Source organism: Artibeus jamaicensis, unplaced genomic scaffold (assembly GCF_021234435.1).
Source record: "Artibeus jamaicensis isolate MK-2021 breed Jamaican fruit bat unplaced genomic scaffold, CSHL_Jam_final contig_3126, whole genome shotgun sequence".
Classification (NCBI taxonomy): domain Eukaryota; kingdom Metazoa; phylum Chordata; class Mammalia; order Chiroptera; family Phyllostomidae; genus Artibeus; species Artibeus jamaicensis.
In genome coordinates, this window is record NW_026521723.1 from 5,079,843 (window position 1) to 5,151,931 (window position 72,089).

At 39.8% G+C, this 72,089-nt stretch overlaps 1 long non-coding RNA gene across 1 annotated transcript; it reads right to left on the reverse strand.

The window, feature by feature from the left end:
• Positions 1-18,797: 18,797 nt before the first annotated feature.
• On the reverse strand, positions 18,798-30,699 carry LOC119051911 (uncharacterized). The gene is made up of 3 exons (XR_008391139.1): positions 30,614-30,699; positions 20,312-20,415; positions 18,798-19,452 (listed from the first exon to the last, which is right to left on the reverse strand). It is a non-coding gene; the product is annotated as an uncharacterized LOC119051911 (long non-coding RNA).
• Between the last annotated feature and the right edge of the window lie 41,390 nt (positions 30,700-72,089).

The following is a 72,089-nucleotide window of genomic DNA, read 5'->3' on the forward strand; positions in this document are numbered from 1 at the left end:
CCATTCTCATTTATAAAATCTCTCCTACCTTTCCCTTGGTGATACGATTTATGAGCAGCAAGGAAAGTCTTTCTGCATTTTGACTTCTGCTCGCTGATTCAAACTTTCCCCAGTTTTGCTTTATTCATCAACAAAACGATGAGCGTATAAGAAACACCCTCTTCCTCAGAGTACGGTTATGAGAATTAAATGCAGCAATACATACAGAGTGCTGCCCCAGAGTACATTTATTTAAAAATGCCTGGCAGGCATTCCCAATGCTCGATAAACATTTGTGGCCTCCTTTCTCCTACTGTTTTTGTTCCATCCACCAAAGGAAATGCCTTCTACGCTACAACAATCTCATCAAGGTAAAATGAGATTCTCTGTTTACACATAGCCCTTCCCTGCCCTAAAAAGTAACCAAAGTTACAGCGTCTTGCTAAACACAAACAGCAGTTGTACAGGTGGTGGAGAGCTGAAGGCAGTTCAATAAATCATGAAAGAATACAAAGTTCAACAAAGAAGCATTTAATTGGAATCTGTAGTACCTCCATCTGCTCCAGCATCTTTTATAGAGTCTCAATTATTCTTGCCTGAGGCAGATAAGCTTTAGACTAATCTGAATGAAGTGAAGTGTGACATTAGTTGTTACATTTCAACTCTTACCAGATTAGAATTTGTGCAGCTACACACTTGCCATATAATAGCTTTCAGGTCTTGGTTTTTTTTTTTTCCTTCTTGTAGGGTGTAATTCTATCTAGGGTGTTTTGATGTGCTACCTTTTTTCCCACAAGATAAAATATTTCCTGGGACTTTGCTTCATATGGAAGAAAGATGTATTTCATACATCTCTAGCAGTCTAGTACATAGTCAGATACAATTCATGTTTCCCTACCCAAGTGCAGGGTGAAGCCCTTCTGCAAACAAGAAATTACAGACCCCAAAATACTGTCTCTGCCATGAAGGGGAAATCTGATTTTGGAAAAACTGATCTTCAGGAACAAAAGTAAATTCAGAGAAAGAAAAAAAAGTGAGCCAACATTTAGAAAGAGACACGAAACTCTAACAGTGGAAACTATTATTCACATTTATCAGATAAACAGGCTCATAGAGGTTAAGTGGAAGTCACACAGCAAATGGATGAGCAGAGACTCACACTCAACTCTCCACTGGGTGGATTTTTGCTCTCAAACATGGGTCATTCTACCGCTCTTCCCTGTTTAATGAGCAGCAGACCCAGAGGACTGTTGGTAGGTCAGATTAATAAGGTAAATGAAATGTTCTTTGGAAGCTGAAGGATGAAGGAAGGCATCTAGCAGGCATGTGGACACACCTTGAATCAGTTTCTCAAAGAGTAAAAGTCAATGTTATGAAAATAAAATTGGATGAAGTTCTAAGCATATATTAGAAAATTAAAATACTATAACATTTCTAAGTTCTGTTTACACTTATAAATAGTAAAGAAGCAAAGTACCACATGTGTAGAGACCCCCTTCCTTCCCTCTTACCTGTTCCTCCCTCCCCTTCTCTCATGTACTTCCATGTACATAAACTTGATGAGAACGAGCTTCTTTTCTGCTGGAATCACCATCTCCCAGTAACTCACCAAAATGACAAACTCAAAGGGAAAGAGGAAAGGCACCTGCTGTATGGTCTCTGGGCCTTTTAGAAAACAGGGTTGTGGGAACTGGAAAGCATTATGCTGAGTGAAATAGGCCAGACAAAGACACTGAAATAGAGAACAAGTGGGCAGTGACCAGAGGGGAGAGGGAAGGGAATTTAAGGGGAATATTGGGGAGAGATTTTGAGGAACAAGTATGAAAGACACAGGGATGAGGACTGGGGGGGATGGGAGAGAGGGGGGAGACAGGGGCGGGGGGGGGGGGCTGGGATGGGAGAAATAGACAAAAAAATGTACTTGAAAAATAATTAAATAAAATTTTAAAAAAAAACCAGGGTTGTGCCTTTGGCCACATGCATGTGAACCTACAAGAAAGGTGATATTGTGGACATCAAGGGAGCGGGAGGTGTCCGAGAAGGAACGCCCCTCCAACACTTGAGTGGCAGAACCAGAAGGGTCTACCCAGCGTGTGGCAGGCATCGTCGTAAACAAACAACCTAGGGACAAGATTCTTGCCAAGAGAATTAATGTAATGCATATTGAGTATACTAAGCACTCTACGGGCCAAGATACCTTCCTGAAACGTGTGAAGGAAGTGATCAGAAAAAGGAGGACGCCAAAGAGACCGGTACCTGGGTCAGCTGGAGCGCCAGCCTGCGCCGCCCAGAGCAGCACAGTGTGAGAACCAGTGGCAAGGAGCCTGAGTTGCTGGGGCCCTTTCCCTGTGAACTCGTGGCATGAGCATTGTAATAAAAGACTTCTGTATTGTTTAAAACAAAACAAAACTTCAACAGAGCAAAGTCTTTTAAATTTTCAAAAAAAAAAAAAGTGAAGAGGAGAGTGTTTCAAGTCTTTAGAGAGGAGCGAAGCTGTCGTCCACATCTTGGGGCAGTGTACTCAGAATTCTTTAAGAATTATGATAATATTATTACTTACATGATTCATAAGCCCCTTAAGGGCAGAGGTGATATCTTAACGTTCTTTGTATTCTCATCATCTAGCTCAGTAAATAATAAATGTTTACTCCTGATAGGAAATACATGTGCTCACACACCCATACACATACAAATTAATAGTGAATTCCTTCTCTATCAGAACCTGTCTTGAAATAACTGAGGCAACTATAGCAGGTTTCAAAAAGCAGGTTAGGAGTCCCAGGTTTTAAGAAAGGACACTAGAATAACTATAAATTCTATTTAAGAGGCTATGGGTAGAAAAATAGAAAATTTTGAGGTCAACAAAGGAAAGGGAAAAATTTATTTCAGGAATAGTGTCAAATCCTAGAGTGAGGTCGAATAAGATATATAAGAAAAAGTGTCCAATATATTAATCAACAAGAAGGACATTGACAACCTACCTTTTAAAAAATGATAAATTAGTTAATTATTCTAAAATGGCTATGGCTTCGTTCATTAAAATACTGTCCAAAATACCTAAATTACCTCACATCTGATTTATATGGCAAACCAAGTCACCATACTGAATGCATTCATTCATTCAGCAAAACTAAGCCAAGCACTCCCTAGCCCTCTGCTAGGCACTTGAGATAAAAAGTAGAAAAATATTGTAGATATTCAGGGTACCATTCATCTAAATAACTATTCTTTTCAAACTCTGATGCACAACATAACCATGTTGCGTAACCTTTGGAAAATCTATATTTCTTTGGGTTTATCCCAAGACAGAGTGAATTTGAATCAACTATTACAGAACCAAAGTATGTATGTTTTATAGGTTTTATCTATGTTCGTGAATCTAGAGTCTTTTGTAGACAGCACTTGGTTGAACCTTGTGTTTTCTTTTAAATCAATTCAGCCACTTTATGTCTTTTAATTGAGGAGTTCAATTCATTTACTCTCGAAGTAATTATAGACAAATAAGGATTTGTTTGCCATTTTATCACACTCTCTGTCTGTGTTAAAGCATTTTGGGTCCTTCTTGACTTCTCTTGCTGCCTTCCTTTGTGTTTAATTCAATTTTTTGTAGTGACATGCTTTTACTTCTTTCTCATTTTCTTTTGTGTATCTTCTACAGGTATTTGTGTGGTTGCTATAGGTCTTATATAAAGCAGCCTATAACAACCTATTTCAAGCTAATAACAACTTCCACTGCATACAAAAACTCTATATTTTTACTTCTCTCCTGCACTGTAAGTTATTCATGTCATAAATAATGTTTTATTGTATATGCATATTTTATAACTAGCTTTTTTACATTTTTGTCTTCCAAAATATAATTAAAAGTGATTTACACACCATTATTAGAGTATTCCAGCATTCTGTATTTGTCTTTGCATTTACTTTTACCAGCAAGTCTTATATTTTCATATGCTTTTGTTTTTCTATTTAGTGCCCTTTGTTTTGACTTAAAGTACTTCCTTTAGCATTTTTTTTGCAAGTCAGGTCTAGTGCTGGTGAACTTTCAGCTTTTGTTCATCTAGGAAAGTTTTTATTCTTCTTCGTTTTTAAAAGATATTTTGCTAGATATAGTATTCTTGATTAGTAAGGGTTTTGTTTTGTTTTGCTTTTTAACACTTTGAATATGTTACCCAACAGCCTTCTGGCATAAAAGTTTTCTACTGAGAAATCCAGTGATAGCATTATAGTAGTTCCCTTGTATGTGACAAATAGCGTTATCACTTGCTACTTTCAAAATTCTCTGGTTTTGATTTTTGACACTTTGTTTATAAGATGTCTCACTATGGATTTTCTTTGAGTGTGTACATTTTCTTCCCCAGGTTTGAGAAATGCCATTAGTTCTTTAAATAAACTTTCTTCCCCCTGCTCTCTCTACTCTTCCCGGGTCTCTCTTCATGCATTTATTAGTCATTTTGGCAGTTTCCCATATGTCCTTTGGGCTTTCATGACTCATATTTACTCTTTTCTTTTTGTTATTCTGACTGGATAATTTCAAATGACCTATCATGAGTTTGCTGATTCTTTCTTCTGCTTGATAAGTCTATATTTGAACCTTACTAGTGAATATTTAGGTTCAGGTATTAGTATTCTTCAGCTCCAGAATTTGTGTTTAGTGCTTTTTTATAATTTCTATCCCTGTTGATATTCTCATTTTGTACATGTAATTTTTGTTTTTGCTTGTTGAACATCTTTATGAAGATTATTTTGAATCCTTTGTCAGGTAATTAATTTACTTCCATCTTATTAGGATTGGTTTCTGAAATGATATTTTTTTCTGTTGATTGAGCTTCCCCATTTCTTCATGTAGCTCATGGCCTTGTGTCAATATTTACACATTTGTGAAAAGCCCTCTTCCTGTCTTCACACAGCAGCTTTGTTCGAGGAGAAACCCTTACCCATCTGTCCAGCTAAGATTCTGATATCTTTGTGAGTTCATGATCTCTTGCTCTTTCTAGTACCCCTCTGTTATACTGCAAGTTCTCTGGCTCTTCAACAGGAAGCTAAAGTCATCAGGCATGAAGATATGCTAGCCCCTTACAGCATTCCATGTCAGTCCCTTGGACAGCCCTCCTGGGAGAGAAGCCTCAAGTTGTGAGCTTTATCCCAGTTAAACCAAGTCATGAGTGAACCACAGGTATTCAAACTCTGCTGGTTCTGTAACCTCTCTAAGTGAAGTGAGATTGATACCAGGCTTATAACTGCCCTCCCAAAAGCGGGAACATCTGTACACAGGGTCCACTCTTCTCCCCCCACCCCCTCACAAAGTAGAGATTATGCACCAGAGCACTCTCTACTGGCCTTAAGCTGTTGCTGGTTTGGGGGAGGACATGGGTAAACTGAAATTGCTCTTATCTATCTCAATGCAGCTACTCTCAGCTTTGTACTCACCTGGCATACTTCAACTTCTTAATTGTTTTCAGAAAATCTCATTAAAGTATTTTGGTTTATGTTATTGTTAAATCAGTGCCTCTAAGAGTAAATGGCGGCATGGATGTCCTATTGTGCCAACTGATATCTGCTCATATTTTGTTCTGCATATTCAAAAGTGAAGGTAAACTTCAGATATTTAAAACATTAAAAGCCTGAGAAAATTTACCAGACTCTCACAGTAAATCACTGCCAAATAAACTGCCAAAATTTCTAGTCAATTTGAACAATCACTGACTCTAAAAAAACAAACAAAAAATATGTGATACAAAAACTAGATGAAAATAACATAGTAGAAATAGTACTGTGTAAAATGGGAGAGAGTAATAGAAATTAATGCTTCCTGAGCTGTGTGCATTGTACTGGTAAAGGGTAGGAACTCATTAAATTAAACTGCCAGTTTAGGTCTGCATATACTTGTGATGATTTGAATATCTTCCTCAGCACATAATCCCAATAAAAACCATAGCTATTCATTCTTCTTCTTCCCATCCTTAGTTCAGAAGTTTGAGAAAGTAGTAAGTCACCAACTACTATCCTTTATCTATTGTAACAGGCAGATTTACTGCCAGTAAAGATGTTTCCATAATAATTATCTCCCTCTTCCAAGAACTCTGAGCACTTCACTTAACCTTTCCAGAAGTTAAATGTTTCCTATTCACTCACCTTCACATCTTCTTTTTAAGCTTACTTCAAGATCTGATCTCTTTATTTCTAACCAAGGTAGCAGAGTATAATCAATGATGTGTATCATAATTACCTGGAGAATGCTTTGCAAAATATATATATTGAATTCTACACTTACATTTCCAGATGTACTTATGCAATAGCACTGAGATGAGTTCCAGCCAATAATATTCTTTAAAAGCTTCTCTCCAGCCAAGTTACTCTGATGCATAGTTCATGATCATCAAATGAGAGCTATTTGCATTTTCCAGGACACCATGCAGCAAGTTATCATTTATTACAACACCCGGTCATGTGCCAAATCTCCCCTAAAAAGTAACTTCCTATAGTAAAATTTCAATAGGTTCTTTTAAACCTGTGCGGTGCACCTATCAAATCCCTTTTTTTAAAAAATCAACAATATATATTCATTATAAGATATGGGAAAAAAGAAAAATACAGTTCTTAATTATTTTATTTTTTGTCATTTTTTATTCTAATGACAGCTACTCTCAGCTCACTGCTATTATTTCAAAAATCATTGTGGTAAGTATATGTGTGTATACTTTTTGTTAAAAATTAAATAAGTTTTATATGCTAGTTTGTTCTTGTCTTTCATCATGTAATATATTGTGGTCATTTCCCAATAACTTTATAAAAATCTCCCACTGCTTGAATTTTTGCTTTACATTTCATCATTTAGAAACACCATGATCTAACTATCTAGTCCACATTGTTGAACATTTAATAGTTTTCAACTTTTTACTAAGATAAATAATAATGTGAAGTAATCTTTGTACTCTCCTAAAGAGAGATTCACAGCCTTAGGCTGCATGGCTCTTGTAGCAGTTCTTGGCCATGCTGCCAACAGGGCCTCCTGAGCTGACATTGTCACTTAACTGTGGTCCCTTCCTCACTCATTGTACAACTGTTCTTACCCCTTGATCTCTTGGTCGCTATCTTGCTCTGCAGTGCCACACTGGTTGAGTCTGGGTGCCTGACTCAACAAGATGATCGCTCTCCTCCTGTTACCGGCCGCACTTTCCCATCCTCAGACTTGGGAAATAGTATGTCATGCCCCGAATGTGTTACAAGAAATAAAAGGATGATGAAAAATTAATTTAAATGAGGAAGAAGAAGAAACCTTGTTTGAACACACCCACATAATTCTTTTTCGATGGGTCATGTTTCAATACAGAATAAATGGGGGAAAGCTCACAGCTGGAAAAGGAGAGAGAGAGAGATTGATTTGGGGAATAGAATTAATGGAGTGAATATTTTAAAAACCCTTCATCCCACATATGTTGTATTATTTTTATTATTTATATAGATCTCTGTTTCTTTATGAAGGTTTACTACCTTAGAAAGTCTGCACTCTTTCATAGATCATTATGAATTATGTGGTCTGAGGACAGAACATTTTAATCTTCATACAGTAGAATGGGGTCCCAGGGAAGTGAGAGACATGAACTCTTTTCTCTTCATTACAACGTACTTTCTCTGTGGCCTATAGCAATTCAATAAACTATTTTGCTGAAAAACTGCCTCAAGGTTCCACAGAGTAAGGAAGAGGGAGAAAGATACACTTGCAGTCTCTTAAAGATTGGGCTGTGTGCCATAAAATTCAAGCAGACAAAATGAGATAAAAAATGAAGAGTTGAATTTCACACACAAGAGCAAACAGTGACTATATTGCTTTAGGGGTGAAATTACAACAAATTGCATTTGAAATATCTGCAGAAGTTTTGAAATTGAACCACCTTGTCTTTCATAAGCAGTCCTTTTCCTTTCTGCTTCAATATCTACATTTTTTCCTTAAAGCAAATGTCCTTTAGAAAGTTCTTAACATTGTTCCATAATTATCTCTTACCTAATTTTCATTAAAGATTATACGTTATTTCCTTTTTTATTCCTTTGACAAATGCTCACTTAAAATTAATAATGGAGCCCTGGCTGGTATGGCTCAGTGGACTGAGCACCAGACTGAAAACTAAAGCATCACCAGTTCCATTCCCAGTCAGGACATAGGCCTGGCTTGCAGGCCAGGTCCCCAGAAGGGGGAGCTTGAGAGGCAACTACACATTGATGTTTCTCTCCTTATTCTCCCTTCCCTTCTCTAAAAATAAATAAAGTCTTTAAAAAATTAATAACAGAAAGGGTTTAATTGTTTTTAAAGTACCAACAATAGGAAGTCTCCTAAAATGATGCTGATTTGGTGGAAGCAGAGAAGAAACTATTCAAAATGAAATGCTTGTTGCAGTTTTAATTTTTGTAGAAAATTTTGGTAATTTATAAAAATCATTCATTCTAAAAACATTTCTGAGCATTTTTATGTGTCATCACTGTATTAGACAATAAAGAGTCAGAAAAGAGCAAGACCAACAACCTCTCTTCAAAGGCTTCACAGCACAGAGAGAGAAACATGTACACAAAAAGCTACAGTGCTGGGAATATGCACCATTAGATCTGAGGAAAAATTGAGGCTGGAGTAAATAACATCAAATTGAGCCTACGATCAGGTATGGGAAAGCTTCTCAGAGGAAGTAATTTTTGAACAGATGAAAAAGAATAGGCTTTTGCAGCAGTGAAAAGAAGAAATATACTAAGCCTATGGTGAACAAAATGTTACGTTATCCGGGGGACCACTTCATAAAGAACACGCTTGTCTAACCACTAAGGTGTACACCTAAAACTAATGCAGAATAATATTGGGTATAAACTTTAATTGAAAAATAAAATTTAAAAAGAAGACATAATTATGGAACATAGGCTATACGTGGTCAGAGAAGTCTCGCATTATGGAAGAATTCTCTTAATATTATTCTCTCATTATTTACCATCAGGTACCACTTCTTCTTCTGCTATAATCCCAAAAAAGTTACTAGAACTTATTTTATTTAGTGCTTTTGTACAGATATTCTGAATAACTCTTCAAACTAAAACAGATTTTTAATCAAATTTTAACAAAAACATAAAAACAATTCAACAATTTGTACTACAACCAGATGGGCGGTGAACCTTCAGGATTTGAAATGCTTGTCATGAGAGATAAATAACTGATCAGAACTTCAAGAAACTGATGGTACATGAAAGAGAGTTTCCCTGTAGCTCGGACCCACTGCTAAGAGCGGCATTTCCACGAGAGCTGCGTGGAGGACAGAAGAGCCTAAGATCCTTCCTAGGTCTCAGTGAGTTTCTCATCAGGACTTTGATCACCTTAGAGGGAGCCATGATGCAAATATGAAGTATCCATTGCTAACCTGTCACAGAAAAGTTAACTCAGAATGATTTAAGAGCTGAACAGCAAAATTTCAACCTTAATCTTTAAAAGCTTAATCTTTAAAAGCAAACAATGTTGTTTGATGACTAACAGACAACTCTTATATAAATGCCTTTAAAGATTAAGGCAGATAGGGGCTGGACAGAACACACAGCACATCAGCAGCTCCCACTGGTCAGCATCAGCAGAGGCTGCAGTTCAGAGAGGCCTGAGTTCCCCTTCCGCTCTCATATGCACCTATTTCTTTCATTTTTCTCTTTTATCCTCCTCCCCACTGAAAATCCAGTTCAATGATTTAACAAGTGTTATTTTAAAAATGATGTATAAAAAGACAATTTAAGCTGAATTGGGAGATTTACTGTGAGAGAATGCTGGAACGCCACACTCTTTTCTCTAATATTTTTTTGGGTGAAGCATTAGTCAAGAAAAGGGGAATTTTATTATCTGTTTGGTGGGAGCGAAGAAACTGCCAGATATGGAACTAAACAGAGGGCGGTAGAAGGTAGGAGAGAGCACCGGCCGGGGGACATCCACTCTTCCTCTCCTAGAACGGCGGTCCCCCCACAGGGCAGGAGCACGCTACTTGGAATTCTCTGAGGAAAAGATCTGATAGTTAACAGGGATTAATCATATCCTATGTTATGTCTGCAACATTTATTCCTTACAACGACCTTGAAGTAGGAAATATTTCACCCATTTTCCATATGAGAAAACTGAAATCAGAGAAATTAAGTAAAATGTGTCGCTAGTAATGAACAGAGTCAGTCTCTGTAGAACACCACCACAAGCAACACTCCTCGTGGGCCACCTCGCGTGGGCCTCTGCAACCTCATCAGCCTCAGTTTCTTGTCACAGACTTTTATAGCCAGACGCAACTCCCTACATGGAGATTACTGATATCTGTTTCATAAAGATGTAAAAATCCAATTTATAATTCTCTTATTTCCTTTGCTTCATCCACATCATAACAACATTATAAGTTGGGTTTTTTGATTAAGGGCTTAATCCAAATTCACTTCAAAGGAAACGACAACCCCTTTTGCAGGTCACTCCAATCCAGAGGGCTGTCAGAGATGTGTCCAGTGGCCTGTGTATTTAAGCTTGGCTCTTGTGAGTTACTTCTGGAACCTTCATCCAATGGTTTATTGTCATGAAAATGCTCGGCAATGCTGCAACCTGGTCCTTTCCCACACGGGAGGCACCACGATGAGCCCTGTGTCTTCAAGTGACTCATCTCCTCTCTGACCAGACCCACTGGTCTAGGAGGTAACAGCATGCAGGCAGGTTATGCAGCATTTAGTTGTTTTCTTTGTTTGTTTTTAACATAAAATAATCATGAAGAATGTTGGGTCAAAATCTTAATACTTGTTTTTATCATCATCATCATCACCATCATCACCATCATCCACCATCTTACTGAGCCCTTATTTGTCAGAAATTACTCTATTTTATGGTAATAAACTCATTACTTTTTTTTTATCACAACCCTATACATAGAAGTTATTTTCATCCACATTTGCTCAATGAAAAAGAAGCACGAATGTATGGATTAATTCGTCTAAAGGCACAAAATCAGTAGCCATCTGAGCTGAAATTTGATCTGAGAGTCTGGCTCCTAATGCTAAGCCTTGAACCGCCTTGAACCCTACACCCTGCCGCCTGCACTACATGACGTCCACACAAGGAACCACAAAACACGATTTGGGCCTTTCCAAACCCAGTCTCACTCTTCTAAAGGCTCTTCCTGAGTACCTTTAACAGATGCTATTAGATATGCCTTGTGCTGGTACTAGAATCATTTGAGTGCAAATATTTAGAAATACAGTATTAGCTTCCAAGTATTTAAGAACATCACCCCAGAAGGAAATGCAGTGTATCCAAAGTGGCAAATGTTTCTACACAGTGCTGCAGCCCATGCTCTGTCATCCAAGAACTATCTCCTCTTCAGAACCTTCATGCTTCCACAGTACCTTGCACTTCGCTCTACTGTTATGCTTGTCATACTGTCTTAGATTTATGGACTTGATACAGGGTGTAGCCAGGGTGGGGGGGAGAGACCCAAAAAAAGATTTGAAATGGTGTCCAGAATTCAAAGTGTATAAGAATATTGGAGAGAAATATAAGATGTCCTCACCCACCCCCCCAGGGGAAAGAGACAAGTAGAACCAGGGCCATTGAGAGCTGTTTTGCATAGCAACAGTTTTGCAGCTAACCTCTGGAATGATTATTTAACATATCTATAACCTTTGACTGGTTTCATAGATATGTTAAATAGCTGTGGCCAAGTTTTGAGCCAGGGAGAAGGGAGCAGCTGGGACTCAGGATGTAACTAGGGGCTGCGCCCCTGAGTGAAAGCAACTTCAAGAGAGCTTGGAAAAGATGGGCTCTAGGACATGAGGGGATAACTGCCCAGGTGAGAGGAGGGCCATGCCATTTTGGGCAGAATGGAGATCCCTGCAGCCAGGTGAAGAAGAAAGCCACATGCTTTTGGTGGAGTGAGAAACCCTGCAGCTTTGGTAGAAGAGGCCCACGCGGCTTTGGGGTGCCACTTTGGCCGCGTGGCCTGGGAAGCAGAAGAGACTTTGACTAGAACTTGGTAGAAAGAACTCTTGCCAGTGGACCGTGAGAAGGTGCCACATGACTGGATTAACGCGAGATCCTGCACGGCAACACAGCTGACGGTGCCAGCGGCCTGAAAAAAGGACGTGTGCTCTTTTCCTGATTTACAGTACCTGGAGTTGGGACAGTGGGAGAAGGGAGTGCTGTGTGGGTGTAGTTGTATACCCTAAAGGACTTTGATATTTTAGTGGAGGTATTAAGACTAAATAGCATTAAATAAACATTTTGTTTCCTTTTCACAAATCTCTGGCATTGAGAGATGTCTTTCCAATTGGCGGCAGACAGAAGGGCCCAGTAGATATTAGTATTTTGTCCTTGGGAGGGGCCCCTGTTGTATAGAAGTTTTTGGCATCCCTAGGTAGGCCAAATATTGTATTACCCCTCCCCCCAGACCTCTTGTTCCGTAACAGACTTATTCCCTTGCCTATCTCACCATAGCGACAGACAGAAGAACCTGTTTTTCTCTCTCCATACACTAATCTGATAATATCGGACACTCACAAAGTATTGGTTGAGTGAATCAACAATGCCATTACCCGGCAGGAATTTACATTATACTACTGAACATAATAGCAGGCATCCTATTTCCAAATTAAATTCTTTTAAAATGTAATTTAACACCCTGATGTTTCAAGTGAGGTTACAACTAAAAGATTTCTGAAATCTTGTTGAAATTTCCATTCTTTGATGGCAAAAAAACAATTCACATTCCACATTTTTGATTCAAATAGTTTCATTGTGATTTTTTAAAAAAGGAAGACCAAGTATTCCTATCAGAAGTTTGAATCCTGTGCATTTGGAAAGTATGTGGATATTTTTTTGAACCTGTAAAATATGTTTTTAAACTTAAGACAGGTTAAATCGCTAGTTTCTTTTAATTTACAAAATATATATATTTCTTTTAAAATTATATTTTATTTTATTACAGTTGTCCCATTTCCCCCTTCATTTCCTCCCACCCTGCACACCCCCTCCCACCCACCTTCCCCCCCTTTTAGTTCATGTCCATGTGTCACAAGTCCTTTAGCTTCTATATTTCCCATACTATTCTTGCCCTCCCCCTATTTTCTTCCTACCGCCTATGCTACTCTTTCTCTGTACCTTTTCCCCCTCTCTCCTCCTCCCACCCCCCTGTTGCTAACCCTCCATGTGATCTCCATTTCTGTGGTTCTATTCCTGTTCTGATTGTTTGCTTAGTTTGCTTTTGATTTAGGTGTGGCTGTTAATAACTGTGAGTTTGCTGTTTTTTTACTGTTCATATTTTTATATTTTTACAACCAATATCCATATAATTATAAGTAAGCCTATTGCATTTTTCTAGTGATATTTTAGAAGTACTTTCTTTAAAACTAGCTCAATTTTCAGTGATATCTCTCTGAGAAAATACTACTGAAGAATTAAGCAATGAGTGCTCTAATCAGAATAAACTCCTTCCATGCCCTGGCAGCCCTTCCCTTTAATTCTTACAACCCTTCAAACATCCCAGAAATCATGACGAAAACAGGAAGAACTGACACGCGTGCTCACCACTACCACATGCCAGGAACCTGCCCTGTTGTTTAAATGGGCACTTCACTCAGAAGAGCCCCCTCTTGCCTCTGATTTCTGGCATCCAGTGCAAAATCTGATCACACGCTATACTCTGTGTCTTAAAGCTGTCTTTTGACTGCTCAGCTCCAGTAGCTTTGCAGGGAAATGGTTGTGAGGCAGGAGATAGTCAAGAAGGAGGAAACTCCAGAGGTGCCCCAGGGCTAAGATAAAGGACATGGGTACAGGACAGAGACCCTGTTCTAAGACCGGTTTTTCCTGCTTTCTGGAAAAGCGCTGAGTCATGGTGACTCATGAATGCACCTGTGCAGAAGATGCTACATGACCCCTGCTTCATTATAATAGCATTATCATAAGTTAGCATTTTGTGACCCCTTTCTCCAGTGGCCAATCAAGGAAAATCATAAGAGACCACATGCTCAGTAGCTTTAAAGTAATACAAATACTTGTACATGCACAATAGAAGCCTGCCAAAACTAGCCAGGAAGGATCCTCCTGATAAGAACAGAATCCTTCTTCCAGCCCCTGAGGTCAATCTCTGCTCAGAGTTGGCCCGCTCCTATGTTCTTTGAAGTGTACTATTGCTTAATAAATCCGCTCTCCCTCTTTATGCTATGAACTCTGTGTGTTTGGTTCAACTCTTTGTCTGCAATCACCAAGAACCTGGTCACCTGTGACGGCTGGTGTTGTCTTTTCAGAAGAGATGTAGGTTTAAGGTAATACGAAAGTAATTCAAGAAGCTGTGGGAACAATTTTAAAAAGTAATGGACTGAGATTCATCGGAATAGGGAGTTTCTTATCTTGGCCTGTTGGTACCTCGCTGTGTATCCCAGGCTAATCTCTAACATCTCCACGTCGCTGCTTGCTTTGCCATAAACAAAAAGAGTTCCCACTCATTGCAGGTATTTGATATGCACTGACCATGTGCAAGGCATTATGCTAAACTCCACAGCTAATACAATAGGCTTCAGTTTCCTAACTAATGGAAATAACTTGTTCTTTCAGGAATTTAGTTAGAAGTTATTCAATTGAGATAGATATTACTTTCAGAGACCCAGAAACTCCTATATCTTTTCCTGTCAATCACCCATTTTTCCAAGTTATTCAGAAGAGAATTATACAAGTAAGTAACAAAAAAAGCCAAAGAAGATTTTTGTTAATAAATCAGTAATGATAACAATTAAAAACTGTAATCACCTATGATGTGTCAGAACTCATACTAACCAATTTACATGCATAGACTAAATGGATCCTCAAATCCACTTTTGTCTCCTTATCTCATAAGGAAAAAGTCCAAGGGAGTCAAAACAAAATTGTGTCAAAGAGCTAAAAAGCAGCAAACCTTAAGATTTGAATCTAGGACCTGAGTTCTCTCCTATCAGGCCTTTAGCAAGATAAGGGCCCAATAATTTAATCCATATTTCATTGGAGGAGCTAAACTATAGCAACTATTTTAGCCTTTGATGTTTACCCTATGAAACTAACCCTTGTGTCCAGGATAACACTTTTAGAATCGACTCTCCTGCACCAAGCAAACACCACTATCCTTGTGGATGCCAGAGGCACTAGGACAGCTTAGTCGTGCCCGTTACAAAGATCAACAATGCCCTCTGCCCCCTCCAGCTTCCTTGGGAAGGAACTCTCAGGTTGTTGGAACAATATTTCTATTCTCTGCCACTCGCCTGGATGATATGCTGCCTGAAAATGTCACAAGTAGAAACATCTCTTATCTTTGGTTGGGAAATGCTTCCCTTTCTTCCACATTACATCTAGAGAGGACCAAACGCATGCCTGTGTTTTGTGCATCTTTGTAAGTTTGTGTTCTCTGTGAAAAGTCATATTCCTATGAGGAAAAATTAACTTATTTGACCATCCCTCCAAAAACTAGTTGTTCTATTCATTGGAATCTACGTGCTGCATGGAAAAATGGATCCAAAAGACTCATATGGGCTTACAGAATGGGCTCTGCCTCAATGAGCCCTCCCCCAGATTCACGGAGGTGGTGAAAAGGAAAGAGAATAAAAGACAAGAAATAGCAAGCACTGATATAAACCCACCATTCTGCCCAGCTATGTAGAAGAACATAACTACCTGAGTTTTGAACTGCCCATTTGTAAAATATGACTCACTGAATAGTCTTCTCTCATGGAGGTGGATATAAGAAGAAATAAGCAGAAATAATAGCCTCCCAAAACATGAAGTACTCCTATCCCCACATATACGGAGAGAGCACTCTTTCTTTTTCAAAGAGTTTTTCTTTCTATATTTTCTTTTATCCTTATAACAGTAGTGTAAGAAGATATCCTCAAATCCATACAACACAATTATGGAAAACATCTTCAAATACCTTAGTTCAAGATACACATGCCTTGCTACATAAGTAAACCTACCCATAACTCCTGAAATCAATTCATACATGTTATATATTTAAGTCAATAGATATTTGAAAACATTTTTAATTCAAATATTTCTCTTGTTGATACATTCAAGACAGCCAATGACAACAAACAAAGAATAGATTTGAATATGTTTGCACCCTTACATCTGGATGTTCTCTCAGAATTTCACTGTAGATTTGGAGTCTGGCTGATAGTACACTGTCATTACTCTGTTCCTTTGTGTATACAGCCTTCTTGGCCTGGAATTTCATACTGTGAATTTTAATCTGCCTGATATACTCTTACTTAGACCTAACTCGAATGCCCTACCTCTTCTGGGAAGCCTTCCCTTGTGGTCCCACATCAGACAATCCATTATTAGCATTGCTCCCTACTTCATACATGCAGATATGCTCCATCAGAACATAGGACATAATATGCTACCTATTCACACACAATATGTAAGGTACTATTACATATTTCATAATAGGTGGTGTTGACCAAAGTTAGATTCATATGAAGCTCATCTAAGTTTGTGAAAATGTGACATATTCATTTTTATTAAAAATAAATTATTCACATAAGATTAAGATTGTACAAAAATCCATTGCATTTCTATATCCTAACAATGAAATTTTGGAAAACAAAATAAAAGAACAACAATTACTTTTGTAATCATAACAAAAAGAATGAAATACCTAGAAGTAAATAGCAAAGGATGTGAAGGACCTATATACTGAAAACTACAAAGCATTATTAAAAGAGATTGAAAAGATACAACAAAGTGAAAAGATATTCCATGTTCATGGATTGGAAGAATCAACATAATTAAAATGGCCATACTACCCAAAACAATATGCAGATTTAATGCAATCCCCATCAAAATCCAATGACATTTTTTAAGAAAAAGAACAAAATAATCATAAGATTTATATGGAACCACAAAAGACCCCAAATAGCCAAAACAATCCTGAGAAAAAATAATGAATGGAGACAGAGGTATCACCCTCTCTGACTTCAGATTATACCACAAAGTGATGATAAGTAAATAGCAAGATATTAGCAGAAAAACAGATATAGAAACCAATGGAATAGAACTATGGGCCTGGAAATAAACCCACAAGTATATGGGGAAATAATTTTTGACAAAGGAACCAAGACATACAATTAAGAAAAGAAACGTCTTCAATAAATGGTACTGGGAAAATTGGAAAGCCATCTGCAAAAAGAATGAAACTAGAATACTGTTTGTCTCTATATATAAATTAACTCAAAATGGATTAAAAACCTAAATATAAGACCTAAAACAATAATTATATAGAAGAAAACATAGGTACTAAACTTATGGACCTTGTTCTTAGAGGAAATTTTATGAATTTGACCCCATAAGCAAGGGAAGTAAATGCAAAAATAAATAAACGGGACTATGTCAAACTGAAAGTTTCTGCACAACAGAAGCTGACAACAAAACAAAAAGGCAACCAACCAAATGGGGGATGACATCTGCAAACAAGAGCTCTAAGAAGGAGTTAATATCCAAAATATATTAAAAACTCATATGACTCAACACCAAGCAAATAAACAATCCACATAAATAGGGGGAGAACATGAATAGACACTTCTCCCAGAAAGACATGTATGCAGACTACAGATATATGAAAGATGCTCAACTTCACTAGCTATCAGGGAAATGCAAATCAAAACTCTAATGAGATACCACCTCACAGCTGTTAGAATGGTTGCTGTCAAGAAGACAAGTAACAACAAGTGTTGAAAAGGTTGTGGAGAAAAAGGAACCCTCATTCACTGCTGGTAGGAATGTAAACTGGTACAGCCACTAAGGAAAACAGCATGGAAGCTCCTCAAAAAACTAAGAATAAAGTTACCATATGACCCAGCAACCCCTTTTCTGGGTATCTACCAGAAAATTTTGAAACATTTATTCATATACTTATTTATATATATGGGCCCCTATGTTCATCACAGCATCATTCACAGTGGCCAAAACATAGAAACAACCAAAACGTCCTTTGATAGATGATTAGATGAAGAAGATGTGGTACATACATACTGTGGAATACCACTCAATCATAAGAAAACATGGCATACTGCCATTTGTGACGACATGGATGGATCTTGAGAACATCATGCTAAACAAAATGTTAGACCAAAAAAGTTAAGAACCACATGATTTCATCCATAAGTGGGACATAAAACTGAAAGCAACAAATGAACAAATAAGAAAAACAAGAACTCACAGACACCATCAACAGCATGAAAGTTACCAGAGGGAAGGGAAGTGGGGGTACTAAAGTGTAAATGGGGTCAAGTACATGGCGATGATGATATGACTTCAGGTGGTGGGCAATATACACTATGCAATATACAGATCAGGTACCATAGATTTTATGCCTGAAACCTACATAATCTTATTAACCAATGTCACCCCAATAAACTCAGTAAAAACAATACAGATTCCTAAGTTCCTATAAAAAAGAATTTTATGAATGGAGCCATTTATTTTATTTTACACTGATTAGTCATCTCAACAGGTATAGCTGAAGTTGGAAACCTCAAACTAGCTTAATAAATATAGTTGTTTTCAATGAAAATTAAAGGTTAAAATTGAACTCTATTATCAAGGTGCAATAATACTATGCATTTAAATAGCACCAAGAAAGCAAAAGGTTAATTGGAATTTAAAACAAACTTTATTTTAGTAGACTAAATAGCCTTTAATCAAAATGTGGAATTCAGCATTAAACATTGTAATAAATGTTTAATTTATTACATTTGAGATACTTGCTTATTAAAATATGATAAATCAGGTTAATTTTATTAGAATGCAAACAACTTTGCACTATGTAGGAATACAATTAGCCAAAGCATAAAAATAATCTGGTAAAGCACAGATGATAATATAATTCAAAATACACTAGTCAGAGAGTAAAAGCATAAGCCACATGCAATTTATCCAGAGGGCCATTAATAACACAATATTAGCACAATCCAGTTCAAGTATGCGAAAATCTAGGAAGTCACCTCATATTTAAAAACTTGTTTCAAAATGAATTCAAGTACAACACTCTGCTACAATCAAATGAACATTGAATAACTATAAATATAGAACTTTCTGAGATTTAACTTTTAAGTACGAGATTCTACTTGAAAATTTATATTCAATTATTTAGTTTGTTATTGCATTAACATGAAAGTTAGTGTATAATAATGTCCATAAATTTGTTCAAAAGTCAGTAAAAAGAATTGCAGGCTGTCAGCAGTACTAAGAACTTAATGCCAGTCATCCCAACAGAAGCAATTCACAATCTTCTTCAATGGATACTGACAGAATGTCCAACATTCACAGGCTAGAAAATTCTATTTTCTCTGAACTTATAGTTTAAACCAGAAAACTTGTTCATAACACCAGGACAGCAAAAAGCTGCAAGTCTTCCACACTGCTTTCTCACTCCCAGGCATGTGGCACAGATGGGGTCTCCATATGAGAGAGGCCTGCGGAAAGAGTACAGGGATGTTAACGTCATTCTTACACGGAGAGAAACAAAAAATTAATTTTTTCTCTCTCCGAAAACAGCAGCCTTCCAAAGAGATACTTCAACAGACACATTTCCCACAAATGAAAACTTCTGTATATTCTTTTAGTCCATCTAAAAGGCTAAATTTCCTCTCCAAGCTGCAATTCATTAGCATTATCTGATAGTTATGAGGTTCTAGATTTGTGTAACTGTGCATTGAAAATCAAAAATAAAACTGTAAGGACGGTTCTCTCCAGAATTACATTCACATAATAATTTTTAAATCATACCAGGAATCATATAAAGACAACTGCAATTACCTGAACAGTTGTTACGATCAGCAGCAAGAGCAATAGTCAAGAATACACAGAGTGTGACCAAACACCCAGAATTCAATATCAGCATTTTTATGCCAAAGAGTGGTAAGATGCTACCTACATGCATTTGCTTATAATTTTTTAAAAAATGTAATAACAAAGGGAGACTGAACTGAAGAAGCTTAGAACATGTTAGATTAAAACTCAGAAGCACTTGGTTTCTTTTAACCTCTGGACTATTCTGTATAAGCTGCAGCTTTCTCCTTTTTCCTCTGGCTTCAACATAACACTCACTAACTTGGCTTCCTTCTGGAGGATTATACCCCAAATCCTAGCAACCACTGTTTTATCAGTCCTTATTGTATAATCTGAGGCTAACACATTAGCATCTCCAACGAACTGGCTGCTGATTCCAGAATTCTGCCTTAAAAAGTTAAAAATGCACACCCAACATAGTTCATTTCCCTTCTCACTATAAACAGACCAGCAATAGCCCAGATGTCCTGCCGAGGAACTTACTCTTAAAATGCAAGAGCTGCAATCAATATCTCTGACATTTCAGAACGAGCAGATCAGCAGCATTCCCACCCAGGATGGTCATTCTCAGGATGCCAACAGTGAAGCTGATGGAGGCAGAGTTCATAGGTCAGTGCACTCGGCTGACGGTAGACTTGCCATTTAAAGTGACAGGAGATCGAGATTCCCCACAGCTGCTTAGAATCAGTAAATTCATGAGTATGAAAAAAATGGAAGAGAGATCCCCCAGATCTTAATTCTTGGCAGAAACTTTGACTTCCACTTATATCTCCATCTAGGAATTTCTCAACTCTAAGCAATGTTGCTACTCCTTCATTACCATCTTCACTTGAACAAAGAAACTTAGATAGTAGGTTTGAGCCCTACAAAATCAAGATGATTTAAATTACTTTTAAACATACTATGGTGGAAAGGAATGAGCACATATAAATATGCCTCCAATTGCTTTATTTTTGCCACAGGATGATCCTGTGGGAACTTCATAGCAATAAAAAGTTTTCCCAGAAAAAAGCAAATATCTACCTAACAATGTTACACTCAAATTACCCAAACAATTGTTTTTTGCTAAATTGAAGATTAATGGACTTGATTCAGTTATCCTAACAAAACATATGTTTTAATTGTTGTATTGAAAGTCTTATTAACATTTTATTGTAACACAGGTTGAACCTCATTTCTATAAATATTTCATAATAAAAACTACAGCTCATGTAATTTTTCTCCTTTGCAAAACTTGGTAAATTGAGTTCAAGATCTTCAGCTATTAAACTATTCTACTGATGTACTTAATATAAACAATAGCAGAATAAGGTGGAAAGGACATTAGGAAGCACAGACAACAAATAAATCTACAAGGTCTGTCCAAAAAATGTCCAGCCATTGTTAATAGAATGCAAATGTTTTGCCTGACATAGATGTAATCTGGCAGCCAAAGAGAGTGAACTAGAATGTGCATGATGACTGCTTCACCGTGTTCCTCAGTGGGGAGTGGTAGGCATTGTTGAATGAGCATGTGCACTGTGTGGTCCATCACATCCAAAGTGACTGAGCAAGGAGTTCCGGCCAAGATGGAGGCATAGGTAGAAATCCTTCACTTCCTCACACAACCATAAGGAGGATAACAACCAATCTAAAATCAGTAAATAACCAGAAATGCCAGAAAGTCAAACTGCATGGAACTGACAACGACAGAATAAAAGAAATAGAACAACCAGACTGGTAAGGGGGTGGACAGAGAGAAACCAGTGAGGCTGTGGATCATGATGGTGGGGCTGGCCGCTGCAAGGCAGCAGGCTGTGAGGATGGGGCTGACTTAAGGTAAAACTGAGACTCAGAACTGACTGGGGACTATGGCAGTTGCCGTGACAGGAGAAACTCCCAGTCTCACAGGAGAGCTGGTTGAAAAGTGCGCTAGAGATGAGCAGGCCAGCTGCATTGTTTCCTCTCTGGCCCCTCCCACACAGGCAGCACAGCAAGGAGATTTCCCCCACTTGAGTAAATACCTAAGGCCCCGCCCCCTTACAACTTAACAGTGCACCAAGACAAAAAAAATACGGCCCAAATGAAAGAACAGAGCAAAGCCTCAGAAAGAGAACTAAGCAATGATGAGATACCCAACCTCTCTGATGGAGAATTTAAATCCCTGGTTATCAAAATGCTTGCAGATCTGATTGAGCTGGGTCAAAAAATGAAGAAAATGAAAGAGGAGTACCCAAAGTAAGATAAAACAAAATATTCAGGGAACCAACAGTGACAGGAAGGAAACCAGGACTCAAAGCAATGATTTGGAACAAAAGGAAAAAATAAACATCCATCCAGAAGAAAAGGTAGAAACAAGAATCCAAAAAAATAAAACCTCTGGGACAACTTGAAATGTTCCAATATCTGAATTATAGGGGTGCCAGAAGGAGAAGAACAACAGCAAGAAATTGAAAACTGATTTCAACAAATAATGAAGGAAAACTTCCCCAATCTGGCAAAGGAGATAGACTTCCAGGAGGTCCAGGAAGCCCAGAGAGTTCCAAAAAAGTTGGACCCAAAGAGGAACACACCAAGGCACATCATCATTAAGTTACCCAAGATTAAAGACAAAGAAAGAATTCTAAAAGATGCAAGGGCAAAAGAGACAGTTTCCTACAAAGGAATTCCCATAAGACTGTCAGCTGATTTCTCAAAAGAAACCTTGCAAGCAAGAAGGGGCTGGAAAGAAGTATTTGAAGTCATGAGAGGCAAGGACCTACATTCAAGATTACTCTACCCAGCAAAGCTATCATTTGAATGGAAGGGCAGAAAAAGTTCTTTCCAGATAAGGTCAAATTAAAGGAGATCATCATCACTGAGGATTATATGAAACATTAATAGGACTTATCTAAGAAAAGGAAGATAAAAAATATGAATGGTAAAATGAAAACAACTCACAACTATCAACAAATGAACCTAAAAAAATTAAAGAATGAAAACAAAAACTAAGCAAACAACTAGAACGGGAACAGAATCAAAGGAATGGATATATGCAGGCTTTTCAGTGGGGAGGGGAAGGGGAGGAATGGGGGGAAAGGTACAGGGAAGAGGAAGCATAATTGGTAGGCATCAAATACATGGGGAGGGGTCGGAAATGGTACAGGAAACAGACAACTCAAAGAACATTTATGTACAACCCATGGACATGAACTAAGGGGGATGTGGTAGGGTTGGTGGTTCAGGGTAGAGGGGGATAAAGGGGAAAAATTGGGAATGCTGTAATAGTATAATCAATAACATATACTTTAAATTTTTTAAAAAATGACTGAGCAAGTAGAGCAACAAATCTGCATCAAATTTTGCATTAAGCTTGAACATTCCTCCATGGAAACTATTTGGATGATTCAGAAGACCACAGCTATGGGCAACGAGTGATTGGCAGCTTCATCATGACATTGTGTGTGCTCATGCATCATGGCCCATACAGAGCTTCTTTGGCAAAGCATCAAATCACTCAGGTGACTCAGCCCTCAACAGCCCACATGGGATCCCTTGCAACTTCTGGCTTTTCCCAAAACTAAAACCACTTTTGAAAGAGAAAATTTTTCAGACTGTCAGTGAGAGTAAGGAAAATACAACAGGGCAGCTGATGGTGATTAGGAGAACTATGTGAGGTCCCAAGGTGCCTACTTTGAAGGGGACTGAGGTGTCATTGTCCTATGTACAATGTTTCTTGTATCTTGTATCTTCCTCAATAAATGCCTCTATTTTTCATAGCACATGCACTATGGATATCTTCTAGACAGGCCTCATACTTCTGGATGTGTTTAAATTAGTATTAACCTCACTTAAATTAATCATTAACCTCATTAAAAAAATATATCCCTCCAAAGGATAATAATGGTACAAATGAAGCTCAAAAACATGTTGGTCACCAAATATCAGAACTGAGTAAGTAATCTAGTTTAATTAAAAATTCAAATGAAAAACATCTGTAAAGTCCCTATGAGCAAGCCAATCTGGGGGCACAAAGGATGTGTGTGCTTTAATGAATTATAGCAAATAACTGGAATACAAATGCCAAGAGATGTAATTGAAGTGGAGAAGAAGCATTAAAAAGGTGAAAGTTTTTTTGGAATAACAAGAAAAGTGCCATGAAGGATTTAACATTAGAAATAAATCTGGCAAAAAGGACTTTACTAGAAATTTGTTTAGCTGGTCAGTTATTTCTCATAATAAATATGAAGAGAAGGTAATGAATATAAAGAAATTAAACTTTTCTTGTGGTCTATAAATATCTGGGGCAAAGAGCAGACAAAATCATTCAATTCTTGTACCTGATCTTCCCCTTCCTGGATCTCCTACTAATACTACATTATACGTATTGAGTTTTTTTAAAATCTAGCTGAATATAGTTAAATGGCTAAATATATTTTGATATATTCATACTGTAGAATATCATACACTAGTTTAAAAACAGATAGATTTACATGTATTTAGATGAATAAATTTCTGGAATACATGTTGAATGGAAAGCTGCATATAATATAATATTATAAATGGCCAAAACACAGAAGAAGTCATTATAATTTATGTAATTGTGTTTGCCTAAATTCTAAGCCCCTAATAATCAATTGACTTGAGCTTCCAGGTAGTAAATAACTAGGATATTTTGGTACAGACCAACCCAAGGGAGATATTTTTTAGCTTTTAAGGATGAGAGTCAATCTCGGGAGTGGTTAACCTTGAGACTGTCTGCAGCTTATGTCTGGTAGCAGAGACTCCAGGCCAGCAGTGGCACTAATCACCCCATCTGAGTATAGTATCCAGCAGTGGCCTGGAAGGTAGATGGTGTTCCAGATCCACATGGGACACTCAGCTCAGCACCTGCTAACCACTCTACAGGCCACTGGCAATGCTCACTGAGGAGCCCAGGGAAACAGCAAACTTTTTGTCTTCAATCCTTCTCCATCTCATTCCCACAACTTGCAAGTACACTATGCATCACACATCCAAACTATGTTTTGTTAAACAAAATCAAAAGCTACTGATATCGAGCAGCAGGAAAGGAGAATGATTAAAAATGTGCTAATAGACCAGCACTTACCAAGTACATTCTACAGAATACTAGTCATTAGGATTTTCTCCATTTAGAAAAGAGGTCTGGGTTGGAAAGGTACAAGAAACTACCACCCTGTCTTTGAGAGCCACAAATCACCTGCCTACACATTGAAACACAGTAAGAGTTCTGAGGAGTCACGCAGCAACAGAATCTGCTGAGCCTTGTTTAATTTCTCTCTAAGCTCCACTCCCATCCACCTTTTCAACATACCCAAAGGCACCTAAGCTTTCATGTATCCAAAACTGCACTTATGGGTTCCAGACCCAAATCTGATCTTTGGATGACTTCTAAAGTAAGTTACTCATCGAGTGAAGCAAGTCAGAAAACTTGACTCCTCTCTTTCTCTCATCTTACATCAAATCCTGTTTACTATACACACAAAAAGCCTCTCACCTGTGCACACTTCTCGATTTCTGCCATTCCTGTTATAGTATGTTACAGCACATACTATATTCTCTCTAATCTCAACTGCTGTGTCCCCCTGCCTATACTTCCACATCCATTCTTGCCATCTGCATTAGTCTGTTTAGGTAGCCTTCACAAAGTACTATAGACTGGGTGGCATTGTGGTCTGGAGGACAGAGGTCTATGTTCAAGGTGCTGGCAAGTTTGGTTTCTAATGAGACCTGTCTTCCTGGTTTGCAAATGGCCACCTTCTCACTTTGTTCTTCTCTGCACAGCTGAGAGAAAGAGAGGGTTCTGGTGCCCCTTTCTCTTCTCAGAAAGACGCCAGTCCTATCAGATGAGGGCCCCTCCCTCATCATTCCACCTAACATTTGTCACCTCCTTGTAGGCTCTTCCTCCCCATACAGTCTCATTAGAGGTTAGGGCTTCAACACACAAATTTGGGTGGGGTTACAATTCAGTCTGTCCTACCTCTTCTACTCTAATCTCCATATTGTAACCCAAGTGTTACTTTATAAATGGAAAGCTGATTTTGCCACTCTCTCTCAAAAGTGGCTTAAAAATCACTGATGCTTTGCACATTCTGGCTTACCTCACCAGCAATTCTGTGTGTGCTTCCTCTACAATAACCTTCTTTAAATTCCTCAACAGTCATGTTTTTGTTTATTCCACGTCTTTCGTACAGGCTGCTCTATTCCAGCATGGCTGACTTCCCTCTGCTCCTGGGAGCCCTCCTCTAGCCCCCAAATACTACAAAATTGTATATGACTTTCAAGGAAGCTGTACCATAATGTCCTATACATTTTCTTCACTAAAGTTATCTCAGGTATTATATATTTGTGTAATTAGTTGATTATTGTCTTAGTCCACTCAGGCAGCTATAACAAAATAGACTCAGTGGCTTATAAACGATAAAAATTTATTTCTCACAGTGCTGAAAGCAGGAAGTCCAAGATCAAGGCACAAGCATGGTTGGATGAGAACCCTCTTCCCCGTACATAGCCAGCAATTTCTCCTTGTGGCCTCAGATGGTGGAAGGGGCTAGGAATCTCTGTGGGGTCTCTCTTATGAGAATGTTAACCATAGTTATAAAGGCTCTGCCTCATTACCCAGTCACCTCCTAAAGGCCTCACTTTCTAATTCTATCACACAGGGCATTAGGATTTCAGCATATGAATTTGGGGGCACAAACATTAAAACCGCAGCAACTAATGTCCATTCTCCTTACTAGACCACAAGCAACCTGAGGCAGCTATCTTGTCCACATTGCCCATCCTCATATCTGCAGCATCTTGCATTGGTCCCACCACATAGTGAATGAATAAATGTACCCAGAATTCCATTAATTTACTTGATAATAGATTATAAGTCCTACTTATAAATGTTTTTGTTTAACTAGTATTATGCAGAACATACTTTAGGAAACATAAGCTAAACTTTTCTGGAATAAAGATAAACCCTGGCAAATATAGCCATAGGAAAATTTTCTCAAATCTAGCATCCTGAAGTTTACATACCTGTGGACACGAACCAAGAGAAGTCAGAAACCTGATTAGGAGAGTTTTAGACAGGTCCTTGAAGAAAAATGCAAGATGGATTCTGAAAGGACCCCTTTCCCTCTTTTTCTTGCACCAACTGCTAATCCTATGATCAGAATCAAAGTCCTACTTCTCAAGCATAAGGACCCAGGTGCATGTGTTCAAATTAATTAATGATATATTTACTTGGCTTCCACAATCAATTATGTTATCATGTGATTGTTATGAATGTACAGGTGTGTCATTTTAATACATTAAGGTGCATGTGTCTGGCTCCACATATAGAAAAATTCTATCACACTAGGAGAACTTCACAAACAGAAGATTTCCTGGAAACCATGATTTGTGCATCAAACAGTGATTTCTATAAGCTAATCTTAAAGGTCCTGTCATCTCTCAGATTTATGATTCTACTTTTTGATGCTTAAAATTTAACACCCAAAAAAGGTTGGTGATATCTGAGATTGTAGAGAAATGTCATCAGGGATGCTTTGGACAACAAAGGTGCTATAAGACTCACTAACGTAAATGCCAAGAGAAAGAAGGAGCTACCACTCATATATGTAAATGGAGCTGCCTGATGTCTAATTTCAGAATACTAATGCACTTCTGTTCTTCAAAATTATCTAAGGATTCATTTAAAAGGTGGCAGAGAAAAATAAAGTTTATGTAATGAAATGTTAATGTAAAACGATGAGTCATTTACACCAACTTATGGTATATTGTAGTTCCTGTTGAATCAGGTGGTAGAGAGGTCTGGAACTTTAGACCATAAAACCTCATTAATTTGTTTTTCAAACTCAGTATGATTTGTATTCAGTTGATTATAAAGTTTGCTTTTATATAATCCATCATAAAGGGTTTGCTAAGCAAATGAATATCATATATAAGATTACAGAGATGTTTATCCTTCTTAAGTCAAACTATTCAAGTACTTAAAAACCATTTGCATATAAGCAATTAATAGGCTCAATAGAAGAGATACTTAGGTATTCATTAAAGCAATTCCTGTGGGACTTTACTTGGCAAGGCTTTGGGTATAATTAAACATATATTAAAATGGGTGAACACAAGCATCAAGCATTTAGAAAAGTTTTGTCTATTAACCAATTAACAGTAGAGTGTTTTGTGTCATTATTCTTTCTAATTTCCACATACTTAGGTGCATATTTACCAGTCAGATCATGTACAATATGTCACGTTCATCCTTGAAACTGAAAAAATCAAGTTACTTTTTATCCAAATATCTCTTAGTTCAGAAACTTTAGAAATCCTTACTGGCCTTGCTCTACTTATTTTGAAGTAGTCTTTCAAGAAGGCAGTCACCAGAGGGGGCTGAGCCCGAGCAAGCACTGCAGAAGCAGCCTGCAGCAACTGAAGCTTCTCCCAGCCGCCACCACCTACCTATTCAACCAACAAGCCCAAGAGGCCAGATGATGAGTCTGATAGCTCCAGATGGGACCTGCTCAGCAGCAGGGAGACCCAGAAAGTAAGATGTCCATGGAAAGTGTCATCTACCTTGTTCAAAGCATTGTTTTAAAAGAAAGACCTTAATGCTTAGCATAACTTAATCTTTAATGATAAATCTGCAGAGTATTCTAATTATAAAAGAAACAATAAGCATGAAAAAAATGGCTAAGTTGGAAAAAAATCAGAGCCAGTTTAGAGAAAAAAAGCAGAAAGTGGGCTCAAATCAAACTAAATCAAACTAATCAAATCAAACAATGCCAAAGCAAGCTATTGAGCTTTTTAGTCCCTGTAGAGATGGGCATTTTGACAAATTAAATGAGGGATATCAATTTCTAAAAGCCTGACAGTCTCACATTTACTTGTTCAAAATTTTCCTCCTCTTGGGCATTAACTTAGAGTGGTTTTTCTGGAAAACTAAAATAAAACACTTGTTTGTTTAGCATTCCCCTCCTGCCCTTCCTCCTTTCCTTCTTCCCTTCCTCCCTTCTTCCTGGCTGCCTTCCTCAAAGATATGTTATGTCTCCCAGAAACGGAAATGTGCTTGGGTCTGTAACATCAATAGTGATGAATCAAAGCCCGACAAAGATGGGGTTTTATATCAGAAAAATGAAATAGACTCAATGAAAAGTGTGGGTCATAAATAGAATTCATGAAAATGACTTGTAAGTTATAAATGCAAACCTTATTATTCTCATCCAGGGGTATTCAATAAATCTCTGCTGATAAAGAATACTGAAGTGTTCACTAAATTTTTAATATCTTTCCTGTCAGTTATCACTGGCAGATGCCATCAGGCATTTTGTCTAAAAATGAATTTAATAAAGTTTATGCTCATCAAGAAATCAATTAAAATGAAAGCTGCCTGCAGGCCAACTTCACCCCCAGATGGTGATGGTGGCTTGTTCCTGTGCATCTCTGTGTTGACTTAGCAACTCTTGGCAGCTGTGGGTAATGCAGAACACCATCCGCAGGTGCCACACAAAACTAATCAGTTCCCCCAAGCAAAATCCTATCACTTCCCCTCCCCTGAAACGTTGGATTGAAAATGGAAATACCATTGTTTGAGGGGAAAAAATAATGCCCTGGCCGGGGTGGGGTTGGCTGTTTAGAACATTGTCCCGTAGGAAACTGAAAGGTCACTGGATTGATTCACAGTCAGGGCACATGCCTAGGTTGCATGTTCGGTCCCCAGTTGGGGCACGTACGAGAGGCAATCGATCAATGTTTCTCTTTTGCATCGATGTTTCTCTCCCTATTTCTCTCTCTCCCTCCCTTCCCCTCATTCTGAAAATCAATCAATATGTCCTTGCATGAGGATAAAAATAAATAAAAAGAAAAAATAATGTTGTTGTTTTGGTTTTACTATGGAATGATAATCAATGACTGCATACAAATGATGCCCAGGGGAAACAGTGAAATACCTGTGTTCTTGGTAAGAATGTTTGTTGCTAATAAACAAAAAATATAAGGGTCTTAGGCAAACACGAGTGTTTAGATGTGAGTGTAAATCATCACTGCTGGGTTGCAAACCCATCGACTAATATCTGCATAGCACCTAACCACTTATACATATATATTTTCATATTTGATATCAAAGTAAACCAATAAAGTTGTATTTTGCTATTGTTGCCAATTTGTACACAAGGAAGAATCAAAAAATGATATATGACTTTTTCAAGCTCATGGAACCAAGTAGAGGTAAAGCTAAGCTGAAATTCAGTTCTTCTGAATCCAGATAATCTGCTCTCTCCATCCATCCAAGCTGTCTCTGTGTAACAGTTCTAGAGGACTTTAGAAAATACAAAATAATTTCAGACCCTGTGCAAGTTCAGTAGTCTTCAGAATGAAGACTTTAGTGCTCTCAGAATTCTGGGTTGAGAATTTAAAGTGGATCCACTAAGCATGAGAATGTCAATGGTAAAGCCTTCTCTTTGAGTTCAATTCCTCTGCGTGGAAATCTAAGACTATCAATTTGTTTAGAATTCATAACATTTAGAACCTAATTGTTTAAGTGTTCTGCTCCTCTTGGCTTGGTTCAAGTGCTACACTTGTAGCAATGCAGAATCTTAGTCTCTGTCCCAGGCATACTAATTTAGAATCTGCATTTTATAAGGTCCCCAGGTGATTCACACACACATTAAATTTTAAGACGCACAGCTCTGGCATAAAGCTCACTGGAATTTGCATTCTGGTGAACTGGGGGCTCTGCTGCCATCGGAAGTGTGGGACTGTGGACCAGATAGTTCCTACTAGGTCACAGCTAGATTTAGCTTCTCACTTGGTACTCACACACACGCCACATGTTTCCCTCTCAAACAAATGAAGAAAGCACTGGGTTCAGGCAGGGCAGAGAGAAGCAGAGCTGACACTGGGTGACTCGACATTTTCTGCAAGAGAAGACTGAGGAGAGAGCATTGAAGAATTGGCAGACTGTTTAAATGCATTAGAAGTATCTTTTCCCAGAAACAACAGTTTTTTGATTAATTATTTCCCTCATTACTCATGAATTGAAGTACTGCATGTTGGCCCCAGTCCCATACAGCCCTGAAGATTAGCACGGGCTACTCTCTAAGCATCAACCAAATATACCATATGAGTCATCTGAAAGCTTCAGTATGTGCTAAAAACTCTGATACTGGAACTTACTTTACATTCAGTTATGATATATTTTGTAGGCAATGCATATTATTCTGAAAGGGTATTTTGCCTACAGAAAACAAACTTAGGAACCTGCTTCAGGTTTCAGAAGTTTCTGACAGTCATTTTAAAGATTTGTTCTTTAGAGATTACTGTTCAACTGACAGTGATTTAAAAGATCTGTTCTCAGAATCATACAACAGAGGGGCTGGGAGTGAAGCAGACAGACACCTCAGGTCAGTGAAGCTGTGGGTAAACAGAGCACCCAGTCCAGACGTTGCATGCCTCTAGGAACTATAAAGCCTGATATCAGCATTCAGTGAAGCACTAACCAACTGAAAGGCCCAAAAGACACACTGCAGCAAACTTCCCAGGCTGTGGCAGACAGACCCCTACTGACGCCCCACCAGCATCTTAACCCAGTTGTCTTAGCAACCACTTAAATCCACTCTGACTATAAAGGTTCACCACATAAACAAGGTGGCCCAAACCCAACAAAATCCTGCTTAAATTGTAAAATAAAAGGTCTTTTTAAAAAGGCAGATATGAAAGTACAAAGTCCCCAAGAAGAAGCACCAATTGAAAATAAGCACTTAATAAATGCGTGCTTGAAGACTTTGAATGAAGGAAACAGTGACTCAGTGGAGGCAGTAATTGTGCCACTACCGTACCAGGTTTGTAGAGTATGGCATCTACAGTCCTCTTTTCTGATCAAACTTTGAGGGTATTATTGCTTTGCTGCGATTGCGTCTTGTAGCAGTGATGAGGCTCACCAACGTCACTAACATGAAAAAATTGTCTTCCAAGTGTTCACGTTGGAATGGGTAGCACAAAGTGCACAATTCTGATCTCAAGTGAAATCAGCAATGCAGATAATTTAGAAGTAAATTTATAATTATCACAAAACATCCTACAGTGCAGCAAAGCATGTGCCCTGAGAGAAAGAAGCAAAGTTTTGTAACTGGACGGAGGAGGGTAAGCTGGGGCACATCAATGGATCCTTCCGCAGTAGGGCGAGGAACACTGATGGAACTGCGGCTTTGGGGGCCACAGCGGACACATGGACACACAGTTACCCAGGCCACTGGCCATGATACTACCCTTAGGAAACATGAGATCCCGATCTATGTAATCACGTGCTTCTAACTTTCAAGAGCCATCGCAAAAGTCAGGACTGGAAAGCTGTTAATATCAAGAAACATTTCCTGAGAACCCGTTAAGTATAAGACACTCAGGAATATCATTGGTAAAAATAAGAAGTCTGCATTAGCTATAAAAGCAACCATATTCATTAGCACTTCTTTATGTCCCACTTAAGTTACTTTTGAAATTATATTTTGTTGGAGAGAATGATCTCCTCACTACCACTTACACATTTTTACATGAATCCAACTATATCAGTCACAGGGTAGTCCTTGTTAAGTAAAGAATAATTAGTTCCCTTCCTAAAATGGATGCAATAATTTAAAAGAATAGTAGCCGTCATCTCTCAGGGGCAAAAATGAGTCAGTGAAAGCAAAGTCTCTCAGTAAGAACTGTCACCGTGTGACATCAGGGATGGGGTGCCCTCCGGTGAGGAGTGAAATGGCAGGTGAAGCTGAGCTGCATTTACCAGAAAGAAGAACTCACAGCACTGGGTGTTCCCATGAGCCAGAGCAGAAACATCACAAAGGTAATAAATTATGATAAAATGGGCAGCTCCAGTGCAAGCACATAAAAGCATAAAAAATTACTAAATGAGAGAGAGTTTATGATTCATCCAGGACAATATTCAGGCTCTAAAAGTGATAGCTTGTATGCGCACACTGTTAGGCTGAAAAAGAAAACGAGGGTCTGTGCATCATAAATGCATTTCAAGGAAGGGAAATGGTCTTATGGAAAAGGTACCCCCCAGCACAGGGTCTGGTGCCACAACACACATTTTTAGCTAACAAAACGGTACATCCATTAGTACCCCCAAGGTATGGAAAATATGCAAACCAGTGGCCATGATGTTTGGGTTTGTTTTGTTTTGTAGATTTCATGTTCTAGATGTATTGCCAAGGCATGAAGAGGGGAGGAGAGAGAGGAGGGGAAGGAGAGGCCAGAGGCGAGTGGGGGGAGGAAGGGCTCATTCACGAATTCGCAGTGCTCCCTGCATTTCTAAATTAAATTCAAAATAAAAGTTTCCAAAATAAAGAGACATAGGCCAACATGATTATTAACAAAAATGAAATAGTCTCTATTATAGAGTCAGGGTATTATTTTGTTTAGTTTAGTTCCATAGCTAAGAGGGCAGCCACAGAGGACAGAAACTTGAAATGAAAATAATGCATTAGATGTTTGAAGGTGCAGCACACGACAGCAAAAGACGACACTGCCGGAAGGGGTCACTTTGAAGTGATAAGGAAGAAGGAACGGGGTGGTGGAGGAGAAGAGAGTTGGAAGAAATGGAGCAGGAATAACATTCTTTTCGTGTAAATTAAAACTGAATGTACAAGGATGAACACAGCCCCTGTCAGGATGAGCTATTTGGGTAGCAGACAGTACTATGAGAATTACAAATAATTGGCAAACCACAGGTCTGCCGGCATGCACATTTCTCCTCTCTTATGCCTGTTAATCAAGTTTTGTTTTTTTTTTCCAAGGAGAAAAACAAATTCTGAAACATCAGTTTCGTGAACCCCTGGCAAAATCAGGAGCAGTTTGGTCCCTGCCGATGACAGACAGCCACAGGCAAACCAAACGCCAATCAGGCAAGAGCTGCAATGTCTTTCTCCATTTGGTAACAAACACCCTTCCTGGAGTCTGTCTTTCAGGTATAAGGTGACTGCCCCCTTTTCTAGTCTCTCTCTCTCTGGTGCAGCTACTGTCCCCGTCCCTCCCTGCCCAGGGCACAGCCCCGAGTCCGCAGCTGCCATGCCGCAGCCCTCCTCTGGGTCCACATGGACACAGGTCTGCGCCTATCACCTCCCCTCTCGCAACGGGAAACACGCAGTGTGTGCTGTGCACCAGGCGCTTGTCCAGATATTAATCCATTTTCAGTGTTTCTTTCAGAAAACAGCCCTATAAGGTTGATACTATTAAGACCCTCACTTTACAGATGAAGAACCTGACTGAGCACAGAAACAGCAAGGACCTGGCCAAGACTCGGAGGGAGACCAAAGTTTTGCCACCACAAAATGTGCCTTTTGGGACATTGATTTTAATGGGTTATTAAGAAACAAAAGACTCACCAAAGAATCTTTAACCCTCCCCTCTGGCCTAAAGGAACTCAGATAGAAAAACCCACTGCAGAATGTGAATCTTATTATAATCATCTTAGCATGTTCACCTGAGCACATGTGAATTAGCACATAGGTGCTGGGACAGGAGGAAAGTCCTGCAAAGCCTGGCTCCCTCCGTGTCCCACTGCTTCTGGACGGCCCAGCAAGAACTTGCCTACCGCACTCGCTCTTTCTCTTACCTATGAATTGCCTGCTTTCCTGCCCTGCTTCTTCTTTGCCCAGCAGGCCATAGGAGCCTCGACTGCCCCATGTGTTTCAGGTCACATTCGTAGTAACCCCTGAGTGTACATGAGTTTAGTAAACTTTGAACTTTTCTCCTGTTTATCTGCCTCTGCTCCTTTGATTATCAGACCAGCTAGGAGAGCTTGGAAGGTGGGATGAAAGTTCATTTTTCATGCCCCGTATTATACACCCAGGAAGGGATCTGAACTCAGGAAAGTCTGGCCCCACCATCCTCTCTAACAATGATATTATATGAGGGAGGACCCAAAAATGGACTTTATTTATAAAAAGTTATTCTTATTCATACATGTTTCAACTTCAGTCACCTTCAGAGTCCTCTCCATTTGATGCAAAACACCTATCGAGACACTTTTTCCACTGCTCAAAACAGTTTTTGAACTTGTTGATTTTTATGCTTTTGAGTGTTTTTGCTTTTTTTTTTCACCTCTTCCATATCAGCAAAACGTTTCCCTTTGAGGACTTTTATCATCTAGAGAAACAAACAAAAAACAAGTCATTTGAGGAATGGTAGAACGTGGGGGTCCTGCTGTTTTGGTCAAAAACCACTGAACACTCAGCACAGTGTGGGCAGGTGCTCCGGCAAATCACCTTCATGAAATGGGTAAATGTGGTCAAAGGGTCTTCAGAAAAATTGACTGAAGCCAAACACAGGCTTTCACAACAGTGCCAGCTTGTACACTGACACAGATGGGTTCCTAGAACACGCACCTGGCAGGGAAAAGCCTCTACTACAGGGGGCCCGCCCTCCAGAAGGTAATTCTGTTTGGGGCTTCTCCCCTCGTACAGTTCCTGTTACTTTTCAAGTTTTCATTCATTCAACAGACATTTATTTTAATTGTCTCAGCATTATAATGTGAGAGGAGCTAGGGAGTAAGTACATCAATAAGTAAAAGAGATACAGCAGTTTTTCTCAGGAGCTGAAGTTAAGTTGGAGTGATAGACAATGAACAGGTGATCCAGTATATTATCACGTTGTGAAAGTGTTCTAAGAAAAAGAAACAAGGTGTGGTTAGAAGTAATAGTAAAAATAATAGTAAAGAGCATAATATTTGGCCCAGACCTGAGGGACAAGAAGGAGTCAGCCACACTTTGGACAGCACCGTGTGGAGCGTTACAGAAAAGGAGGAAGAGCCTGGGCAAAGGCCCTGAGGCAGGTAAACGCTCCCCATTGCTAAGAACTTAAAGGACGGTCGTGTGACTAGAGCGAGGAAGATGAGGAGACAATGAAATGTGATTAGAAAAGAGTAAATCAGAATGTGTGAAATATTACAGTCAATGTAGAGTTTTCTTTTTGTCAAAAGTGCAATGGAAAGCCATTACAAGGGTTTTTTAAATAATTTTTATTTTTAAATTATAGTTGACATACTAGGTGTATAACCCAGTGATTAGACATTATATAACTTACTAAATGACCACCCCCAAAAATTTAGTACTCATCTGACACCATACATAGTTATTAGGATATTACTGACTATATTCCCTATGCTGTAATTTATTATCTCGTGACTATTTATAACTGCCAATTTGTATTTCTTAATTCCTTCACCTTTTTTATACAAATTTCCTCCTATTCAGCAACTGTCAAAATGCCCTCTGTATCTATTAGTCTGTTTCTGTTCTGTTTGTTTTAAGCTGTAGGAAGACATGGTCTGTTTTTTTTTTTTCCAACTGTTTGCTTTGTGGAAAATGGATTGGAGGAACAAAAGCAAATATGGCAAGATGAAGAAGAAAGCTATTGTAATAGAAACACCTAGAAGTGATGTTTACATGGTCACCCTGGGAATGCATATTCAGGGGGTATTTCAGAAGCTGAGCATACAAGATTTGGCATTGGAGTGAACGCAGAGAATGAATGAAAGGCGGGATTTTAAGATATATCCCATGATAGATGGGGTGCCACTTTCTGCAATGGGAAAGATTGGAAGACAAACAGTTGAAATCAGGGGTTCAATTTTAAGTGTGTTATACCTACTTGGTCTTGAGTCTCCACCTTTGTGTAATCAATATATAATTTGACTATCCCCAGAGTGGGTGATAATAAGAGGACCCTCAGAACTATTTGGGAATCTGGGAGAATAGGAAACATATTCTCTCCCTAGGCAGTGGCTCTGAAGAGAAACTAAGGTCTAGAATTCCCAGCACCATGCAGTGCTCCCTGGTATAGCAGCAACAGAACGTTGGTGCTGCAGCAGAGAAATTGAGACAGCCAGAAGAAAGGCCGTCCACCAGGAACAGCAGGGGAGAGAAACCCAGCAACCTTGGACCCTGGAATGTTACAGAACAGCTGGAAGGGGGGACCTTGAAGCATCTTATGGTTGTGACAAGGGAAACCCCTGCAGCAGAGAGCTTTGCAGCCAGCCACCAGACAGTAACACCAACACCTCTGATGATGGCAGCAGGGATCGACTGTCAAAGGCCAAAGTCCAGACAGGATGGCCGACATCCCAGTTTGTGGATGCCCATGTGACAGAAAGGACAGCTTGGGCCCAATGCCTTCCTCTGGTACCAGAACACTGACACCACTTTGAGGAGAAAGCAGGGAAGGAGGAGACATGGGAATTAACTCAGTGTGTATCTAAAATGATAAGAAAGCATGAAGGTGACTGAGTTTATCTGGAAACTATTACAGTGATGTGTTTTGCCTTTAGGCAGTACTTAGATGTTGAGTCTTGAAAAGTAGCTATTTCTTGAAACATCTAAGTAAACTTACTTGGAAAGTTGCACTAAAAACAGTAAAAATCTCATTGGTCTTTGTCCTTCAGTTGCCTCCACAATCTCTTGGGAGTTTCTGCGAGGTGTTTCACGTCGCCTCATGAATGACTCTACACTGCTGTTGAGTTTATTCAAGGACTACTCCTGGTTGTATTAATAGGGTTGGATCCTTTTTGAAAGGATCTCAAAGTAGGGCTGCTTGGATTCCAGTATCCTACACTGACTTGAGTCCTATAATTTCTCACTTCGTATTCTTCAAACCTTTTTGTTAAACATATCCACATCCACCACAGGACTCAAAGACTTGTGTTTAATAAGACTTGCCAACTCCCCCTCCTCCTCCTCCCCTCTGTAAAAAAAAATTTAAAAAAAAGGAGACAATTTCATTTAAAAAAAATAATAAGACTTATGCTAAGAGACAAATATAAAAAACAGGAAAGTGGGGCAGCAGATTGATTCTGATTTCAAATCAGATACATTTTTTCTTATCTTTGTATTTCAGGAAAAAAAAAGACCTTACCTTCTATGAGTGGACACAAGAAACCATGGGAAGAATTTCTCAGTCCCTTTAAGCCTCAGTCCCTTCTTTACTTCCCAGTCACAAGCATAAACAGAAAGGCAAAGTCTGATAGTATTCATTCAACAGCTTTGAGGAAAATCTAAATATGCAAATTGAGTATCATTATTATACTTAAACATTAATTAGAATTTATCATTTTTTTCATTATAAATTACATGTAACACATTGGCATAGTTTCTAATCCAGAGGATTAGACATTTGGAGGGAAAATGCTTTTTAAAAAGATTTTGTTTATGTATTTTTAGACAGAGGGAAAGGAAGGGAGAAAGAGAGTGAGAGAAACATCACTGTGTGAGCCAAACATATCAGTTGCCTCTTGCACGCCCCCAGCTGGGGACCCAGCCCACAACCCAGGCATGTTCCTCAGCTGGGAACTGAATCAGTGACCTTTTGGTTCACAGGCTAGTGCTCAACCCACTGAGCCACACCCACCAGGGCTGGAGAAAAAATTCTTGCTTTTCTGTATGACTTTATAAGTTTTTTACTTATAAATCTACAAACATTCCTTCTCTAAGTGCTGTAATTAAAGAAAACCTCTCTGAATAGTGACCCGTAACCCTGGGTGGTGTGTGCCTATTTTAGAATCAGGGCAGGAGCAGCAGTTTGGCCACACAGTGTGAACCAAAACGACCGATCTTTGTACCTGTTTTTGCTACTTATAAAATTAAAATTAGAGACCTATAACACAAGGTTGAAAAGAAGGTTTAAAAAAAGACCATATGCTCCTGCACTCAAACAGGAAATCTTTATTACTAGATCAAAGTCAAATTCCCTTCAGAATAAATGTTCTCCCAGAGAAGACTCTCAGTCCCCCTGGAAAGGAACTTCTGGAAAGCTCACCAATTTCTCATCTATATTCATCAGTCCAAATCTCACTTTGACACCAGCTAGGATGCCACCTACACAAATAAGTGACAAAAGTCTTTGAAATTTTAGCTCAGGTGGGAAGCAGGTCAGCACCTGGTCAGGCCATTTGGAAAAGGATTTTGAGGTACTGGGTTTTATGGTGACTCTCACATTCCAGAATTTTAGGGAAATCACTAAAGCTGTCACAAAGGCCAGCTCCTTTGCCTGCAATGGCCTGCTTATGTGACCTGGTCTATTGACTCTGGAATAACCAGATGAGACCTAAACTTATTTGTTCTCCTCCTCCATCTTGGCCTGTTCTGATTGCTATAATAAACCACCATAGAAAGGTTACAAACAACAGACGCTTATTTGTCTCAGTTCTAGAGACCAGAAGTCCAAGATGCAGATTTGCCAGTATGACCAAATTCTAGTGAGAACCTTTCCTAGACTGCAGACGGCTGACTCCTCATTATATCCTTATTCAGTGAAATAGAGAAAGAAAGCAGGGGCTCTCATAGCTTCTATAAGGGCACTAGTCCCATTCATGAGGGTCTACCCTCATGACCTCATCTAACCCTAATTATCTCCCAAAGACTCCGCCTCCTGATACCACCAAATGAAAAGGAGATGGAGTTCAACACAGGAATTTAGGGGGACACAGACATTTCATCTGTAACATTCTATTTTCCCCCTCCTTCTTTACCTCAAATTCTTTAATGTAGAATTTATGTGGTAGCCTAAAAACCACTTTCTGATTCATTCATTCATCGAAAAAAATTTATGGAAGGCCTATTGTATGCCAAGCGCTGGTTTCTAGGTTGTTGGTAAAATATCAGAAAAGAAAGTGAATTGAGTTGATATTCTAAAGGCAAGGAGGGGAGGACTGGGGCCTTGTGTTGTGGAGAGGGTGAGGGAGAGGCACTATGTGTGTGTGATAAACAATACAAAAATAAATAATCATGTAGTATGGTTAAAATCATCCAGGATTATCTGACAGAGAACAAGTGAGGAACTCCCATATAATAGTTCTGTCTTTAGTCTTAGCAGAATCTAATTTCAAAGTTGGAACTGTTCTTCTGCCAGAGTTAGTCAATTATTTGTGTCATTCTACAATTTGCACCCTTAGGTGGTTTGATTCATGTGACATTGCAGTATCGGGAAAAGTTATTTATTTTTAACTCTATTTAAATTGACCACTGCTGTGACACCGCTTAGAAAGTATGGTTATACGGGGCAGTGCAGTGGTCAGAAATGGGCACAGACTAAAAGTCAGGGAGGTGAGGGTTCCAATCTCTCATCTGCATCACCCTGGCTCTCTTCCCTTCAGCCACTCACTTGACCTCATGAAACCTCATCTTATCATCTGCAGTATCAGCATAGTAACATTTAACTCACAGCTTCATAATGCATATCAAAATAATAAAATTAAATAATATATCTTTACTCGATTTTAGGTGTCACTGAAGTGTAAATCTGGTATGATTTTATATTTTTCCCAAATAATACCTATCAAATGTCCTCTCTCAACAACCATTTCACCTAAGTACAAACTTCTTAAAGATCTCTCAGCTCAGCCTTACAACCTTTCTTCAGTTTTGATTGAGATTATCTCATTTGTTACTCACATTTCTTCCTGTTCCACAAAAGTAGGACGCACTGCTGGCCGGAAGTGTTGGGGGTGGGAAGGAAAGGGCGCGGTCATCGGAGACAGCACCCGACCTCTAGGCTTCCGTGGTAGTGAGAGGAGGCAGGGAGACATCTGACCACTCAGCTGACAACAGCGCCTGGTGGCAAGTTCACCATTCTTTTAGAAGAGCAAAGAGTTGTTGCTCTTTTCCTGCAGGACACTGACTGCTTGACAATTCCACCTTTGAAAGAGCTATGGAGGCCTGGCTCTCTGCAGGGTCTTAGGAGGGCACTTAGGTCCTCCCCACATGGTCCCTTGACTGGGAGCCCAGGCTAAAGCCAAGTCTAATCCTTCCCACCTCAGTATCAGCCACACCTGAAGATTCCTTACTCAGAAGCATACCTGCAACACTTCCTAGGTTTTAGCCACAAGTAGCTGTGTTTTTCCAACACATAGAAAACTCAGGTATCTTTACTAAATGTAGGAAATAGGACTGAACCTCTGTCACTCCAGTCACAGTTGGCATCTCTCTCCTGCTTCTTTATCCAAGCCCAGAACTATCAGGTAGTGTGCTGGCTCCATGGTTCAGCAGGTTTCAGGAACGTGAAGGTCGTCAGTTGTAGATCTGATAGGAAGGGAAGAACTCAGGCATTCACTCTTAACACTAACCCAACATAACCAACTTCAAAACCTCCCGGGACAACCCATTAGGATTAAAGTCAAAATCCTTATCAGACAGGTCTTCTGATCACTGTAAAATCTGACCGGGCCCACCACCCAGCTGTATCCCACGCCCCTCCCATGCCCTCGCTGTGCCCCAGCCCACTACCTCCCTTAAGCTCATCAAGCATGCCTTGCCACTCCGCACCTCAGTGAAAAGAGAGATGCAGAACACCCATGACAGAATTCGGAGGGACACGAACATCTGGTGCTGGATTCAAGAAGGCGAAGATGGGAAAAGAAAAAGGAGTAATATCTGGTAAGATAAGAACAAAAACAGAAAATATGATGTGGCAGAAGCCAAGTAAAGAGAATATTTTTAGGTAAAGTGAGTGGTCAATTGTATTAAATGTTGCTTAAATGAAGCCCAAGGATTCGTCTTTGAATCTTATCAGCAGGAATAGATGGTGATCTTGAAATAAATGCTTTAGTAGAGTAGTGAGGACAGAAGCTAGATCAAAGTAGCATAAAGGTGAATAGGAAATGAGGAACTGGGTGATCTTCAAGACAGTTGTACTTAAGAGTAGGAACGGTATTTATTAATACTTAAATTACTTTAACTTAAAGAGGACTTGCTTTTTGCCAGGCTTTCTGCTACTCACTTTGAAAGCATTTTCTCATTAAATACTCACAGTGACACCATTAGGTAAGAAATGTACTAATTAGATTGCCAAAGACATAGCTAGTAAACTGTGGTTGATGGAATAACAGTTCCAAAAGATAACAAAATCATAATCCCTGCAACCTGTATGTAATGTTACCTTACAGGGCAAAGAAACTTTGCAGATCTCATGGGATATCAATTTGTGTTGTGTGGTGAGGCCCAAATGTGATCCGAATTGTCCCAAAAGAGAAGCCAAGGGGGAGTTGACACAGAAGTGAGAAGACAATGTCATAATCTCAGCAGAGAGAGATTTGAAGATCCCACACTGCTGGATTTGAGGAGAGGCCCTTGAATCAAAGAACGTAAGGAATGCAGCCCTAAGCCCAGGGGAAAAAGCATGGAAGCAGATTTCCTAGGGAGCACAGCTGTGAAATCAAGACCCTCAATTTCAGCCCAGGAAACTGGTATCAGACTTCCGGCCTCCAAGGCTGTAGGAGGGCACCCTATTTTGCTTTGTATAATGCGCACTTCTTTTCCCAAATTTTTGAGAGAAAAAGAAATATGCACATTATACACAAGTGTAATGATTACATACCATGGGTATAATGATCCCATGTACAATATGCATAAAACCATGGTTGTGCAGTATACACGGCGAAATACGGGAAAGTGTATGTTGTTTACAGCCACCACACTTGCTGTAACTGGCTATAGAAGCCATAGGAAACTAATACGGTGTGATTATGATTTTTTCCCTAATAATAGTACTGGAGCAAGTATAGTATTAGAGGCATCACATGGGGAAAACATACAGAAAGCATGAAGGGAAAGAAAGGGAGAGAAGGGAAAAACAGAGGTGAGAGAAGTGGTGTAGGGGAGAGGAAGGGGGAAAGTCAGTAGAATGGAGAGGAAAGGAGAAACTAAGACCTGAAATATTCTAAAAGGGACACCAAAACTATCCTTTGCAACCTCGCCTCAGGGACTGCTTTCCCAGCCTGAATCAGGGTTCGCATTCGGCCCGTGGCTGAGAGTTCGCTCTACAGGATAAAATGACAGTACACAGTCACCTATAAATCCTGTGGCAACACAGCTACAGAGAAAACAGATTGGCGAAGTCTTAGTTTGGAGGTCAAATGGCTCAGCAACTGTCTGCAGGCAGTTGGTAGTTAAATACACAATATGAAATGGTGAGAGATGAAGTCTGAAAAAGAATTTGATTCAGTTTTTGTACCACCAACTCAAGCATGGCCTTCATTTCATTTTAAAGATATATTTTGTAAGGTTTTTCTCTTTTTATATCTTAATGTTACCTCATTATTACTTATTACTGTTTGTCATTTGCTATTATGAAATAGTGTTGAGACATCCTCACTGAACATGCTATTAATAATCTGTTTTTAAAGCAATGGTGGGGAGAAATTGGGACAACTGTCATTGAGCAAAAATAATTTTTTTAATAAATAAAAAAAACAATTTTATAAATGCATTATTATTTGGATATCCTATTTAATTTCATGATCGAATAATTCTTTGGCATTATACTAATCAATGACAACAGCTTTAAAATATATCTGTATTCAATATTTAATAAAAGTAAGCCAAGTTTAGCAGAAAAACAACTAACTTGTGTGTCTAACACACCATTCAGCAGCCTGAAACTCATGACAACTTCCGTCCCTTAGTGGGGTCAAGTGCGGATCTGAGTGCAGTCACAAAAGCTGCGTCCTTAACTCTGACTCGCTGTGCCCTCACGGGGCTCTTTTCCCAGGTGAGGTTAGTGTGGCATCACTTTTTTCTAAGGAAATTAGATATACTTTGAAGTCCCTAAGATTTGGAAGAAATTAGAAGAGAAACATTTGGAGTCCACAGATAGTCTGAATAGCCATAGTAGACTGATTTTCCTAATTTGCTAATAAATAGTCTTTATATTATGGAACTGAGAAATACATTATAAAGGAGAATTAAGAATTAGTAAGGATAAGGGGAAGGTGCATTAGCGGGAGAAATGCCTTTATTTCATTCAATCTCTCCCTTTGAAAAACAGAAAAGGAAACAGCAACCAAATAACACAACATACGGAGTGTCTGTTTTTCAGTGAAAATGCCAGGTAAAGAGGTCTTTATATTTAAATCCGCACAGGCAGCATTATCCTCTCCTTCTGAAGATTGTTTCCCCCTGCAAACAATCTCTAAAGGGCAGGCTGATTGCTCTGTTTGTCACACAAAAGCACGAGTAACAGCACCATCTAGCGGCGTATGGTGGTATGGGACAGTGCAACTGAAGGGAATGCTCAGTGAAAGCTGAAAGCAAAACCCTGGAAGGATGCTGCTGCATTTCAAGTTTCCTGATTTGTGCGGCAACAAAATTGTGTGCTAACGGAGTCAGTGAGTTCGGTCTCCCAACAAATGATACTGTTCTGGGTCAACATTTGGGATACGAAAACATCCCTTACTGTTCACTGCTGGGCAGTGGGGAAAAGCCTGTGGTCAGATCACACCACCTTGGTCTTAAAATCGGGAATGTGGCAATATTGCTGGATTTTTAAAAAAATATGATGACATGAGGTTCTGCATCACAGGTAAGAGAAAGGCGGTTTAATATACCTCTAAATGCCAACTTTAAAATCTATCCGAAGATAGTAAATTTTACTCTGTTTCATTCGTTTTAGACTGTTTTGTTGACAGGAGAGGCCAGCCACCTCAGGGCTCTCTGCAGCAACTGGAACTCTGGCACTCAACCCTTCATGGTAGACCTCCAAGCTGCACCACTCTGCCCCCGTCTCCCTCAGGTGCCAGCCACAGCATCCTTCAGTCTGGTTGCCAGGTCAATAATCTCTCTTGGCATCTGCCTTTTTTCACCCCTGCCCCCCACCTTCCCCTGCATCAAGAAGTCTAACTCCCAGTGTTCAGGCAGAAGGTCAGAAATGTCTGAAAGGCACGACTCCCACCGCCCAGGCTCAGGTCTTGCCTCTGTACATAGTGCCAGATGCCCACTCACTTTCCTCCCTCCCCCTAGCATCCTGTATCTCTATAAGCCCCAGTTGTCACCTGAATCTTGCCTTCACATCTGTTTCCTTCCAGCAGGGCTGTCTTTTATTAGTAACATCCTGCCACGTCTGTCCCAGAGGCTCAGCACATCTTGTCATCTGTCCTGGGATCAGCAGCCTCTTCAGAGTTATCGACTCTGGGACTCGGCCTTGTCAGAAGTGTCTGGGCCTGGAGCTGGCCCGGAGCATCTGGGGGAGGAGAGCTGACAGTCTCCTGAACCTCACACAATGGCATCGTTGAAAAGTAGGCCAAGCTAAAGCAAAGGACGGCAGGCTACTGTGACAAAGGACAAAGTCACAACCAACCCAAATCAGTGACTGTTTCTTTATACATTATGAAATGACATACTCTGCTTTAACATGGTATTTTGAAAATAATTAAATGTCTCAGTTGATTTTTCTCACTATGAAAGAATTTTTTAAAACACATGTACTGGGGTTTTGCTACTACCTCTTTCAGTTTTAAAAAAGGGACCATGTCAATCTTTAATTTTAAAACTACAAATTGCACAGAAATTATATTCTAAAAAATATGGTTTTCATCTCACTTGTTTCTTTTTTAAGTGTATTTTATCGATTGTGCTATTACAGTTGTCCCAATTTCCTTCTTTGCCCCCCTCCGTCTGGTACCCTCCTTTCTTCCAGCATCCCCACCTTAGTTCATGTCCATGGGTCATGCATATAAGTTCTTTGACTTCTTCATTTCATGTACTATTTTTAACCTCCCCCTGTCTATTTCATACCTAATTATGCTTCTTAATCCCTGTGCCTTTTCCTCCATCTTCCCTCTCCCCTTCCCACTGTTACCCCCCCATGTGATCTGTATTTCTGTGATTCTGTTCCTGTTCTACTTGTTCGCTTAGTTTGTTTTTGTTTTTGTTTTTAGGTTCAGTTGTTGATTGTTGTTAGTTTATTGTCATTTTACTGTTCAGAGTTTTGATCTTCTCTTTATTAGGTAAATCCCTTTAACATTCATATAACAAGGGCTTGGTGAGGATGAAGTCCTTTAGCTTTACTTTGTCTGGGAAGCACTTTATCTGCCCTTCCATTCTAAATGAAAGCTTTGCTGGATAGAGTAATCTTGGATATAAGTCTTGGCTTTTCATCACTTTGCATACTTCTTGCCAGTCCATTCTTGCCTGCAAAGTTTCTTTTAAGAAATCAGCTGATAGTCTTATGGGCACTCCTTTGTAGGTACGTCTATTCTCTTGCTGCTTTTACGATTCATTCTGTATCTTTAACACTTGGCATTTTAATTATGATGTGCCTTGATGTGGTCCTCTTTGCATTCATCTTGTTTCAAAGAACTCTCTATGCAACTGGGACTTGTAGGTCTATTTCCTTTGCCAAATTAGGGATTTTTTCCTTCATTATTTATTCAAATAAATTTTTGTTTTCTCGCTCTTTCTCTTTTCCATCTGACATCCCTACGGTTCAGATGTTGCCCCTTTGGAAGATGTCCTAGAGCCTTCTTATTCTCTCCTTGTTTTCTCGAATTCTCATTTCTTCATTGTGCTCTGGTTGATTATTTTTCTTCCCTATGTACTAAATCACTGATTTGAACCCCAGCTGTCTTCCCTTCACTGTTGGTTCCCTGTGGGTTTTTCTTTATGTCACTTAGTGTAACCTTCATTTCTTCCCTTATGCTTTTGTCACACTCAGTGAGTTCTCCGAGTATCCTGATCACCAGAATTTTGAACTCTGCATCTGATAGGCTGGCTACCTCTGTTTCATTTAGTTCTTTTTCTGGGGTTTTGTTCTGTTCTTTCATTTGGCCATATTTCTTCGTCTCCTCATTTTGGCAGCCTCCCTGTGTTTGTTTCTGGGTATTAGGTAGAGCTGGTCTGACTCCCTGTCTTAGCGCACCTGTTAAGTTGTGTGGGCAAAGCCTTTAGTTACTCATTGCGGCAGGACAACATGGTTCACTGCTTTTTGGCTCTATATGTGGGAGAGGGATCAGAGAGGGGACAATGCCACTGGCTGACTTCTGGCGGCTTGCTCGTTTCCAGTCACTGCTGGAAGCTCACTTGTTGCCAGTCATTTCACTCCCCTCCCGTATTGACACACCCTCTAGCTGCTGCCCCCCGGTAGTGGTTCCCAGAGTGGAGGCTTTTGCATTTGTCCTAGGACTGCGCAGGCCCTTTAAACAAACTCTCCCTGGAGACCAGCAGTTTCTTCTGCTTCCCATCCACCACTGTTTTTAACAGCCAGAAGTTATGAGGCTTTATTTTCCCAGTGCTGGAATGCTGGGCTGCACCGTCTGGCCTGGAGCTGGGATGGCTCACTCCCAAGGTTTCCCTCCCAATTTTGTGCACCACACATGAATGTGGGACCGCCCATCCCACCAGCCACTGCTGCTGCCTTCTCGCTCCCGTGATACTGTGCCCTCTCTGCCCATGCCCCTCATCTCACCCCTCTTACCTGTTCTGATGAGTTTAGCTTCTTTAAATCCTTGGCTGTAGGGCTTCCATACAGTTCGATTTTCTAGCAGTTCTGGATGTTTTTTATTTTGAGGTTAATTGTGACCATTCTTATGGTTGTGCAAGGAGGCAAAGAGTGTCCGCCTGTGCCACCATCGTGACCGGAAGTCCCCATCTCACTTGTTTCTAACCACTTAACAATGACTCTGCTATCTTTACCAATCCTTCCTCAAAAAGCAAAGTCAGAGCTCCTTGAAGATGGAGAAAATGAGAGTACTAAAAAACTAAAAAAGAGATTAATTGCCTATGGTAAAAAATATTCATTGAGTAGAAGCTTAAAAAGTGACTTCAAAATAACTCCTTGACCCCAAACAAAGAATTCATTGAAAGTGGTATAGAAACCACCATAATCTAGCATACCTGTGCTGAAATCCATCATTTCCTTATTGCGTGACCTGAAGCTGGGTACTTCACCTCACTGAACCTCAGTTTCGACCTTTAATCTGGAAATGATACATGTGCACAGTGCCTTACATGCTATCCATGGAAATAAATTTCAGAGTTATTTTATTATGTAGAGTAATGTAGCACATAAACTGAATTTTATATAATACCCATAAGGTCAGGGACAGTACTCAGTAAGAAAACATATTGATATTCCTTCAGCAAAATGTTTTAATAATCCACCTAATGTTTATAACATTATTGCTAATTTTATGGCCGTTCAATGCAGGTGTTGTTGCCAAAATTACAAAAAAAGATTTTAAAAGAACGTTCCCATTTACAGCTTCCTGGGTTTGGGGATTTTAGATATGGATGGGTGACCCACAGATATCATCATCCTGGAGTAATCAGGAGGAATAAACGACACATGGAGAAGAGAAAGTTATGTAAGTCTGTACAGGGTGGATTATAAATGAGAATTCCAGGGATTCCAAAGAAACTGAGTACAAGCAAAGAAAACATTTACTGAGCATAAACTCCCTCACCTCAGATAAGCAACATCCCATCCCATGACCTTGGAGTCACACTGTGAGGGCACATGGACCCCCTTTCTTTCTCCCACTCAATGTTCTCTGTTCGGATCCAAGATCCCCAAGCCCTGTGGGTGCCAGCTTCTCTGCAGCTTGGTGAAGGGAGACACACATCAACAATGTTTTCTTTACACTCACCTTACCCTCTTTTACCTCATTCCTCCCCTTGCAGGCGCCCAATGAAGAGGGAAGAGCTTTGTACATTGTTTCTACAGTTTTCGAAGCCTTTGCCTCCACTGATTTCTTCAATCATCACACCAGCCAGTGAGGGACAAGTCTTAACCTACTCTTTGCAGTTAGAATCAGGGTCTGGAGCCCATACTTTCCATATCCACTCCAGGTGGATGACATCATCCCAGGAACTGCTCTGCCTCACGTAGATCCTTGGTCCAGGAAGACCTGCGGCTTCTTAGTTCAAAGCGAATGTTCACCTTTCCAAACAACCCAGAGTTTCCTGTTTCTAATCTGAAGAACACTCCAGTCCTGCTCAGTGACTCATTTATAAACATCGCACATACAATTCCTCTTCTGTTCCCCTAGAGATCCACCTTTCCCAAATTCTATTACTATGGGTTTTACAATAGAAACTTGCTTATAGTTTCAGCAGTAATGGCAACCATTCAGCTACCACAGTGAGCAAAGATTTGTTCTCTCGTGGTTCCTATGCTGCTTAACAGGAGTCACAGATACAGATGGGCACTGTGTCTGTCATTTATACACCCAAAGTAACCTCAAGGAGATGTAGCTCGATTTGAATCTAAATTCCAATTTTTAACGCCTTAGGGACACCTACTGAGATAAGGGTGTGGGAAAGAGAACAATTTCCAGGGAAAGGCAACCACCCACACAAACCTTTTAGAACTCAGACATCGCATTTCTTAAACATCTTTTTTAAAAGACTATAGTAATCCAGTTCAAGAGTAATCATTTCAAATATTCCAGTAGCTAATAACAGGTGGTTATGGCTGCTATTACTTTTGTTTAAATTCAGAGTTCAACAATTGCATGTGTACATGTGTATGTGCATTGTTGTATATTTGCACATACACACATACATTTGATCCTAAGATGTCCTTGAAAGCATTAGAATATAGTCTACCCCTGTGTTGTTAGAAGGAGTGGTTTTCCAATGCAGCAGAGTTATCAAAATACTTCCTACAAGAATAATTACTTTATTATTACTGTATTATTATTATTATTATTATTAGCAACTTAATCATATGCTTATTATTTCCTAGGCTGTTATTCTGACCTGCCATTAGCTTGCACCTGTGGCACATGTGGTACATGTAGACTCTTTCTCTACTGATGCATAACATGGTTCTGTATGGCTACTGGGCTTCTAAACACCTGATGGTGAACACTTGGAGAATTTATGATGCTGTTACCATGGGGACAAGATGCTAGTCCTTTTCGATGAAAACAACACACTTCCTCTTTCAGAAAAACTATTTCCACTGGGGAAAAATAAGCTTAAAAATTGAAGCTTTTAGTTTTAAAAGAATGATTATTTTCTCAAAGCTCTATTTACTAGTGACAGCAGAGGTGGGCAAGCAAAGAAAAAATATTTAGGAAGACTGTTTTCAAAAACACACTTCTGAATTTTTCTTTCTTCACTGGCTAGTACTAGGTAAAAAAACAAACTTCAAAAATATCAAGATGTACTTCTCAAATGTTTGTCCTATGGGATAGATCACTAGGTTGCCATAAATCACTTCTCTTCCTTTTCGTACATCTGTTTGCACTTGACTTTACAGCTCCTGCCATGAACAAAACAGATTTCTTCACTCCTTGAATACAGGCTAACATTGAGCCAGGACCAAGAATATACCAATTTGTTCCAGGTCCTGGGTTCAAGTACTTTGCACTCTCTGACTCTCTTGGGATATTGTCCACCTTCCCTGTGAACAAGCCTGGGCTGTCCTGCCGGAAAATAAAAGGCACTTGCTACTGTCACCGGTCTGCAGCCAACCAACCCCCAGAAGCAGTGCTGCCTAGGTGACAGGAAGTTGACTGCAAAGATGTGACTAAGCCCAGTGAAGTCAGAAGACCAGTGACCCACAGAATCATGAACTAAATAAACTGCAGTGTCTTAGGACAGTAAATTTTGGAGAGGTTTATGTAAAATGGCAACTATATACTATCTCCTTCTTCATTAGTTCAGTTAGTTTTGAAGGACAGATTGGTAAATATGCAGCTAAATTTTAAAAACCAAACATGAGGTTGGGGTCCCATAAATGCCTATTTAAAACATGAAGCAGGTGTGCACATGCATAAATAAACTCATTGCCTTACCCAAAGCAAATAGTTTCACTTTCTATATGAATTCAGATTATTTCTATGCCAGATTCTGTAAAGTTAGAAAGATGAAACTTAACCCAGTTCAAAATCTCTACCTCTTAATTGCATATTTATTGAGTGAAATAACACATGCTCTCCCAGAATAATTGTACTGCTGTGAATTCTATAGAGAACACACACATACACACACATACACAGTGAAAAAGAAAATCCCATTATATGTCCATGCAAAGGAGATGATCATCCTATTTTACTTATCAGTGGTAGGTAAAATCACACATAGTAGATAAAAATAATTCATTTAAAATATCTTGAATTTTAAAATATTTATTTCTAATGCAGCTCTTCCTAGGAATAAAAATTTTTAATGTTATTCTCTAAAGCACCTTTCCCCACTCTGTGCTTGCTACCTTCCCCTGTCTTTTGCCCAGCCACCAGGGACATAAGGAGCCAGACAGCCAGAGTCACAGTGCTCCTCTCACTGGGGAGAGTGCGATGAAGAGTCACCCGGCACCCATTTGTTGTTGTATAAGCAACAGATAAATCACTGTGAGCTTTCAGGTTTCAGGTTTGTAACCCAGCACAGAAAACCCTATGGTAAGGAAGCACTCTGGTGTGTGGGTGTGCTGAGAGGAATCACCCTACAGAGAGGGAGAAGGACGCTGATGCAGGAAAGCCAGGACATTACTGGAGACATTTCCTCGAGTAAGTGATGCAGAGCACAAGCAGGGAGTTGCCATGTTAAGTATGTGAAGGATTCATCCATTTTCACAGATGGGACATCAGAGTATGTAGGCACAGAAGCAAAGCAGTTGGTAGACTTTGTGAGGGAGGATCAGGTGGTACTTTCTGGTTGCTTATTTTTTCACCCCGAAACAAGAGGCAGACCATTGAGAATGCAGAGGGCAGTGGAAGTATGAAAACCAAGAACAGTCTTCCCAGAGAAGAGGAGAGAGAATGACCAGAGAAATGTGAAGAGTGAGATGCTGCCTCATGCACTGAATGGGTCTTGTTTTCCATGAGCCACACTCAGCTGCTGGGCCACAGGCTTCATCTAAGCAGAGAGAGTTCAATCCAATCAGGGTGGAAGTTTTGCCAGGGGGTCTTATAACATGTAGTAGGTAATGGACTGATCAGGAGCTGAAGAAACAAAAGTGTGTAGAAGGCCATAATTATAGTATTGAACCACGAAATCCAATCTGAATAGTCATGTGAGAAGGCAAGAACAGTGGAGGGCTATGTTAGTCCACTCAGGCTGCCGTAACAAAAAAAAAAAATAGACTGGGTGGCTGAACCAACAGAAATTTATTTTCTCACAGTTCTGGAGGCTGAAAGCCTGAGATCAAGGCATTGGCAGGGTTGGTTTCTCCTAAGGCCTCTCTCTGGATTTATACCTGGCCATCTACTCCTTTTGCCTTCATCTGGTCTTTCTCATTTAGGGTTCATGTCCTAATTTTCTCTTCTTATAAGAACACCAGAGACACTGGATTAGGACCCAGCTTAATGGCCTCATTTTCCCTTAACCATCTCTGTAAATACTGATCTTCAAAAACAGTCACATTGTGAGGTACTAGCAATTAAGACTTCCACAGAAGAATTGGGAGGTTACAATTGAGCCTATAACAAAGAGTTGAAATGGAAAAGTAGAAAATGATAGGCAGGCATTGAGATGCTAGAAATTGACATTTTGGAGGCAAAGGCCTAGAGTATGATTAACATGTAAAAGGTGAGGAAAAGATAAAACATTTCGGAATTAAGAGATCAAGAGCAAGGTACAGGATGAATTATCCTTGCAGATATTGAAGTCACCAAGATTGAGGAAAGAAGCCACAAAAGGAGAAAAATGCAGTGAATCAAAGTTGAGAAAGTGATAAAATCTTTCACTCACTGGGGGTTGTAAAATCTTTCACTCACAAGAAGGACCACTGGCTGCAGCAAGGAAGGGTGTAAGTCCAGTCAGATGGTAAATGCTTTAAAGGAATCAGCTTTGTGGAGAGAGGTGAGGAAAGCAAAAGAGAACCATTTTCTGAAAGAAGAAGGAGTAAAGCGTACACGATCCTGCTTTACAAGTCCAGGAGAACACAGAGTATAGAAGAAAAAAGTGCCACTGTTTAAGGGCTGCAATGTCCTTCATAAAAAAATTAAGAACAAGAACTTATAGAGAAATTAAAGAGAAAATATTGAAGATAGGGTACCTTTTAAATGACAGATTGAGACTGACTTTACTGGTGATCATCAGTGTCATTCCCTGTCCCTTTCAGCCACAAGGAAGACAGGAGTTCTCAACTCCATTATAATTAGGCAGGGACATATGAATATTTCTGGCAAAGGCATGTGAGAAGTGCTGCATGTTACTTCTGCTCTGAGGCACTGGAAAACCCGTGTGCAATTCTCCCATTTCATTCCTACTTTTCTGAGGCCACCAAGGAGGCTGTGTTTCCAGATGTCTTTGATAAAATATTGTAGAGCCTTTGTCAGCTGTCAGCTTCTTTTCTGAGTGACTACAAAGAGCAGACTCCCTGCCAACCGATGCTAAACACGGACTGTGAGAAATGAGCCTTTGTTTTGCAAGGGCTGCTGATGCTTTGCAGTGGGATATGTATGATTGATTTGTTACCACAGTAAAACCTAGTCTCTCCTAATCTGTACACATACCATGAGTTCCGGGATGTACAATGGCAGAGCGTGAGGGAGACAGGGACTTATCAGAGAATGTGCACAGGCACACTGAGTATGTAAGAATAAGGGCCATGGGGATGGAGGATGGGTTTAGAGGCTTGGGCTCACTGCAGAGACTGAAAAATAAAATGAGGATGCAGGGCTTAATGATATCTTAGGGAAAGATAGATTATTAGGGTCAATTGTATGCTCTTTCAATGGGCCTCTCAGGCACTCTGTAGTGGAGAGATGGGAAATGTGGTCAAGAGTGAGCTATGCGACTGGTTCTACCACTCCCAATACACTGCCATTAGCAAAAGGGAGATATGACTGGGATTATAATTTTTAAGGAGACTTTTATGGGACTATACTGTTTAAAACATATAGTGAAAAATGCACATGTGAAAGTGTGTTGGCTTAAGCTTCTGTGTGATTTGATATCTATTAGCCACAGGAATTCCTAAAAATGAGAAAACATGAAAACTCCATAAGAGATTTGTTTCATGTATTGAGAAGATAATTTTCCTGGCGGGTGCTGTCACATGGTAGGACTTTTTCCATCACAAGACTAAAGTTTCCTAAGCAAAAGACAAGCTTCCATTTTACTTAATACAAGAAGCAAAGGATGAGAGGGTGTGGGGAAAAGGGGTCCTTACTTCACTGTTGGTGGGATTGCAGACTGGTACAACCATTATGGAAAACAGTATGGAATTTTCTCAGAAAAATAAAAATCGACCTGCCTTTTGACCCAGCAATTCCACTGCTAGGATTATATCCTAAGAATCCTAAAACATCAATTTCAAAGAACCTCTGCACCACAATGTTCATAGCAGCACAATTTACAATAGCCAAGAGTTGGAAGCAACCTAGGTGCCCATCAGTAATTGAATGGATCAAAAAATTGTGGTACATATACACAATGGAATTCTATGCAGCAGAGAGAAAGAAGGAGCTACTATCCTTTGCAACAGCATGGATGGAACTGGAAAGCATTATGCTGAGTGAAATAGGCCAGGGGTTGAAAGACAGATACCATATGATCTCACCTTTAACAGGAAGCTAAACAACAAAATAAACAAGCAAGCAGAATAAAAGCAAAGACACTGAAATAGAGAACAAGTGGGCAGTGACCAGAGGGGAGAGGGAAGGGAATTTAAGGGGGAAAAAGGGGAAGGATTTTGAGGAACAAGTATGAAAAACACAGGGATGAGGACTGGGGGGGAGGAAATGGGAGGGAGGTGGGGGGCACAGGGTGGGGGGGCTGGGATGGGAGAAATAGACAAAAAATGTACTTGAAAAATAACTAAATAATTTTTTTTAAAAAGAAGCAAAGGAAATGGAAGCAGCAGATCACATGAAACCAATCATCCAATGCCCAGGCCTCGAGGGTGGGCTAAACTACATACTAGAGGGCAGGCAAGTCCACAAAATGTAAACGGAGTAGGATATCAGACAACACAAAGGAGATGCAGAGCATGCAAGAACAGGAAATGGATGATGATGAAGCAGACAAGGCTAAACTCACAAAATGAAGCAGGAGAAGCCGCAGCATCCAACACATAGCAGCAAGGACTGGGGCAGACAACCACCCTCCCCACTGCCCACCCCGTGTATATGCTTAGGAGAGGAATTGCAGAGTACAAAGAAAGAAAATAAGGAAAGAGGCTGGAGAATGGAGAAATGATGAAGCCATCAAGAAGCTGTGAGTCCTCCTGACTTCTACCCATTACACACACCACATTCAAAAGGAAGATTAGGAGATAGTGGATTAAAAGATAAATGTTGATGGGAACACAGGTGATATGACACAGCAAAAAGACTCAGGCCTCGGGGACAGGCCAGTTTTCTCTAAACCCGGTTTTGTCACTGACTCGACAGATCATCTGAGTTCCTCAATCTTCTTGTCTGTAAAAGGACTATGACAATTACTGCCATTGCCTAGAGTTGTAGTGAGAATTCACTAAAACAGCAGCAAAGGAGTCAGCACATTGTGTTCTACCTAGAAAACATTGCACTAAAGAACAATGTTCATCCCCAGAAAGCAAGACTGAAATGTTGAAGTAGCCTCAAGAGCTGGAGAATATTCGCCCACTTTCGGCTAACTGAAACTCAACCTTGTGTATTTTATGTTTCACTTAACTCCATAGTAAATTTAGTTAAAAGTTCATTTGCAGCATAAATAGTCTCTTTTGCTACAAGTCTAAGGAAAGAACACTAAAATGATGTTGACAAATGAATACTGGGTACCTAAATTCCAGTGGATGAGGCCAAAAAATATTTTTTATTATGCCAGCCTACTTCCCTACTTACTAGCAAACTTGAACATGTGTGTTTAGGAAGATCTTCAAAAAAACGTGCCATCCCTGGTACAAACAAGACTAGGTGTAAAGAGAGAGGACCTCCTGGTCAGACACGGCTATCATGAGAACTTCTGCCTCCAGTCTCGGCTTTTCCAGGATGAGCACACCCAGGCCATGATTCTCTTGGAGGGCGGGGCTGATGTCTGCTCCTCTGAGTACAGCCAACCATAGGACCCACTCTCAGACCTAACATCTAAATATGTGGTAACCATTGGGTGATTGAACTTTTTTAATGGATAATAGTCTGTGGGTTGTGTATAACCCTCAAAGTTGTGCTAACCCTTTTACAAAGACCAGCAAGACCCCTTTCCACTTTTTGATTTAAAAGCACTTACTGAGAACTTGCTATACCCCCAGGCCACACACTAAGGCCTGAGGATACAAAGACTAGACGACACTGTATTTGTCTGCAAGGGCTGCCGCGACGGAAGTGTTACAGCCTGGCGGCTTCAACAACAAAAACTTATTTTCTTACAGCTGTGGAGGCTAGACATTCAAGATCAAGGTGTCTTCAAGTTGGTTCCCTCTAAGGCCAGGAGGGAAGGCTCTTTTCCAGGCCTCTCTCCTTGGCTTTCCTCTTGTCTTTGCATAATCTTTCCTCTGTGTGTATCTGTGTCTAAATTTCTTCTTCTGTTGTATTAAACACTACCCTGAATAACCTGATTTTAGCCTAATTCCATCGACAAAGACTCTATCTCCAAATATGGTCATATTTTGACATTAAGACTTCAACAGAAGAATTCTGGCAGGGATACAATTTAGCCTATAACGAACCTATTTCCTGTTTCAGAACACTCATATTTGATTGCGCAACCAGAGGCCCCCATGAAGGCCCAGGAAGGTGACCACCTGCCTGACAGAGTCCTACTTCTCAGCTAACTATTTTTATATTTAAACTGCACGCACAGTAAGTTTTTTGTTAAGTAAATTCTGAGCTCTGCCAGAGAATTAGCCCTTCCACAGAGAATTAGAGAGGTACTCTCTATTTTCAAAATCCTTGTGGAACTAAAAAGTCATTGTGGCTACAGTTTGCCAAAAAAATCTGCATTCAAGCAGAAGATAAAATAGCAGTGAAGTAACTACATAGGTTCATTCCTGAAAGAGCAAAATGGTTAGCTGTATACTTTCTACACTTGTTTACCTGTACAATTCTCACAGTGTGAGTTTATTCATCACAGGACTCTATTCTCTGGTCTTTGCTCCCAGTCTACTGGGCCACCACAGCCCAGACTTTGAGAATGGAAAGTGCATGTGTGTAAGCAAAATTTCTGCTTAAATAAGAAGGCTATAAACCAAAGGCACAAGTATCTCAAAGCAAACCACTTTTAGTCTGCTAATCCAATGACTGATATTTACACAATGTTATTAAGAACCATTTATCTATTAGTCTGTATTGCCACCAACAGTACATGAAGATTCCCTTTTCTCCATATCCTCATCAGCACTTGTTGTTGTTGAGTTATTGATTGTAGGCATTCTGACAGGTGTGAAGTGGTACCTCATTGTAGTTTTAATTTGCATCTCTCTGATGGTTAGTGATGTTGAGCATCTTTTCATATGTCTATTGGCTACCTATATGTCCTCTATAGAGAAGTATATATTCAGGTCCTTTTTCCATTTATAATTGGATTGTTTGTCTTCCTCGTATTGAGTTGTACAAGTTCTTTATATATTCTGGAAATTAAACCCTTATGCAGATGTATCATTGGCAAATATGTTCTCCTGTACAGTGGGAGAACACTGTATTCTTTTCTTTTTTTTTTTTGATGGTTTATTTTCCTGTGAAGATTTTTTATTTTGATGTAGTCCTATTTCTTCATTTTTTCCTTTGTTTCCCTAGCCATTGTGGAAAACAATATGGAGTTTCCTCAAAAACTTAAAAATGGAACTGCCTTTTGATCTAGCAACCCCACTTCTGGGAATATATCCTAAAAATTCTGCAACACCAATTTGAAAGAATGTATGCACTCCTATGTTCATAGCAGTGTTATTTACAATAGCCAAGATCTGGAAACAGCCCAAATGACTATCAGTAGATGAGTGGATAAAAAAGCTGTGGTACATTTACACAGTGGAATACTATGAGGCTATGAAAAGGAAGGAAATCTTCTTATCCTTTGTGACAGCATAGGTAGACCTGCAGATATTTACCCTGAGTGAAATAAGCCATTCGGTGAGAGGCAAATACTATATGATCTCACTTATAAGTGCAATCTAATGAATAAAATAAACTGACAAACAAAATAGAAATAAAGGCATGGATATGTGGAAAAAATTGACAGCTGTCAGAGGGGAGAGGGAAGGGCAGATTGGATGAAGGAAGGTGAAGGGGTTAGGCAAAGAACACATATGCATAACCCACAGGCACAGACAACAGTGTGGTGATGGCCAGAGGGAAGGTGGGTGGCAAGGGTGAGGAAGAAAGGGGGATGGGAATATGTATTATAGTGTAAACAAACAGTAAAAATACAGTAAAAAAATTTAGCTACCAAAAATCATTCCATTCATGTATATAGTGTTTCCTTTCAGCCAGAATCATAAAGTTTACTCACTTGTTGCAGATCAGTTGCTCATCAAGTTTTTGGTCAATTTCTATATCTGCATGAGCAAAGTAAAAAAAAAGTAATGGAGGAAAACCTAGAGTCTGAAGAAGGAAGTTAGCCCACTCTCACCTTTCACTTGCATGAATACATGCATAAAAGAAAAACTTAAATTCTATTTATTTTACAACTACAAAGAATAACAGAGTCTTTTTAATTTTTTTGTTCATGAAACATAAAGTTTGAACTGCTTTCCTAGACATGGTTAATTTAGCTGGTTGAAGATTATATTCTATGGCTATTTTGTTATATTCAACATGTCACATGGGAAAACCCAGATTTATCAACTTTCCTTTTAAGTCTCCTGTCTGGGTTAAAAGAATAAGGATATTTCCAGTTGTCCAAAAGACCTACCTTGGAACCATCTTTATTCTCTCTCCTTTACTTTCCATATCTACTCAGTCTCCAAATTTTTGTGATATTCTTATCATAATTAGTCAGCCAGAGCACTGGGGAGTCTTCTGCAATGGTCAGGATGGCAGCAGGAGTGTTACACTGAGTGTGGCCAGAAGCTAAAAAGATGAATGGGCAGCGCCCAAGCACACTGAAAGCTGGAAAGGTAACTGTACAGGGAAAAAAACTCCTTCTCTATCACTATGAGAACTGTGGGCTTGAGTAGGAAGAGGAGATGACCTTTGAAAAAGAAGTCTACATTCTCCCAGGTGGTGCGGCACCTGAATAAAATCCTTTTCCTTTTGTACCAGCACCTGCCTCACATGTTTGACTGTTTTGGTATCGGGCAGCCAAACCTCCGTTTTCGTTCAGTTATAATTTTTGGAGGCCTAGATGGGATAAAGTAGACCTTGGTAAGTCCCGGAGGGCCCGGGTTAGCTGCCTGTGCCAAGAGCTTTTCTGAGGAATTTCCTTGCACTCATTCTCAGAGCGTCAGCTGCCTGAAACACGTGGCTGGTGAAAGGAAATGGGTTTCTGGGCTGCAGAGGGACTCCAACACCGGGCAAGTGAAACCGGCATGCACACTGGGGGTCTTCTATCCCTGCCACTCGGGCTTTGTGCCTCTTGGGTCCAGCTAGGATTACTTTCAGTACTGGTCAGTAGGTGACCTATCCCTGATGCTTGGGCTTTGTGTCACTTGGGCTCAGTACCACGTGGGTCCAGTTAAAACCATTTGCAGTACTGGTTGGTAGGCTGCCCCTGCCATTTGGGCCTTGTGCCTGTTGCTTAGGACTGCTTGTGGTATTGGCTGGCAGGAGACGAGGCACTAAGGCTTGCTTGTGAGCACTTGTTTAGAATAATGGAATTATAGATCTAAGTTTTATTTACATGTTCCCACTTTGCCTGGGGTCTTGCTATGGTTATGGTTTTGGTGTGTACTTTTGTGCAATTGGGGGTTGTTCTTCTGTCTGGACTCTTGAAGGGAGCCCATTGGGCCGAATTTTAGCAGACTGGTCCATGTATAACTATAATCCAATGACTGAAAAGGAATTGGTTTTCTATTGTAACCCTGCTCAGCTTATGTATACTTTAGACTATGGGGGGAAATGGCCCCTAAATTGTTCCCTAAATTACTACACCATTATACAGTTGGAATTGTTTTTCCAACGGTCAAGGAAATATCCCTTATGTCTAAGCATTATGTCTTTTTTTTATCCTCACCTGAGAAAATTTTATTCATTGCTTTTAGAGAGAGAGGAGAGAAGAAAAGGGAAAGAGAGAAACATTGATGCCAGAGAAAAGCATCGATTGGTTGACTCCTGCACATGTTGAGACTGGGGGTTATATGCTCCTGGCCCAGGAATGAAACCTACAACCTAGGCATATGCCCTGACTGGGAAATGAACCCACAACCTTCTGGTTATGAAACAATGCTCCAACCAACTGAGCCACACAAGCCAGGGCCAGGCCTTTATGTCTTTACATAGTAAGTATTCGGCAAAAAAAGTAAACAAACTAATGATTTGGAGAATGGAATTTGCTTCAAAACCTCTCCCTCATAGTAACACACAGTAATACAAGGAAAATGAGGAAATAAGTCTCCTGAATGCCCTGAATCCAGGGGATGCAGGATTAGCAGCAGGAAGATTTTCCCCAACACCACCCCTGCTGGTAGATACCCCTGATATAGGGCTCAGAGGGTTGACAGTCGCACCCTGTATGAAAAAGGAATGGTCTCCCCATCAAAGATCCAGCAGCAAGCCCAATTTTGCCAGGGAGTGTCCCTATCTGGAGCAGGACAATTCCCTTCGAGGCAGGACCTTATAGGCGGAATAAACCAGGCAGGTCATCCCACTGGCTACTCTTGGTCCCATATTCCATTTTCATTTCAGATTTATTGAATTGGAAGAATTCCAACCCCTCATATAGGGAGAATCCTCATAAAATTGGAGATCTTTTCACCTCTATTTTTGCCACTCACCATCCATACTGGGCAGAGGTACAGGCTCTCCTGCTAACAGCAGAAGCAAAGCAGCGGGTTGCACATAAAGCCAATGAAGAGGCTCATCACCTCCACCAAGAGAATCCCAACAGGACCTCCCACCCAGGCAGGGCAATACCTTGACAGAGCTTAACTGGGATTCGAATAGCAGGGGTCTACCCTCCCTAGAACACTACAAAAAAAAAGAATATTGGAAAGGCTAAAGAAAGAGGTGCCTGAACAAAAGAGCCTGAATATGATATGTACCATTCAACAGAAACCAAATGAAGATCCTCCTGAATTTTCAGAGAGGATCTATCAGACCTATTAAAAACACACTGATGCTGATCCACAGCCACAAGAAAATGTCCAGATGGTAAATATGATTTTAATTGAGAAAACTGCCCCAGATATCATAAGGAAGCTCTAACATTTAGGGTATTAGGAATGAATCCCTCCCAGCTGGTGAACATAGCTTTTAAAGTTTACCATGCCTGGGAAATAAGTAAATTAAAGCAGGCCATGGTTTTCCTAGAAACAGTGTGGAGAGACCAAAATGACAGGTGGGTTCCAAAAGGAAGGAGGAAAGACTCAGTAGGTGCCAGTCAGTGAACATGCCTATTGCAAGGAGGAGGGCCATTGGAGAAAGGACCACCCAAACTCAAAAGGAAAAAAATTAAAATAGAAAGCTTAACTGTGAAATGTTAGAAAGGAGGGCACTGATTGACTGCAGGGCACACGGGAAAAAATGAAGCTGTTTTATTAGGCAACCCAAATGTTGCCTTGCAAACCAGCACTACCTTAAATCTGACCACCCTACATACACCTGGACTCAGAGGGAGGGTGGCTCAGATCTCCAGCATGATTGCTTGGAAATCATTGATCAAGTTTATTCTAGCAGAGCAGCTGCTAACAGAACCTGACCAGGAATTATATACAGATGGGAGCATCTTCATGGAGAATACTCAGCCACAAGCTGTGTTCGTGGTAGTCACTATAGACAAGGTAATAGAATCCCAAGCCCTTGCCATAGGAATCTTGGCACAGAAGGCTGAACTGATATCCCCCACCAGAGCCTTATAATTATCCCAGAAAAAGAATGTTAACATCTACACTGACTCTAAATATGCCTTCATGGTAATCCATAGCCATGGGGCATTATGGAAAGAAAGAGGACTCTTACCTTTGCGGAATAAGGACATCAAACATGCAAAAAAATTTTTTTCATTGCTAGAGACCATGAATCTACCAAACAAGATTGCCATAATGCACTTCCCAGGACACCAGAAAGACAGTTCCCAAACAAGCTGGGAAACCAAAGTGCCAATAAAGCAGCAAGACAAGCAGACCAAGGGCTGACATTCCTTGGAGCTTTGATCCCCGACCTGGACTTGTCAGAATTTAAACTCCATTACAAAAACAAGACTAGAAACAAGCCCATGAATGGGTATTTTCTCATACTGACCACAATTCTATATGGAAGGTCAACACTCATGGTATGATATTACTCCCTGAAGCTCTAGTATATCTCATTCTCAAACACCTACATGACGGGATCCTAATGAAGGGGATGCTTTAATGGACCTCATTACCCTACAACTGAAGGGCCCCCATTCACAAAGGATCATTCAGAAGGTTATCCAAGCTTGTCAGATAAGTGGCAAAAAACAACCCTATGACAGAACGTGCCACAACAGAAAAGGGAGTACAATCTAAAGGGATATTCCCATTTGAGGACTGGCAAGCTGACTTTACACAGATGCCTCAAACCATAGGAAACTTTAAAATTTTATTAATTTTTGTAGACACTTTCTCTGAAGGGGTAGAGTCATACCCCACTAGAACTGAGAAGGCAACTGAGGTAGCAAAACTTATACTTAAAGAAATAATCCCTATGTTTGGACAATGGACTGTTGATCACTTCAGAAATCTCCCAGAAGATGGAACAGGCACCACCAACAATTCAAGGGCAACTACATGCATCCTAGAGACCTCAATCTAGGGAATACAGAAAATGAACCACACAATAAAGAAGACCCTGGAAAAAATAGGCCAGAAAACACATGTGGAATGGGACCAGGCACTACATTTTGCCTTGATGTGAATTAGGGTAGCATACTGAGGTGGGCTTAAATTAAGTCCTTCTCAAATAGTTTATGGGAGACAATTCAAGTTTCTGTTTCAGGAACACCCCCCTTTTGATTTAGAAAATAAATAAAAAATCAAACGATATGTACAACATCAAGGTCAAACACTAACAATTTTTCACATGCTTTCTCATTGCATGTATATCCACTTATCTTACAAGCCCTTAAACCTGTTCCAGCCATGCAATCAAGTCTTACTAAAAATCTGGAAGACTCAATGTCCTGAACAGCAAGCTGTTAGCCAAGCAATAGACCAGTTCTTATGATGTCCTGCTGACAACACATTCTTCCCAAAAGCTCACAGGAATCAGGCCTTGGATCCACCAAACATAGATAAAGCAAGTAACACCTGAGGACTCAGGTCTTGCTGCTTCTATTGATACTGCAAAGGAAAGCTGGGCCTGCACTCCTGAAGGGAACTTAAAATTCCTCTTTCACAAAAGGACAGTGCCTCCCAAAGTCAAGTGACAATTTTTACATTTTATTTTATTCAACATTTCCCAGACAGTGGCTTCCTCAGCAAATATATTCTGCTATTGGGTTTGCCATTGCTCAGGGTTAGATCAAGGGGATTCTGTAGTCCATCAGTTTCTGATTTCACTACAATTCCTGCTGAATCACTAGGCATACCCTCCACTAAATATTTGATTGCTTATCTGCACAGTAGGTCTCACTTTGGAAGCCCATCTGCAACTCTGCCTCTTGAAACACGAAGGTATATACCAGCTTCACTTGTTCAACAGTACCCCCCTTGAGATAAAGCATTGGCCTCCCTCATATTAGAAGAGTGTGTGGTCTCACATTTGTGTACAGATAAACCAGCAGGAACAACTGGAAAGCAAGACAGACACCACAACCCAGGATCCAGTGTGGGGAAATAAAGTTAAAAACCTCTGACTGAAAAAAACTGTGGGGGTTGAGGCAGCGAGAGAAACTCCCAGCCTCAGAGGAGAATTTGTTGGAGAGACCCACAGGATCCTAAAATGTACACAAACCCATTCACCTGAAAATCAGTACCAGAAGGGCCCAATTTTCTTGTGGATAGCAGAAGAAGTGACTGAAAGCCGGTCGTGAGCTGAGCAAGCAGCATGGTTCCATCTTGCACCCCTCCCTGACACACAGTGCCACAACTCAGCAACATAGGTTGCCCCCATCCCTGGCAAACACCTAAGGCTCCACTCCTTACATCATAATGGGCACACTAAGACAAAAGAAATATAGCCCAAATGAAAGAACAAGTCAAAGCTCCAGAAAAAATACAGGTAAGTGATTGATCTGCAACCAATCAGATACAGAGTTCAAAACACTAGTAATCAGGATGCTCACAGAAATGGTTTTGAGTATGGTCGAAAAATAGAGGAAGAAGTGAAGGCTATGCAAAGTTAAATAAACAAAAATGTACAGGGAACCAACAGTGATGGAAAGGAAACCAGGGCTCATATCAACGGGGTGGACCAGAAGGAAGAAATAAACATTCAACCAGAAGAAAATAAAGACACAAGAATTCAAAAAAAAAATGAGGTTCCTTATCAAAAAAACCTCTGGGAACACTTTAAACATTCCAACATCCGAATCATAGGGATGCTAAAAGGAGAAGAGGAAGAATAAGAATTTGGAAACATAATTAAGGAGAACTTCCCTAATCTGGTAAAGGAAATAGACTTCCAGGAAGTCCAGGAAGCTCAGAGTCCCGAAGAAGGTAGACCCAAAGAAGCATACATCAAGGCACCTCATAATTACATTACCCAAGATCAAAGATAAGAAATCTTAAAAGCAGCATGAGAAAAGGAGACAGTTACCTGTGGGGGCAACTTTGCACACAAGTCCCCCCGTCCACCGTGGATGAAAATAAAACTACCAAGACATGGTCTGCTTGGGGAGGAGAAGTGGTCAATCTCTCAAAGGAGAAGGACCAAGAGCCCATTCCCCAACAGCTTGTATTAGGTTCGTAATACACAGGAATACAGGTAAAGCTCATCAATCAATGTCAGGCAGCAAGGATCAAACAATAGATAACATTTCAAAGAAATCTGAGAGCTTAATCTGAGTCAGTGTCTGTCAGGTAAGGGGGTTGCAGAAACTTTGGGAGACATACTCATTTCCTGCTCAGACCTTTATCATATGAATGAAAGCACCTTTGGCAAAGCAGGCTTCATAGGACTTTACGAATTCTTTGTTATGCCTGATCGCCCTGGAACCAGCTCTAGCCACCAGAAGACTGCACTGTCCTCCCAATCATAGGTTTTTAGGCTTAAGTGGATTAGAGCCAGGAAGCTCTTCTTCCAGATGGAAATGGGGACTCAGGCTATGTCAGAATAGCTGAGAAGTGAGGGTCCACCACCACCTCTTTGCTGCAGCCCCCTGACTCCTTCCTTGAGGGCCTCCCAAGTGATTGTGTCTGGTTTAGGTTGCCCCTCCTCTGAGGGGTCTTACCCATCACTGACTAACAGACCAAGCATTGGGGGCAGAGATGAATGAAGCAGAAGCAGTGCTCCTGCCAGAGGGATAAGCTTTGTCTCCTTAGTGACTCACAGTCCAAAGGTCACTCACTCAGCCTTAGCCATGGGGGGCAGTTACAACTCCTGAAACCAGGCAGAGCGATTCCCAACAGTTACCTACAAAGGAATTCCCATAAAACTAACAGCTGATTTTTCTAAAGAAATCTTGCTGGCTAGCAGGGGCTGAAAAAAAGCACCATATTTTTCTAACTATAAGATGGACTTCCCCTCCGCCAAATTTGGGAGGAATAATGGTTGTCAATGCTGCTGTTGAGTTCTGTTTACATTGACATTGGTGAAATATTATGTTATTTATATCACTAAATATTTTACCACATTTTTACTTCAATTTTTTTCTTATTTTCCTCCTCTAAAACCTAGGTGTGTCTTATGGTCTGAAAAATATTCAAAGTCATGAAAGGCAAGTACCTACATCCAAGATGACTCTACCCAGCAAAGCTATCATTTAGAATGGAAGGGCAGATAAAGTGCTTCCCAGATAAGATCAAGTTAAAGGACTTCATCACCACCAAGCCCTTATTCTATGAAATGTTATAGGGACTTATCTAAGAAAAAGAAGAAGATCAAAACTATGAACAGTAAAATGACAACAAACTCCCAACTATCAACAACCAAACATAAAAAAACAAAAATAATAACAAAAATCAACTAAGCAAATAACTAGAATCACAGAAACAGAATCACAGAACTGTAGATCATATGGAGAGTTATCAGCAGGGAGGGGGCACGGGGAGAGTGGAGGAAAAGGTACATGGAATAAGAAGCATAAATGGTAGGTACAAAATAGACAAGAGGAGGTTAAGAACAGTATGAAAATGGAAAAGCCAAAAAACATATATGTATGACACATGGACATGAACTAAAGGGGAGAATTGGGGGTAGGTAGTGTGCAGGGTGGAGGGGAATAAAGAGGAGGAAAAAATGAGCAACTGTAATAGCATAATCAATAAAATATATTTTTAAAAAATTCAGTCATAAATGAAGGATACACTGATTGAAATAAAAACAATTTACAGGGAATCAACAGTAGAGTGGATGAAGCCAAGAATCAGATCAATAATTTGAAACATAAGGAAGCAAAAGACAACCCATCAGAACAACAAGAAAAAAAAAAGAATCCAAAAGAATGAAGATAGTGTAAGCAGCCTCTGGAACAACTTCAAGTCTTCCAACATACGTATCATAAGCATTCCAGAAAAAGAAGAGAAAAAGCAATAAAGTGGTAATCTATTTGAAAAAATAATAAAGGAAAACTTCCCTAATTTGGTGAAGGAAATAGACATGCAAGTCCAAGAAGCACCAGAGTCCCAAACAAAATGGATGCAAAGAGGCCCACTCCAAGACACATTATGATGTTTACAGATTACAATGTCAAAGCTTAAAGATAAAGAATCTTAGAAGCAGCAAAAGAAAAGAAGTTAGTTACCAGATGGTTGACAGATGGGAGGAGGAAGGGAATAATGGGTGAAGAGGTGAAGGGATTAAGAAGTACAAATTATCGAATAGCCATGGGAATAAAAAGTACAGTATAATGGAGTAGCCAAAGAACTTATCCGCATGACCCATGGACATGAACAATGGTGGGGGGATTGCCTGAGGGACTGGGGTGCTGAGTGGAGGTAGGAAAAGGGGGGAAATCAGGACAACTATAGTAGCTTAATCAATAAAATAGAACTTATAAAAAAGACTCAATAGAACTTATTAGGTAAATGTGTAAGAGAAAGACAAAAGAAATTTTTTAAACTGTTGTCTCCATACCTCCCAATATCAGCTATAAATAAGAGTGAAATAGTGTAGGGAAACAACTGAATAAGTCTCTAGGGTTCAAGAGACAGGGAAACCCTGGCACATGTCTTTTCTTGTGATTTAACGAAGGCATGAGCTACCATGTTTTGTCCGTGTCTGTCCAATAGTCTTAGCATTCATTGTCTCTATCACATAATGATGTTCTTTGACCCAAAAAAAACCATGATGATGGTGGTGATGATGATGATGATAACTTATTAACATTTTGTAAAGTTGAATAGTTTCCAAGAGGCCAAAAACCAACTTTGAAATGCATCACCTATGTGTTGGGTTCACTCATTGTAAAATTGGTACTTAAATTGTGTGCATGCTTTAAAACACAAGCACAAAGCAAATAGCTTCATTTCATCTGACCTGACGACACAGGTCAAATATTTTCCTGCAATGCAAAATGACCTGGTTAAAAGTGTATCCAGTACTCATGAGCTTGCTAGATATTTGTTTCAGTGAACAATGAGATATTTCTTAAATTACTTTTTTTCCTGGAGCATTTATTTTGCATATGTATGATTATTGATGCTAATTGGTTAGTTTTCTCTTTTTGCCTCCTTAAATCTGTCTGCATGCCATGAAAGCCCCATTTCATTTACTGTAAGAGCTTTCCTTGCCTCTGGTTGTTCAGAGGTCCTGTACACTATATAACTTTTACACAGTTTACAGATTCTATGCCCTTTTTATTGGATGAAATTGCAAGATTCAAAAGAGAGTCTATTAACTTAAAAACAATTTTAAAAAAACTGTCATGCTGTCAATTTCCAGTTGACAAGCCTCAGACTGGAAGAATATATTTGCAAATCACATATGTGACAAAGGGATAACCTCCAGAATATATAAAGAACTCTGTAAAACTCACCCATAAACAAAGAAACAGCCTAAGTGAATTGTGGGCAAAAGATTTTACCAAAGAGCATATATGCATGGCAAATAAGCATAGAAGTATGATCAACCACCAATGGCTTGATTTTAAATTACTTATTTTTACCTAAATCATTGTACAACTGATATATCTCTTCTTGGATGCTCATCTGAAATTCATGGTTAAGGGTGGGAGAAACCCTTGGATGAGTTCTTGTCAACAAAACATTTGGACATTTGCTTATGGAGGGATCATTTTAGTCTTTGTTTCCCCTTATTCCCATAAAAAAGTTTTCCAAGAAGTGGGGAGATGTCTCTTTGTCAGCAGTGACTATCACATGGCCAAAACACAAATGCAGCCCTGGCAGTGTGGCTCAGTTGGTTGGAGCATTGTGCCATAGACCCAAAGGTCATGGGTTCAATTCCCAGTCAGAACAGATATGGGATGGCAGCCAAATGATGTCTCTCTCTCATACCAATGTATGTATCTCTCTCTCTCTCTGCCCCCTTCCTCTCTCCCTAAAAGCAATGAAATACGTCCTCGGGAGGTAGGCCACACTGCTGTGCTACTGTCTTGATGTCAGTGTGCTCCACAGAGGGGTCCACATGGGCAAGCTTCAATAATGCGGGCAATAAACACTCTTTTGGGCACCTGAGCCATGCCAAATAGATAAATGCCCTTTCAAAAGTATTCATTGCCATTAAGTTAAGCTATATGACTTGTAAAACCTGCCAATGAAGCATCTTCCTCCTTTCCACTAGGGTGTAGCCACATGCTGTGAAAACTGCCCACACGAGAAAAGGCCAGGACGGCCCTTCACTGGCCTCCATCTTCCTCGTTGGGGAGAGAGCTGTAGTAATTTCCATGTGATCCGTTTTTAATTTAGACAAAACTTTTATCTGTGATTCCTTCCCCTCCAATAGTGTTGTGATCATTTTAATAATATACATGTGAAATGCAAATAATAGACTTTGTGTGATCCTGCCTTTTGACATCTTTGGAGGACTTTCTTACACGTCACAATATATAGTGCTATTCCCCTGTCAGCAAAACACCTGTAATCACACCTGTCCTGTCTGTTCCTCTGTTTGCCTCATCAGTGTCTGGTCAGCAAGGGCCCTAAGATTCCGGCAAGTCTATACCCATAACTTTGTACCTAGTTATATTATTGCGTGTAGAACAGCCTGGTGTTTTGCCCTTGGCATTGTTGGGTGGTGGCTGATTCTGACCCTCTGTCGTAGCTCAGCTGTGGAATGAATGCTCTGTACAGTGAGATTTCAGTCAGGGCTTTTATGCAATTCACTATGAAAAATGTGTACAGATTTCATGCTCCACACTTGCCACTGACCTCTCAACAGATCATCCTGCTTGACTTTAACAAAATAAATAGTTTCTTTGAGTGCAAAAAAAGGGAAGTAGTGTAAAAATGTTTTTTTTTAAATCAGAACATTTATGCATAAAACTGGATATGCACTGGCTATTCCAATCAGGAAATTATATTGGTTACTAAAACAGTAGTAGAGAAACCATACTGAACATCATTGGTTCCCTAGTATAATTGCTAAGATATAAACATTGGTATAAAACAGATCTTAGTTTGGTAAAAAACAGATCTTGATAAAAAATTTTAAAGGTTTTATTTATTTTTAGAAAGAGGGGGAGAGAGAAAGAGAGAAACATCAGTGGGCAAAAGACACATCGCTCAGCCGCCTCTTGTACACCCCGAAGTGGGGGCTTGGCCCCCAACCCAGGGATGTGGGAATTGAACCAGTGATCTTTCCAGTGATTTTTCAGTTCACAGGCTGGTGCTCAGTCCACTGAGCCACATGAGCCAGGGCACATCTTAGTCTAAAATTTTAGCACTGTAAACTTAAGCCGGATACAGAACCTCACCAAACCTCAGTTTATGCATCAAGCAAATAAGATTAATAATTATATCATCCTCTTAGGATGACTGTGAGAAATAAATGGACTAATGCATATTCTTAGCATAGCACCAGACACACAGTAAGAAACGAATGAAGAGCAGCTATCTTCATACCAGTGTAGAATTGTTTGCTTCTACAAACAATTCTAAACCTGCAGGAGAGGACAGTGCTGCAATGAGACATCGGGGTCTATTTTTATTAGTTATATAACTTTACATAAATTACTTAATATGTCTGACTTTTTATTTCCTCCAATCAATGGAGACAAACATTCTCGTGCTATTAATGTAATAAGGTCATTTTTGATATGAGATAACATACATGAAAGTAATTTGAAGAGTCTAAAGTCATGAATACATATACGAAATGATGATCTGACCCTAGGACAGTTTCCTTTGGGCAGCTCTGGCCACAGAGATAATGATGAGCTGCAATGCAGAAACTGCCGAAAGAGCAGTGGACTCAGATGAGGGGCCTGGTCTCTAGCGCTGGAGTAGTCTGGGACTCAGAGCCAGTCTGTGATCTGCTTGGAGCCTTCACTTCCTCATCAACAATCGAAGGGGGGATACTCCACACCCCTAAACCACCTCACTGCATCTCCCACAGCCTGACTGCCTTCTTCACTTAGACAACTTCACATGCTCAGTGTTCCACATTTTCCTCTAGGTCAACACACTGCACTGAAATGAGGCAAAGATAGGATTTACTATGGGTCAAGAATCTTTTAACCCAGAGTCAATGCAATCTCACATGATTTAATTTTTCACATGCTTTAATCTGTGATGACATTCAGAAATGAGCAGATTAAATACAATTAGCCCACCAGAACACAGTTATCAGGCTTCCGTGTGAAATGGATTTGCACAGCACCTTCCCACTGAAAGACGGTACCTGTGGGAAGAGTCTGATCCGAACCAGAGAAAAAGTAGCTGGTAATAAAACTCAGTGAAGGAGAATTAGCGTGGGACTTCCTATCTATTTTGTAGTATTTCTTCCAAACAAATACAAAATAGTTATTTGCTATTATTCCCTGCCATTCAAGTTTCATCTCCCTGCAATATAATTGTTTCTTTCCATAAACAATATAATCAGACAGGTTAAAAAATGAAAGGCTAAGGAAAGGTAAATAACGGCATGAGAAAATCATTTTTCTGGATGAATCAGTAGACACTAGACTTTCCCATTATGTTCTAATGCTCACAAGCCTGAACTTTAAACCCAGCGGAAAACTGCATAGGATTTTTATTGCTATTGATATCAAGGTTTATTTTGAGTTGTTTCTCTGAATGAAAATCATTGTCCCCAAAAGACCAAATGGCAAAACAGTTCATTTAAAATAGAATTTCTCAACCTTAGCACTATTGTACTTTGAACCAAATAATTCTTTCTTGTGAGGGGCTGTTCTGTGTCTTGTAGGATATTTGGCAGCAACCTAAGCCTCCACCCAGGTCATACCAGGAGTATTCACCCTCACCCACCCTCAGCCACAACAATCACTGTTCACAGACACTGCCAACCACCCCCTGGGGAGACAAAATGCTTCCTTTGGTAGAGCTGGCTTAAAGAAAGCCCACATACACTTGCTCAGTTCCAAACCTGTATCTCCCCACCTGTCACTATCACACTGAGGACATCCTTTATCCATGATAATATGGGACAAGACAGTAATGAACAAGAAAAGAAATTTTATTTAACATGACTCCTTCTCAGGAGAAGAGATCAAATGACAACTCACCAGGGGAACAGCCAAGACACCACCCATTCCATGAATTCTCATTCACAAAATATTGGCCGGGAGTCTGGGCACTCTGTAGAGGCTATGGAAAGAAGGATATTTGGGGTACCAAAGCATGTGTGTGTGTTAATCTTATTTCCTATTTTCATATAAGGAATTTATAGGGCTCTTTTAAAAAATGGTCTGTTGTTATGTGTTTTCCCTATGTGTCTCTTTAATATTCTCCACCCCCCCCATAAAAATCTTTGAAGATAAAATTTGTGATAAAAAATCTGGAAATAAACACAGGAAACTCTTAGAACATTTGCCTCTAGAAAGGGTAGGCTAGGTAGTAGCTGGGGTGGAGGGTGGTCAATAGATTGACCGTATCGTACTCTTCTCCATGCTGTCTGAACATTTCAGAATACAGGATGAAGGGATTTTAAATTAGAAGGCAATTGCCAACACTAATTCCCTCTACAGACACAATAGCAATTATTTGGATCTGTGGTTTGAAAGTTCTTAATATTTTCCTAAATGATAACATGCCTGTAGAATAAATGGTACAGAGGAATATCAAGTGAACTTGAGACTGTTGCATAAAGTAGAATCTCTGGTCAATAACTGGGTCAGGGAATTCTGAATAGCCCATTTACTATTACACACATCAGGACCAAACAGGCTCTGCAAAGCCTGGCTGTAAACAGAGCCTATTTGGTTTCACTTAAACTGTTAGTAGCCCATAGAGTTAAGGAGCAACACAC